General features: G+C 39.7%; 2 protein-coding genes across 3 annotated transcripts; both read left to right on the top strand.

Moving 5' to 3' along the window:
- Window positions 1-14071: 14071 nt before the first annotated feature.
- Window positions 14072-21084, top strand: LOC131415184 (serpin B4-like). 2 transcript variants are annotated; one of them, XM_058556603.1, is made up of 7 exons: window positions 14072-14253; window positions 14854-14910; window positions 16159-16287; window positions 17056-17173; window positions 18283-18422; window positions 18779-18871; window positions 20680-21084. In XM_058556603.1, the coding sequence occupies exons 1-7, from the start codon at window positions 14089-14091 to the stop codon at window positions 21082-21084; spliced, it is 1107 nt and encodes a 368-aa protein (XP_058412586.1). In that variant the 5' UTR covers window positions 14072-14088. The 2 variants fall into 2 exon arrangements, with proteins under 2 accessions (XP_058412586.1, XP_058412585.1); XM_058556602.1 differs by having other exon boundaries at window positions 18716-18871.
- Window positions 21085-52776: 31692 nt separating this feature from the next.
- Window positions 52777-55668, top strand: LOC131415208 (serpin B3-like). Its single transcript, XM_058556624.1, has 4 exons — window positions 52777-52786; window positions 53119-53258; window positions 53558-53713; window positions 55264-55668. The coding sequence occupies exons 1-4, from the start codon at window positions 52777-52779 to the stop codon at window positions 55666-55668; spliced, it is 711 nt and encodes a 236-aa protein (XP_058412607.1).
- Window positions 55669-72089: the final 16421 nt, after the last annotated feature.

The raw sequence follows: 72089 nt of genomic DNA, 5'->3' as shown, positions 1-72089 counted from the left end.
TAAGGAGTTTTTCAGACAAGCAAAAACTAAAGGAGTTTATCACCAAAAAGCCAGCCTTACCAGAAATGCTAAAGGGAATTATTTAAGTGCAAAAGAAAAGACCACAAATAGAAATAAAAAATTTATTTAAAAAAAACAATAAAATCACCAGTAAAGGCAAATATACAGCAAAGGTAGCAGATCAACCACCTATGAAGGTAATATGAAGGTCAAAATCCAAAAGTACTAAAATTATTTATTCCCATGATAAGAGGGTAAATGGATACACATGCACAAAAAAGAGGTTAAATTTGATATCAAGAACATAAAATGTGGGAGGAGGGGGGTAAAAGACTAGAGCTTTTAGCGATAAAATAAGGTATGCCTGTACATAGAACTGAATAAAAATTAAAAATACTACTTATCAAAATATGTGTAATGCAGCTAAGACAGCACTTTATGGGAAATATATAGTACTAAGTATTTACATTAGAAAAGAGAATAGGTATCAAATCAATAGTCTAAGTTCCTATGTCAAGAAACTAGAAAAAGAAGAGCAAAATAAATCCAAAGCAAACAAACAGAAAGAAATAACAAAGGTAAAAGTAGAAATCAATAAAACTGAAAGTAGGAAAACTATAGAGAAAATCAGTGAAAACAAAAGCTGAGTCTTAAAAAAAAAAAAACAGTAAGGTTGATAAAATCTTTAGGAAGAATGACAAAAATAAAAAGAGAGAACACACAAATCACCAATATTAATAATGAAACAGGATATTAAACAGACCTGCAGCCATTAAGGCATAATAAGGGAACACTGCAAACAACTTTACATTAATTTTGACAATTTAGAAAAAGTTATCCAATTGCTCATCGGAATTGTTCTCTAAACACTGAATCTTCAGGTCCAAATGGTCTCCTTAAAAAAGTTGCAACATATATTTAAAGAAAAATTAACACTAATTTTACACACTCTTCCAGAAAAAAGAAGAAGACTTCCCAACTCATCACATGAGGCCAGCATTACCCTGATACCAAAATAAAGGACAGAGTTAAAAAACAAAGAAAACTACAGATCAATAACTCTCATGAACATAAATACAAAAATCCTCAACAAAATATTAGCAAATGTATAAAAACATACACCTTTATCAAGTGGAATTTATTCCAAGTATGAAAGATTGGTTCAACATTCAAAAATCTCCCACATAACAACAGTCTAAACAAGAAAAATTATATGCTCATAGCAAATGATCCAGAAAACACTTAACAAAATCCAATACCCATTCATGATACAACCCTCTCAGCAAAATGGAAATGGAGGCAAATTGCCTTAAATTGATAAAAAAAAAAAAAGCATCTACAAAAAACCTAGAGTTAACATTAAACTTAAGAGGTGACAGACTGATATCTTTCCCCCAAAATGCGGAACAAGGCAAAGATGTCCCTCTCTTACTCAACACAGTCCTAGAAACTCTAGCCACTACGACAAGGCAAGAGAAAAGAATGACAGACATACCAGAAAGGAAGAAATAAAATTGCCCCCATTTTCAGATGACATGATTGTCTATATAGAAAATCCTCAGGAATCTCCACAAAACTCCTGTAACTAATGAGTGAGTTCAGCAAGGTTGCAGGACACAAGATCAACACATAAAAGTCAATCACATTTCTCTATACTAACAATGAGCACATGAAAACAAAAATTTAAAACACACATATCACTATGATTGCTCAAAGAAAACAAAATTCTTAAGAAATACACTTTAAAATGTAGGTATAGGGCCGGCCCAGTGGCTTAGTGGTGAAGCACGCGGGCGCCGCTGCTGGCAGCCCGGGTTCGATCCGGGGCGCACACCTACGCACTGCTTCTCCGGCCATGCTGAGGCCATGTCCCACAGACAGCAACTAGAAGGATGTGCAGCTATGACATACAACTATCTACTAGGGATTTGGGGGGAAAAAAAAGGAGGAGGATTGGCAATAGATGTTAGCTCAGAGCCAGTCTTCCTCAGCAAAAAGAGGAGGATTAGCATGGATGTTAGCTCAGGGCTGATCTTCCTCATAATAAACAAACAAACAAACAAACAAATAAATAAATAAATAGTATGTATAGAATCCATATGCTTAAAATTACAAAATTCTGATAAAAAAATAAAAGACGTAAATAAATGGAGAGATACCTTGTGTTCATGGATTGGAAAACTCAACATGGTAACAATGTATGGCACTGGGAGGGGGAAAGATCAACTGTACAGCATAGAGAACCCTGAAATAGACTCACTCACATAAATCTACTTATTGTGTCAGATCCAGTCTATTGATAGTGACGCTATGGGCTAAGAATGCCTGAGACACTCACCCCAGTCATATTATTGTAATGAGTCCCCACAGACATTTCCCCCATGGCAGCCAATATTGTGGCTAGACTGGACCTTGTAGTTATTATGATTGCAGGGTGCACTTCAGCACAAAATTTCAGGGAACTTTGAGGAACAAGATTTATTACTGACAAGTCCTGGAGTGCACAGGGCATGCCCGAGGGGCACACAGCAAGGCTGCAGGTAGAGAGAAGAGAGTGTGAACCGGGGCTTTGCCTGGATTAGGGTCTGAAGGTGAGGTGTTCACTCTTTATTGGCTAATTTAAAGCGTTAGAGCAGGAATTTAGGGCGCAGAAAGGGAGAAACAGGGTCACTCAAGCGGTTGGTTATCTAGGTTACTCAGGGCTTTCCGAAAGAGGGGACTTCATAGGTGGGGTGGCCGAATTCCTTACCTGGTTGTTTTGCTACTAAATGCATCATACAGCTGGGGATATGTTTATTCAAGATAGATGCCTTTTGAAATGGACGCCTTGGCAATCAAAAGCTTAATGCCAAGCACTTACACTACAATGCTCAACTGATTTCTGACACAAGAGCACAAGATATTCAATGAAGAATAGCCTGTCAACAACTGGTGCTGGGGCAACTGGATATTCACAGGCAAAAAAAGAACCAAGATCTAAACTTAACACCATATGCAAAAATAAACTCAAAATGTTTCATGGATTGAATGTAAAATGCAAAACTATAAGACTTTTAGAAAAAAAAAAAGGAAAACATTTGTTCAAGATCTAGAGCTTGGAGAAGAGGTCTTAGACGTAAGACAAGAAACAAGATCCATAAAAGCAAGAATTGATAAACCAGACCACGTTCGGCTGAAAACATTTGATCTGCCAAAGACTCTGCAAAGAGGATGAAAAGACAAATTACAGACTCTGAGAAAATACTTCCAAACCATATACCCAACAAAAGACTAATATCTAGAATACATATTTTTTTAAAAAAATTCAAAACTCAGCAATAAAAAAACCAAAGAATTCAATCAGAAAATGGACATTAATCACACATTTTACTGAAGAGGATATACAGATGACAAACAGATCAAAAGATACTCAATATCATTAGTCATCAGGGAATGTAAACTAAAATCACAGTTAATTAAAAAGGCTATGAAAATTCTCCTTTATTTTCCAGCTATGTATCTCTGTGAAGCTGGAATTTCTTCATATACTTCAATCAAAACCACACACTGCAACAGATTGAATGCACATGCAGATATATAAATCTAGCCAGACACTAATTCTATTAAGCCAGACATCAAAGAGATTTACAAAAATGCAAGACAATGCTTCTTTTAACGCTTTTTTTTATTTGAATACAACTTTTTCCATAAAAGTGTTATTTATATTAACATGTAATGATTTTATGACTCTTATTTTATGTTAAGATGTTGTTTTACATATTTTAGAAAATATATTTAAACTTTTTCAGTTTAAATTTCTCATACAGTGAATATCACAGAGAAAAGCACATCAACAAAAGCTCTTTGAGACGCTTAATAATTCCAGAGTGTGAAGGGGTACTGAAATAGAAATTGGGGCACCACTGCGCTGTGCGTTTCTGCTGCATTTAATATGCTGGCCATTCTCTCCTGGTTTTCCCTTCTCTACTCTCATCCTTCTCAGTGTCCTAACCCAGCTCGTCTTCCCCTTTCCACTACCTAATTTTCTCCTAGTTTCCATCCTTTGTTCCCTTATTATCATATCATGTCTCTCAAGATGACCTCAACCACTCACATTATTTTAACAACCACCCAAATTTGTTTCTGTAACCTGATTACTTCATCAGACTCTGTACCAGCAAAACCAGCTATCTGCACCTTTAATGTTCCTTGAAAAGCTAAACTCAAATATTCTCAGACTGAGCCTGTGAGTGAATGGTACCATCACTAATTCCGGCTCCCTAAACCAGAAATTTATGAGTCATCCTAAATTCCTTGCTTTTTTCTACCTCCCCCATTATTTACCAAACCTTATAATTTTTGCTTCCCACATATCTCTGGAGCTTCTCTTCTTATCCATCCCTCCATGATCTCTTCACCCAGATTACTGCAAACCTTCCTAATGAGCCTCCTGCTTTCCACCCTCAACGAAAATCATAGTTATTGTCCTGAAACACAAATCCAATAATGCCACTCTCCTGCTTACAACCCTTCACAATCTTCTCAGGGTCTTCAGGAAAAATTTCAGGCCTTTCGTCATGGCATAGGAGGCCTTCACCATTGGGAAATTTTCCCTTCCTAATCTCACTTCCCACCTGAGTGCCCCTTCCTGCATTTTTTGCTCTAGTGAAATGGAATTATTTGTTGTTCCCCAAACACAGCTTGCATATCTCCTCCCTCTGCTGTATTTGATCCCCTCCCAGACTTACCCATTTGTTGCACTCCTACTTATCCTTCAAACTCTGAACAAGTGTCTTCTCTTCTTCCTCCCATCCAGACAACTCCCTTCTCTACATTTTGCTTTCGCTTCTATTAGTGCACATGTTACACTGCCCTGTATATTGCAATGATTTGTATTAATGTCTCTCTTCCCTCTGGCTTACCTGAGGGCTCTACTTGATTCAGTTTTGCATGCCAAACACATTGCCTGTCACAGAGTAGTTTTATGAATAGAACACGCTAGATCGGTACTCTTCTTAGGTCCGTTTTCCAGGAAGCCGACTCTGAGATAGAGATTTCTGTGTATGAAGAACATGGACAGTACACAATTGCTCTGAGCCACAGTGACCCCACTGGCAAACTGGGAGTCATAAAAGAATCTGCCTCAATACATGCAGAAATGTAAAATAATTACAAAACACCTGGTCTCTGTATGAAGCCTTAATTAATGATTATTATATTATAAAAGAACAATAATTATAGTAGTAACCATATTAGTGTTGATAAAATAATCATGTTTAAATTAACTTATTAATAGGATTAAGAGGAATAAGCATAAGTCAAACTATCTTTTGGAAAATGATTGCTATGAGATATTTTGGTTTAGGGTTTTAATATGTAAAACTTGTAGCTAGCAGGTGGGAGCTTCTAAACTCAGGCAGGCCTGAGTCACCACTTGGCTGTCACACCTGTTTATCTTCTTGGACAGATGATTTAATTCTATGAACCTCCTTGTCTTCACCAGTGGTGAGCGCCAACCCTGTGCCCAGCACTCTGCTAAGGGCTTCACAACAGCATCTCTGTGTTCACCATTCATCTCAGCCTCACATTAAGACTACTTGAAAACCATATCACTCAATTTAGTGTTTTGTTTATGTTAAGTGTTACTGCATGACGGACCCCTTCAATCTTCAGGCAGAACTCACCCAAGCACAGATTGGGGCTGATAGGCAGCTGATGGTGAGAATCCTCACCCCAGTACACAACCGCCTGCCTCTGAGCCTATTTTGAGGGGCCAATGAGCTGCTCCCTCCCTCATCATGGGGTGCCAGGTAGCCCAAGTGGTTCAACTCAGCTAGCCTGCAGTGCTTGCCATGGATGCTTAGGATTTTCCTGTATTACTTTCTATGGATGTGTGATTCCGTTGAAACACTGCAAAGATGGAGAAAAGTATGGAATGATGGGCTGATGGAAGTTGAGAGTAGGAAAATGTTTTAGTGCTGCCAAGTCTAAGCTCTTAATGAGGAGGAGGAAACAGAGGCTCAGGCAGATGAAGTGCTTTGCCCAAGGTCACACAGATGTCACTAGTAGAACCTGGTTGGATCCCAGTTCCCCTGACTACAACCAAACTTTGACATTGGCCCTTGTCAGCTCATCAAAGACACCAGGTCCTCCACCAGGGGCAGGCTGGCTAATGGTCCTTCCATACATAATATCTTCACTTAGGGTTCTCTTACTGGCTACTAACCCCACCCGAAGGGTAAAAAAAGGCTTCCTGGTGCCACATCCAGGGCTCATAGTGGAGTCTGAGATAGGGTAATCTTTTGAATACACACCTCCCTTTTCTGCAACTCTGAGGTTGTTTTCCCTGATGTTGCCGGACCCCACCAGATCTCTTCACTCACTCTCTCCTGCTCTTCATCCTAATCCCTTGTCCAAACTCTAGCCACTGTATGCTCTGTTGATTTATCTGGAAGAAATTGAGTGAGTTTTCCTCTGAAACTGAGAAGAGTTTTACTTCTGTTCGTTGTGTTACTTTAGCACCAAAAGAATAGTCTTATTTCCTGGATGGCCCTGGAATAAGAACTATTCCTGAGAGGCCACATGAGCAGGAGGACCTGCACTCATCTGCTTCATAACGATTTGCAAACAGTCTAAGCATCACCTGTCATCACCTTTCCACATCCCCTGGAGTGTTTATAACAGTCATAGATTTATATCCACCTCCTAAATCTAATCTCTTGGGCTCTGACCAGGAAATCTACATTTTAACATACTTCCCAGGACACCCCGGTGCATGCCGAAGTCTGAGACTCACTGGTGAAATATCTCAGGTCTTGGACCAGAGTGGAATCTGGGAGCAGATGGGGAAGTTGCCTGAGTTAGGACGAGAAAGACTTTCTCATCTCACCTACACATCCCTGTCAATAGACATGCAACTCCAAACGCGATATTTTCTCTTTCACAAAAGAATTGTCCCAAGAGATAGTTGAATTCCTAAATAGTCATAGTAACGATTCAGGTACATATGGGGAAAAATATTTCTATTTGAAACAATAACAAAGAAATTCTGGAATGTAATCCGCTTATAGGCAGAAGCTGGGAACTTTGCTTCAGGGGATGCGGCTTAGCAAGTCACTTGTCACCTGAACGTAAAGGAAATTTGGCAAAACTCCATTGTCCATAAGTCCGGCTTCTTGCACTGTGCTAGACACCTCTCACTTAGCTCGCTATTGAGTCATAGGAAATAAGTAAGAATCCATTGTATGGAGAATAGATCACTGAAGAAGCCTTAAATTATGATGATCAAACATATGATGTAACCATCCCAAAATTCAAAATGAATCTCTAAGAAGCATTCTTCCAAATGGAAGCAGCCAACAGCCATTCATTCCTCGTTACTGCCAAACTTGGTGCATAGGGAAAAATGTCCTCGATGTGTCCCAAGGATACACTTATTCTACTGAAATATTAACAAAGCTCCATAACAGAAGTGGTGAAAGGCAGTGTAATTTTCCTAACAAGAGAAGTTATGGGAGAAAATTTTACTAATTAACTGATTAAAACACTGTAAATGTAAAATATCATCATGTGTTAAATATCAGTCCAAACTAATAGACAGGAAGGGTTTTATGAATGGCCCTAGAGGTGGAAGATGTCAGAGCAGGGATGGAGCAGAGAGCTGGGAGAGAAGGAAGGGAAGAGCCCTAAACTGAGAGAACTGGACTAGGAAACTCCTGGATTGACACTGTACCAGGGATAGATGATGAGGTAGAATGTAGAGAGAAGAATGCCTGCGGCAGACGCTAGGAAAAGCAAAGCCTGCACTTAAGGGGTGACAGTGGAAAGGGAGTTGAAGACAGAAGTCAGAGAGGTAGATGAGAACTAAAGATAGAATCCCAAGGAAGACCAGTCAACAGTGAGAAGTAATTCAGAAAATTCCCAGGTAAGGACTGAAAAAGGAGTTATCAGGAGGCTATTGGGAACATACTGATAGGATTTAACAGGAATGTTTAAGAGGTATAGTGGGGCTAGACCACAATGTGTGCAGAAACAGATGTGGAATCTGCACTCATCTGGCTAAACCTCAAACCTGAAAGGACAAACCACAGACACTCTCCACGTGGCTCAGTGTTTCTGCAGACAATCATATATAGGGCAGATGGCCCTCGAGGCTCATTATCATCAGTCACAAACAGGAACCACAGAACACCCAGCAACATGTGTACATTTCTTAAGCAACCGCGCCCCTTAGTTCCCCAGAATTACATTCCAATCGTCAGTCTCCCTACTTTCCCCACCCACACCAAACAAATGACGGCTACACATATTCTTTCGATATGTTTTTCTCCACTGGACATTATGTTTGGAGATCTGTGCTTTCCGATACATGAATTTCTTGGTCATTTATGTTCACTGCTGTAGGATATGTATGAACATAGCATTATTTATTCTCCCTAATCTTCTGTTAATACACATCTATGTTGTTTCTACTTCTTGCCATTGCCCACTATACTGCGATTAATGCCCTGTAATGTGATTAATGCTCAAGTCTCCTTGAGCAGAGCATGTGAGTCTATGAAGGCTATATATTTAAACAGAGAACTGCTGAATCTTAACCACTTACTGCCAAATATTCCTAAATTATATGCACTAAGATTTTCATCAGCATTTTATCAGTGTTGCTCTTCTTCCGCATCACACCAATCCTAAGTATTGAAGAACTGTCAGTGTTACTGGTGTTTTCACACTGTTGTTTTAATTGCATTTTCCTGACCTAGGAAGATCAATCATCTTATCACTGTAAATGTATAGAAGCCTTTTAGGATTTATTTGTCAAGATCCATGAAAAATGTTTTTCAAATTTTAGTTGGACTTCAATTTCCCAGGCCTGTTATATCAGTTGATCCCACAATCTTTATAATTATTGTTGTCACTATAGCAAGTAAGCAGCACACCCACTCGTTGTCCCAACACTTGTCTTCTGCCCACACTGCATATTTTGTCTCCATCACTGATAATCTGATCTTACTATAGGCCACCACCAGTGCCCCATTTCCTCTCAGCATGTGCTTTTCAATAGGTGAGAAACCTGATTCCAGAATTCCATTTGAAGATGTTTTACGTAAAGCCATTTACTTACTGCATTAGTCAAGGGCCTAGCAGAAAACAAATGACACAGTCAACATGGAGAATTACGTAAAGTTTAATATGGGGATATACAATGTATGTTCAGGACTAAGAGAACCCAAGAAAGGCTGGTGACAATCCCAGGGCTAGTGATAACGGGGACACATTGCTACCCCTAGACCTAAATGGCAAGGGGAACAGTGGTTACCAAAATCCAGAGAAAGTAGCTATAGTTGCAGAAAAGTCAGCCCAATAGGATCTGTGGCCTTTGGTAAAGTAATGCAGACACCCCTTGGAAACCAAGCTGAGAGACAGCTGGGTGACTAAGCACCCTGACCTCCCTCAGCTTAGGATCTACTCCTGTTGCCTCCCATGGGACAAAAGCAAATGTTTGTCAAAGGATAAGACCCTGATTATGTCTCCCTACAACTCATCCTCCTGGGGTAAATAGGAGGTTCAAAGAATGAAGGATGGAACTGGAGAATCAAAAGAAAGACCCTAGCAAATCCATATCCCTTGTAATCCAATATCTTTACCCCTCTAGAACTTCGCATCTCCATTGGTACTCCAGAGACAGGCATCCACAGTTGATATTACCTTTATAAAAAGAGCGTACTCAAATGGATAAGGAAACATCATGGATCCAATGAACAAAAGGGAAAAAAAAAATGCCTTTTTTCACAAAGGATGAGATTCAACTCACATAGACATGTAAAATAAAACAAGAATGGAGATGTAAAATAAAACAAGAATGGAGACCATTTTTTGTCTGTGAAATGAAAGTCTGGAGTCACCAAGAATACCGGAAGCAGTTAGGATGAAGAGGAAAACCATAAAAGGGTGAAGAGGCAACAGATTACCTAGTGAATACTAAGGAGTAACATAGAAGTTGGTAGATGGGCACATGGTGACATACAACATGGCCTAAAACTTAAAGTAAAGCATTGAAGACAGGGAAAGAACAATGGATAGAAAAGTCACTGAGAATAAAACAAAGAGAAGGCCAGATTCCTGACTTCATGGTGTGAAGATGGGGAAGTGAGGAGCTGCCCCTAAGAACAGATCGAGGGACACACACTCATTGGGAAAATCCATATTTCAGATAAAGGAAGGAGGAAGAGGGAGAGTTCTTGGGAAAGAGAGAGCCAACGTTGGTCTTTCTTGGCAACGGAACAGAAATGCCAAGATGAGTCGTTGAGTTATAAGTGATCAACAAGGGACAGTGTTCAATTTGATTGAAAGCATCGAGTAGAAAGACTGCCCTGGCAGGTCTTGGAGGCGTGGGAATGGGGGAAGGGAGGAAGTAATATGCATTTGTCTCAGTCTTCCATGATTTACGTACATATGAGACTAATTCTCTAACTAAGATCTTTTCAAATCTTTGTGCAGTGGCTTTTCCTCTGTGAAAATTAAAGCAAAATTAACTAACTCCGTTTTCACACTATTTTATGCATGCATATCTATATCTATACCTGTATCTGTAGGGAATACAGTAATTGGCAGATATTCTATTATTGGATGCTTGAAAAATCTTCTCCACTAACCAGTTTCCTTGTAGACAGACACAACCACATACCTAGTAGGAAAGAAGATATAAAATGTTCCCTAAGACTTGCAACTTAATACTTCTGACTAATCATCATGCCCTTCACAAGGAAGTACGGTTCGGGAAAACCAAGGATATATTCCTTAACCGACCTATAAACATATTTGAAATAGTGGGCTGGTTCCTAAAAATGTAATTTCCTCTTGACTTTTATTGAGTGTCTGGATTCTTGGGACCAATGATGTTGGTTATATATTTAGAAATACCTAGAGACATAAGTTGGCCAGTACTCACATGTAAAAATTGAAAATTGCTGAGTCTTCTGTGACACTGTATGACATCAGGATGTCACAACCCTCTCTAGTAAATGCCAGGAGCACTTTTGAGAAACAGAAAAAAAGTATGAAATGGTTTCTCATTTGAACTAACTCAAGCTGTCTTTAAATTTAAGCAAACCCCTGGTCCTTACCAATTAGTGCCTTTTCCTCAAACTTAAACTCTGTATGAAGAATCTTGGCAGTTTAGTCTCAGGAGAATTCAGTGTTAATCAGAAGTTTTCTTCCATAGCTCTGTCCCCTTGAAGGCCATTATCCTACTTTGTCACGCTCTTTCTACTTCCACGCCCAGGCTGAGCTTCTTGGTTCTGTCCTATGGGATTTGGATCCCTTTCTTTTTGAGCCCAAAGAAACTCATCCCGTTCCTGTTCCAGGAAACTCTGCTCTATCTAGAGACAGTGGCCTGTGATGCAGCCTTGACTGAGAAGCTCCTCTTTCTCATGTCTGTAATTTTTCATCCTGAATCTTTTCCCTCACCATTTTCCTATATCTTTCAACTTACTCATTAATTGATCAAAACACCATTAGTCTACATCCCTCTCACTCCATCCAGTCTCAACTCAAGGATCTTTTACATAACAATCTCTTTCAGGGATCACTATGCATATATTGTTGGAGGACACCTAAGAGCAGCATGGCCTGGGGATGGGGGATCAGGCAGGGAAAATCTTTCAGTTGTAGGAACATAGATCATCTTCTCCCTTCTGCCTCCTACCTCCATCCTCTCCCTATCTAGAACCTTGTTGTATGTGAATCTTCCTGTGAATTCTTGATGTACTGGGACTAGAGACCCTGCTCATGGTGGATTTATAAAGGGCCCACAATGATAACAAGTGTTGGAGAGGTGTAGAGAAATCAGAACTCTTCTACATGTTCCCACCATATTCTGGTGGGAATGTAAAAAAAGTTTGGCAATATGTCCACACAGATGGAATCTAAACAAAATAATAATAATGAAGTTTTTTAGATAAATAATAATTTTAAAAATCGAACTTAGAGATACAGAGAAAAGATTAAGGCTTGCCTGAGGTAGTGGGTGGCGGGTGGGCGAAATGGGTAAAGGTGGTCCAAAGGTACAAACTTACAGTTATAAGACAAATAAGATCTGGGATGTAATGTGCAGCAAAATGATTATGGTTAACCCATGCTGTATTGTGTATTTGAAAGTTGTTAAGAGACTGGATCTTAAAGTTTTCATCAAAATAAAAAAATTTAAACTATGTGTGGTGAAGGATGTTACCTAAGTTATTATGGTAATCATTTCATTATATATATATATATACACACATATATATATAATCATTTTGTATACAATGATTTGATATATATATATATATATATATATCAGAGAAGGGGTTGGGGGCAGGGTGAAAGGAGTGAAGAGGCACATATGTATGATGGCAGTTGGCAACTAGACTTTTGGTGCTGAATATAATGCAGTCTATACAGAAGTCTGAACACCTGATCACTGGGACACCTGAAATTTACAAACTGTCATAAAATAATGCAACCTCAATAAAAGAAAGAAGAAAATTTAACCAGAGCATTCAAAGAACAAGTTGTTCTCCTTTTTTCTTACAGGCATTTGAGCCAGATGTTCATTCCACAAATCTGGAGGTGATGTGCTAAAAGTGCAGAGTGAGAAAGAAATATCATGATTCCGGAGCTCAAACAATTTATTTCTAGCTCATATTCATACAAAATTTAGACTACTGCCATGCAAAATGGCACCTGTTTGTAGCAATTGTTCATCTCATTGCGAGCACGTTAACACTGCAAGGTAAATCAGCTTCCCACTGACCTTAAAACAACAGGGAAAATTGGGGACTGGCTGCAAGGGGGCAGGGGAAGTAACGAGGAGGACCTCTGTCAAGGCACAGCCTTAAGGGGAAGGCAATAGATTCCTGTTCTCCACATCCTGCTGTGACACCTCATCAGTGTCTCTCCAGACTGAGAATTCCAGGTATTTTCCTGCTTACACAGAATAATTACTACGGAAATGGACTGGTGGAACAGCCCTTTTAGAACACTTAAATAGAAAGTAAGTTTTGTGATTGTGTTTGAATTAGGCGTTAAAGACAGTTCAAAATCCAAGAGAAGAAAGAGGGTTATTTTAGGGTTTATTTCTGGGTGACTGTAACTCAGAGCATGTGAGAAAGTTGGATTTTACCTTTATTCTCATTGGTATTAGAAAGGCACCTCCATGCATTTCATATGAGCCAGTGATTGCAGGTCACAATTCTTTCTGCAGGAGAAAAGGAAGTACAGTAATAGAACAATAAACATGTTTTTTCTTCTCATAAATATTTCATATTTATGAAGGTGACGGTTAGCTTGGTTAAGAATGCAAAAGTTGACTGACTTGAAATGCCAAACACACTGAGCAATGGGAGGTGGGGAGAGAGAGGTATATATTCAGGATCTCACCATTCACCTCACACAGGCTTCCAGGCTCCCTGCTCACCTCTGCATCCTCTAGGAACACAGGTAAGTGCTTCACCTACTCAAGCTTAACAATATGAAGCATTTCTGAAAATTATAACAATGATTCCTTTTACATCGTGTACCTATGCATTCTGTATGATTGTATTTTACTTATTCTGCCCGAGCAAAATTGAAACACCCTCTTCATCTGATTTATCTTTTATCTGATATATTTCCTTCCGAGGAAGCAAATGCTCCTTTAGGAGCTCGTGTGGTGGAGGGGAGGGTGTCTGGCACCCATGGAGCACTGAAGGCAAAGGCAGAGAGGTGCCTCATGGAAGCCAGCTTGATGTTATCCACATGGATCATGGTCTAGCTATCTGTTATAAAACATTTTTTACTCACACCTAGGACAGCCAGTGAGGAAGGAAAGATGAAGACATTCCATTAATTTTCTGCAAAAGTTTCTTTCAATAGCAATTTTGATAAGTTTCTAATTACTAAAATTATACAAGTATATTGAAAAAGGCTTGAAAATGAAAAAGATGAAAAACTTTAGTTGCCAGAATACCACAACCCAAATATAAGTCATTTCTTCTAAGAAAATTTCATTACACGCTAACCTTCCCTTCAGTAAAGTCATTCTTAAATGAACCTGATGCTTTTCCAGGAGTTCCAGATCACACCAAGGCCGCCATGAATTCACTCAGTGAAGCAAACACCCACTTTGCAGTTGATCTGTTCCAACAGCTCAAAAAATCAGAGAAGGACAACATCTTCTACTCCCCTCTCAGCATCTCATTAGCGTTAGCCATGACCTACTCAGGGGCCCAAGGGAACACCGCACTCCAAATCGGCAAGGTAGGTGTCAGCTCCCTTTACGTTGACCAGTTTAGACTGAATTCTCTGTTGGCCTGTGTGCAGATGCTCACAGATCTGGCTGTCCCAGGGGTAGCACAGGAGGCTGAGCAAGATTCCCATGACCAGGTGAGCACAGGGCTGTGGGGAGCATACGTCCTCCCCCAGTGCTCTACCCCATCTGATTCCCTGTGCCTAGACTTCCTTTGGGAGCTGGGATGAACTCCTACAATTGCCCAACAACCAGAGGCGAGGCTTAAATGCAAGAGCACTGGGAGAAGTGATGCACTGACTTAACTCCATGGGAAACACCTTCACATGACTCCTCAGCCGTGAATCAGTAATGAATCAGGATTCTGTGCAGTGGCTGGTGACCCACCAGCTTTGCTGTAGTTTTTCAAGGAGGAAATGCTTACACTCAAGTTTCTTTCTTCTTTTTCCTTTGCTTCTATATTGTTTTTTTGAATTTTGGGTTTGTTTGGGGGTTTTGATTTGTTCATTAGTTTGGGTTTATTTCTGTTTTTCTTTCTTTATTTTGTTTTCCTCTAATGGAGACAGATCTTTTGAGTAAAGTTTTCTTGTCACACTTCCTGTTCCTTCCAGGTCCTCCACTTTAATGACATCACAGACAGCACAAGAGGAAGAGCCTCAACAGCTCACGTGAGTCACGGAGCACTGGGGTCTAGAAGGAGAGTCACATGTCCAAGAGGGTCACGGTTTAAACTGGAAATTTCAGTGAAAAGTCCATTTTTAGGGGAAATTTTGGGCAAAATACACTGGACAGGCAGAGTTGTTTCTCATTTCATGTTACGTACTTAATTACTTCATATTGTTGAGAGGAGATCAGGATAGTGATTAAGAGCATAGCTTCTAGAAGCAGAAGACTAGCTTCAAATGCCCGCGCTGCTGTTCATGAACAGGGAACATGGGCAGGCACAACTGCTCTGAGACACAGTGACCTCATGCCAGTAAACTGGCAATAACAGATCTGCCCCAATACATGCAAGTACATGCAAAACATCACTACAGTGTTCAGATTACTGGATACCCTGTCATATGTTATGTATTAGTATCATAGAATAACAATATATAGTAATAACAATAAAGTTGATAAAATTATATAATTTTAACTAACTCATTGATGGGATTAAAAGGAATAAGTGTACATCCAAATACATTTTGCAAGATAATTGCATGAACTATATAGTTTATAGCCGTAATAGCATAAGTGTTAGCTAGCAAGTGGAAGGTTCTGGATTCAGACAGGCCTAGGTTCAAAAATTGGCTCTGCTACCTTGTGTCTCCTTGGTGAAGTTATTTAATTCTCTGAGCTTCCTTGTTTTCGTCTGAATAGACTAAAGACTTAGAGATACCTATGAAAAGCCATAGAGGTGTACTAGGCACACACTATTCCTACACTTGGAGTATGACCATCATGAGTGAGGAGACATAGATCACACTCAACAGTCTCACAAGAGAAAACCACCTAGGAGTGTACAGGGCTTCATGTCATAACCTCATTGAAATACACAAATTCAACATTCTCATACCACAGACAGCTATTAAAATGAAAATGGTTCTAGCCCTTAAGGACCTTATGTTTAGCTGGGAAGCTTAACCTAACCATACATACCAATTAGCAGACTTTCCAATGGTGGAATGGTGCTGCATCTGTACCTCAGAAGAGAAAACACTGGATTATTTAGAGCAGAGACAAAGAACTGTCTGGAAGAAATTAAATGTAAAACTTTTGAAGAACATTTGAGGCAAAATATACCAATATCAGGGAATAACAACAAATGTCATTCATGGGGTTACCAAACTTTAGGGATGACTCTAACAGAGTTACTTGGGTTTAGTATTTACATTGACAGAGAATGCAATGAGCTCACTTTTTGATATTTGAAGGTTGAAAAGTTAAGAAATGTTCATCAGCAATTTCAAAAGCTTCTGACTGAATTAAAGAAACCCACTGATGCCTATGACCTGAGCATTGCCAACAGGCTCTATGGAGAAAAGGAGTTTCAATTTCGTCAGGTAAGTTTCACGGTCCTGCCACACCTTTCCTCTGCATCCCAGGTCATCTGTTTGCCAATCACCAAATGGAGGAGAGTGAGCAGATGAGCCTGGCTGAACCACATGGGAAGCATTTTCCCAGGGTGCAAGGATCCCTTGCCACAACTACACCCAATGGAGTGTCCTGAAGCCTGACAATCCACCAAGAAACTGTGGGTTTAGGGGTTACTTTATGACCAAAGGGCAGATTCATTAGCAGAGTAACTCATGAGGTGCCCCTAATGATCTGACACCATTCAGTCACATGGTGTAAATTTTGGTGGGCAGTGACCCAGGAAATGTATGGTGAATGGGATACAGATGGCATAGGCAAGCTTGATGAGTCCCTGGGGAAAGCTGGGTAAGTACCAGGGAATACTGAATGCCAGGATGGAAGATATAAGCCAAGATGAGAACCTGAAGCATGGGTATTACTGGAGAGGAGTACGAGCACACCATCTCTTTCGGGGCATCAAGCTTTGCAGTTTGCAACCCACAGCATCTTCTCCTCCAGGCTTTGTCAGGTGGTATTGCCCTTCAGAGACCTCATTCTTGCGCCAGCCTGTACTTGCCATTCACATTACCCTCGTAGGAGCTGTATAAAAATGCACAGGGGTAAGAAAATGTAGATTTCTTTAGAGTCTGGATTCCTGTGCTATATTTTGTTAAGATTGAAAACAACTCACTTGGGAATACATAGTTAATAAGAAATTACTCTTAATTCCTCCTTTCTTCCTTCCCATGTCAAAGGAATACATGGAAAACGTTAAGAAATTTTACCTTGCCAGTGTGGAATCAGCTGATTTTAGAAATGCTCCAGAAGAAAGCCGCAAGAAGATTAATTCCTGGGTGGAAAGCCAAACGAAAGGTAGAGTAAGAGGGAGGGCCCATAAAGAAACACATTGAGTCCCCGCTGTGCGTGAACCCTGTGCTTGACACTGCATGGGGTGCTGGGAGAGGGAGATGACATGAGTTTTCAGAGAGGACAGAGGAGGGCACTGCAGATGGCGGAATGATCCAAGTCAATGTGGAGAGAAACAGGGGAACCCGAGAGGGGGAACAGGACCAGCTACCAGGAAACACAGCTGTAGATCTGTGTTTGCTCATGGCCATGGATGACAGGATCTTTGTGGAACCCAAGTGTCTGCTCAGACCCCGTCTTTGTTCACATGCTTTACTTTATATCAGAGCCTTAACTTCTGTATACGGTTCCCTATGAGCAACATTAGAAAGGTTTCCCATGTCCTTTGTTAATTGGCAAACAAGCAGCTCTCCTGTAAACTACCCTCCTGGCCACCTGCAGCTGGAGCTGCCTGCCCACTTCTGCATCCCCACATCCTGAGGGGTGATCCCAGCTGTTGTCCCATCCAGGGCAGAGAGCTTGACAAAGTCTCCATCCTATGAACCCCTACCCTACCTCCCACGCCCATTATAGCCCAAACCTATAGCAATTCAAAGTGGAGAGTGAAGAGGAAGACCCCCCAGGGAATGGTTTCTGATAGCACAGGGCATGTGTTTCTGATCATAGAGTTCAAGCCATTTGTTCTAAAGAATTATCAAGGCCTACTTCCTCTGACTAGTGAGCCCAAAGGTAAAAAAAAAAACAGAAAAGAAGGAAGGGAGGGAGGAGCGAGGCCTGGAGGTATGGAGAACTGCGGGAGGGAGGGAGCGAGGGAACTGATTATGTTGAAAGAGTAGCTGAAATCCATTTATCCATATCCAGTGTGAGATGGCTGAAGTCACCCACAGACAGAGACTCTGAGCACCTTTCCAGTGACAAGAAGGGGCGTCCCCGTCAGGGGTAACTCCATCAGGCTGGTGCCACGAGGAAAGCTGCATCTCGTGAGCTATTGGCCCTAGAGTCCCTGAAGTGGTGACTTGTGTGAATAATTAATGATTAGTTGTAACTTTCAAAGCACCTTCCAGACAAACCACTTGTACTTTTATTACGGACTTTTGTTTTTCTTTCTTTTGCAGGAAAAATCAATGATCTGTTGCCCCCTGACTCTCTTGAGTTCGCCATCCTGGTTCTGGTGAACGCAGTCTATTTCAAAGGGTTATGGGATAAGAAATTTGATACAAAAAGTACTGGAGAGGAAAAATTTTGGCTGAACAAGGTATTGTTTATAATTTATTTATGATAATGTATTTATATATGGAGTGTTAAATTTAAACTCATATCTGATAGTTGTAAAACTGCAGATAGACATTAGGATTTGTCATGGCTGTATTTTCTTATTTTCATGTTTTTGACTTCATTTAGTTGGGAATGCTCGAGGAAACTTTCCCTCCAATTCACAAATTTCCCAGATCATCTCTCAGAAAGAGGATGTGTTTGGTATCTCAACACTATTACCGTTTTTTGACTTATGCCTCACTTGGCATTTCTTTGCCACATTAATTACTGCAGGATACGAGCAAATCCGTGCAAATGATGAGACAAACCAGTTCCTTTAATTTCGCTGCACTGGAGGACATGCAAGCCAAGATCCTGGAAATACCATACAAAGGGAAAGATCTAAGCATGATGTTGCTGCTGCCAAATGAAGTAGATGGTCTGAAGAAGGTGAAATCTTATACCTTCAATTATTCTTACTATTGCCTGATTTCCTAGTAGTACAATGCTTTTATGGGCTGTTCATGGAAATGGTGCTCACAGATTGTTGGTGATGTGTGGCAAAGCTCAAGAACACAGTACTTTTCTTCTCTACACACAACCTAGAGGAGAATTCTTAAGGAGAACCTGGCAACATGTTGCATTCCAAAAAACAAATATCTTAAGTAGCACGGTGTGATATGAAAGAATATATAGAAAATCTTAACATCATAGGTCCCATTGATATTCTGATGAAACTGTGAATTGACACTTCAGAAAAAATTATACTTAGGTACATACACTATATTTTGCGACCATAAGAACTTCTGATATATTCCAGTGTATTCATTTGAGGACAAGGAACTTAAGACTCAGATGAACGTGGCACACTGAAAATATATACAAATTCACTCATAAACAAGACCAAGCATATTAAAACAACGATGGGTACCATTTTGCGTATTAAATTACAGTGGGTTTGTGGACAGTGGAAAAATAGATTTGTCTTGATGTCTACTTTTCAATATAGAAGTATTTTGCCCATAGGAGCTCAAAAGCCATTTGGAGCCTCATTCCTGGGAGAAAAAAAGAAAAAAGAAATTTTCCCCTTAGCACTGTTATAATGGTTAAAGTTAATGTGAACAATACCGGTACCAATGTCTGACATTTTAAGGACATTCCAAAAATGGCCATCTGCAATTACTATAATAGTTGATGATGACGCTGAAGTTGCAGTAAATGTGCCACAGTCAAAATATATATTGTGCTAATACTGGGACCTGGAGATCCTCAGGGAAAGTAATATGGCAATATATGTAAAGGGCCATCACATTATTAGTACTCCAGCTCAGCAATCCCCGTTATCAATGACCTCAGGAACCCCAGTCCTGGGATTTTATCCTAAGCTAACTGATGTAAACAAGGCAAAAGCTTTTGGACAGAAGCAGTTCAAAATAATGAAAAATTCAAAACAAAGAACAAGACTGCATCTTTGTATTGCCAATAGGTTAGCTTAGGGACTGGCACACAGTGAATGCTTAAACACTATCAAGTAAAGATATACACATTGAATATCAATTTAATGGTAGTGTTATGGAATGATTTAAACTTGATAAAGAAATACATAGCTACCCGTGGCTTAGCGGTTAAGTGCAGGCGCTCCGCTGCTGGCGGCCCGGGTTCGGATCCCAGGCGCGCACCGACGCACCGCTTCTCCGGCCACGCTGAGGCAGCGTCCCACATACAGCAACTAGAAGGATGTGCAGCTACGACATACAACTATCTACTGGGGCTTTGGGGGTAAAACTAAATAAATAAATAAAATCTTTAAAAAAAAAAGAAATACATAGCTATATGGGGAAAGTTTACAAATAGGTCAAGCAAGAAAAAGGAATAAAAATAAGTTGTATGCTATAATTGCAGTATGTAAAAAATTATGTACAAAAGGACATTAACAAGAAAAGACTATTAAAAAATGAAACATGCAGTGGGCTGGCAGCTTAAGAAACGGAGATATATAGTTCATCTTTTATAAAATAATTTTATTTAAAAGTTCTTTTGTTTTATATATGTGTTTTATATGTATAATTATATATTACAGAAGATTCCATTGGTTTTATAGGTATAATACAGAAGATTCAGGTCATTATATAAATATAAATCTTCCATATTTACATTTACTGTTAAAATAAAGGTTTCCACGTGATTCAATCCAACATTAAGGTGTGTTCAATGTCCACTGAGAATCACTTCATTGTTCCTTTTGTCCATTGTCACAGCTTGAAGATAAACTCACGGCTGAGAAATTAATGGAGTGGACAAGCTCACAGAATATGAGTGAGAAAACAGTGGATTTATGTTTACCTCGGTTCCAAGTGGAAGAGAGCTATGACCTCAGGGACACACTGATGTCCATGGGGATGGTAGACGCCTTCAGTCCACAGGATGCCAACTTCTTGGGCATGGCAGAGAGTTGGGGTCTCTTCGTGTCAAAAATTGTACACAAGTCCTTTGTGGAGGTGAATGAGGAGGGCACGGAGGCCACAGCTGCTACAGGCGTAGTAGTTGTTGAAAGAACGTCACCCATTTATGAAAGTTTTCATTGCAATCACCCTTTCCTGTTCTTCATCAAGCACAATAAGACCAACAGCATCCTCTTCTTGGGCAGAGTCTCTTCCCCTTAGATGCAGCTAATTAAGGGGGAAGTTCACAGTTGTTCAAATACGTTGATGGCTAGAAATAGCAGGTTCTCTTTACCTCTTTTTCCTTTCCAATCTCATACTCATCACTAAAAATGTAATGGTTGAAATAGCATGTCTGTCTATCTCTTTCTAAAAACACATGTAAACTTACTTTATTTCCCCATGATGACTTCCCACAGGACAAAATGTTCAAGATAAGATAAAAAGATATTTCAACATCTACTTCTCCCAAATTTGAAATATCATTTCTGTTATCTCAAAAATCATATCTACAAATCAAACTTGTTAACCTAGACATCCACATTTATTTGAATTTAGGTGATATCTGGAACCTTTATATGTCTAAACTTTGTAATTTTATGACATACATTATCAATAAAGCAATGACTTTCTCATACTGTTTCTTGATTTTCCTTTTTTTCTTTGTCTTCAGTGAAGTATAAGTGGCCCACACACATAGGAAAGGTAATTCAGAAATATATTATCACGTATAAAGAAAATTCAAAATAGGAGTAGGGCATGATGAGGCTGAAGAGTAGGTTGCTACCAGAACATAAAATGTTTTGCAGCTCATGTTAAGAGCTTCCAATTTTATCCTAAAATAAATGGAAAGCCACTACAGCTTTTGTTTATTTATTGTGCAAAGAAGAATCTGAGAGCATCATTTGCGCATCTCTAAAATACACCTCTGGCTATTATGGTGTAAAATGACTAGAGGAAAGAACAGTGTGGATACTGGGAGTAAATTAATTAGCAAACTATTACAGTGTCAGGAGTGGAGACTGAGAGAAACAGATACCTGTGAGAATTATTTAGGAAGAAAAAGCCACAGAATTCTGGCAACGCATGTGGCAGAAAGGTGAGATAGAAGCCAAGAATGATGCCCAAGTTTCTGGCCTAACGAACCGGTTGGATGGAAATGATTTTGTTTTGGAGACAAGAAAAGACCCTGGATTTAGATTTCCACTTGTTGAATTTTCACTTCTTTTGAGACATGCAAATGGAATTGTCCAGTAAACACTTGAATACATGAATCTAGAGCTCAGCTACAGGATACGATCTGAAGCTCTAAACATGTGATGCTCAATATGAAAGATTTAGAGTTACTGAATAAATATACTAACTGTAAAAAATGGTAAAAAGAAAAAAAAAGTGGCTAAAAGCAAGAATGGATCCTAGGGAGAGAGTATAAAGAGATAAGAAAGGAGCACCTAGAATTGACCTTGAAGTATGCCAAGATATAAAGGTCAGGAATTGACAATTTTTATTTTCTAGAACACAGCTTTTCTTAGGGGACCATATTCATTACAAATCCTTCCCAGTCCTGAACCCAGCTGATTTCAGAAACCATGATTTTTGGAGGATTTGAGCAAGATCTAATTTTTCTTCACCAGAATTCAGCAGCCGAAGAACAGAGCAGAGGAAGGAGATGTTCCACTATATACATGTGAGACTTGGTCAACGGATCTGACAGACTGGCAAAGAGTGGGTAACATGAGTAAACCATGCAGTGAACAGACTGAGAAGTGATGGTAAGGCAAGAGGCAATGACCTTGTTGAATAGAGAAGCAATGGGGTACTTAATGAGGCTGAAGAACAGAAATGATGGCAATCAGTCTGTGAGACACATGAAAGGATCAGAAGTTTGGCCCAGGACCTGGGATTTGAAGTGTATTTTAAAATAAAAAATTTTAGGTAATAAACAAGCTCAGAGTGTCACTATGGTGTGAATTAATTTCTAATGGTTCAATGAAGTTGAAACTGGTACAGAGTCTAGGGGATTTGAAGAATTCCCCCTATGGTCTAAATGCCTTTAGACCATAAATTTCAACTACTCGTTAATTTACTTGGGTTTACAAAAGGAGCTTTATAAAAGCAAACAAGTTAAGATAAAGGCTCATAAGCATTTGAGTCATATCGGGTAGAGGAGCTGGTTGACATCTAGTTCTGAGAACTGAGAAGCTTTGCCTATATTCTAGGTCAGTCAGAGAACCAACTACCCCTGCATTGTGGCCGCATGTAAGAGAAATTGAAGGCAAATTCAAATCTTGTATCTTTATTTTTAAAGTAATAGATTATAATTCATTGAATAAAACAGAATACAATGAGCCCATACTGGCATAAAATAAATAAATGACTACATTAAAAGTTTTAAAAGAAGTGCATATTTAGGTGTTTTTAAAGCTCCTTTCCAAAGAATATCTCCTCACACTTGTTAGAGTGGCCACAATTATAACTAAAGAGACTGGCCACATCAAGTGCTGGAGAGAGTGTGGAGCAACGAGAACTCTCATACACCACTGCTGGGAATACGAAGGGTGCAAACAGCTGGGAAATCACTTTGGCAATTTCTTATAAAACTTAAACCTTTGCTTACCATATGATCTGGCAATTCCACTCCTTCATATTTTCCCAGGGGAATTGAAAATATGTGTCTCCAGAAGGACTTATATACAAAAGTTCACAGTATCTTTATTCACAATGGTCAAACATGGAAATGACTCAGATTTGCATAAGTAAGTGAATGGATAGAAAAACAATGGAATAGTACTCAGCAATGAAAAGGAGAAAACTACTGATTCCTGCAGCAACATGGATGAGCCTCTCAAACACTGCTCTGTGCAAGAGAAGCTGGGCAGAAAGAGCATGTGTTATGTAACTCCACACATACGAAGTCCCGCCTGTGGGGACAGAAAGCTGAGTAGTGCTTTCCTGGGGCTGGAGTTGGGGAGGAAATTGATTGTAACAGAGTCCAAGGGAAATTTCTGGTTGAGATGAATGCTCTAGAACTTGATTAGGTGGTGGTTACACAGGTGTTTACATTTGACAAAAGTCGTGGACCTGTTCACTTACAATGTGTGAATTTGTTTTATGTAAATTATCTGTCAATAAAGTGGACAGAGATGTCGGAAGAGGAGGGAGAGGAAGAGAATAGTGCAAACGGACGTCGTTATTTTGCCTCTGGAAATATATGAGCAAAGAAAATTTCTTGATTAAATATGTTTTTAACAACTTCATTCCAACCAATTTCTCTCCAATCTTTAATTTATTCATATACATTTAACCACATTTAATAATATGCCAATATCCCTGTCACATGGAGGAAGAAGCATCATGAAATTGCAAGTTAGGAAATAAAATTCTGTGATTTAGGATCTATCAACTTGTCTTTGTCAATCAGGAGGTTAAAAATGACTATACTAGGGGCCAGCCTGTTGGTGTAGTGGTTAAGCTCACAGGTTCCACTTCAGTGGTCCAGGGTTCGTGAGTTTGGATCCAGGGCACGGACCTACATCACTCATCAACCCACACTGTGGTGAGGTCCCATATACAAAATGAAAGAAGATTGGCACAGATGTTAGCTCGGGGCCAATCTTCCTCAAGCAAAAAGAAGAGGATTGGCGACAGATGTTAGGTGAGGGTGAATCTTCCTCACCAAAAATTTAAAAAATCTTTAAAAAAAATGACTCTATTTAAAATTTAGTTTGAAATTTGGAAGTGTTTAACAAGAAAATTCATTGCCAGATACTTTTCCATTAAATATCATTGGACAAAATATGGTATTGAAAGCTATTTTTATGTCAATTTTGGATACAATTTTCAATAGTCAAAGATGAAAGTCAAGCCTCACAAACTACTTATGTCATATAAATGGAAGGATAGATACCTTCTTCCCTTGGGAAAGGATATTTCCCTCTTCTGGGAAAAACCCTTAGTGTTTAATCTGGTTGGCTCCATCAGACCACAGCTCTGTCAGGATTATCTCTGTTGTGTACCTAGAGCACACAGGTTGTCAGCAACTATATGACGAATGAATGAATGATTGAGTCATTCCCCGTAAGTCACACAGCAGACTATCATCTGTTCTAGAAGGACTCATTTGTATTTCTATTACAAAAGACATTATAAACATCCAAAAATTGCATTATTGGCTTCACTGTGTGTAGTGTAGTGTAGGTCATTCAACAAACAATTATTCTGAACCTACTATGTGCAAGGCTGGATTTGGCAATGGGTTTGCAGATATAGGGTGACCAGAAAAAGAAAAATAAACCAAGAATCCAGAAGACCATAAGAGGGGAATGAAATGAAACACAAGGAGGCCAGAATATGGAAGCATGCCCTAATGTTGACAGTCAAGGCAGACTTCAAGGTCTGGAACAAGAGCAGCAGTGTGGGTGCAATACAGACATGGAAGTACCTGAGATCAGTCAGAAAACAGCTGAGCTGCTGGGCAGTCAGAAATCTGCAACACTTAAGGATATAACAAAAGAAACAAACTCAGAAATTTAGGAAGTCATTTGGCAACAGAAACAAGAGACCAGAACTCAGTGACAATTCTGCCCTCCCAAGTGGCTGTGTGTGTGTGTGATTTCCCAGATGGTAGGGCTTCCCAGAGCATAGAAACGCAGGACCAGGCCCTTGCCTTCTAGAATCTTAACATCTAAGGCTTTATTCTTTCTGTTCCTGGTACTTATCTGCCCAAATGTGTGGAAATCAGAAACACTCATATTCTAAAATATTGCCTAAGATAATTCATGTTTCATTTGAGACGAATAATGCAGTTGCTTCCTTCCTAAGAAGAACTTTTTGACCTATATTTTTTGTCTAAAAACAATCTTAAGAAAAGAAAGCCATGCATTTTTTCTTACACTCTAAGTTAGACATTGATCAGACTAAAGTGAAGTTCACCTTTAGATAAACTGCACGTGACAATGGAGCGATGTCTGCATTTCCACCTCCCTGCAGTGACGTTGATGCCCATTCCAGGGGTGGCACACCAGTGACCTCAGGGGCAGTGCTGTAGCAGCTACTGCACAGGGTCCTGGCATCTCTCTACTTCCCACCACCGGGGATCTCTGCGTCCCGACACCCACGATCCATGCATCACATCATCCCTGATCTCTTATTCTCCAGAGCACATCCTGGATTGCACAAATGGTGGTGCTGGGGAGGCCATCCTCTCCATCCCAAGACCCCATCCTCCACATACACATCTGCACAAATTCGGAGAGTTAGACAAGTGCTCAGAGGTCCTGGGACCTTCTGCTGATCCACAGAGTGGGGCGTGGTAAGGACGCAACTAAGTATGTCAAGTTTAAAACCGGTTATTCTGCTGATACCTCCTACAATGACAGACTCTGAGTGTGGCAGTGACATACAATCTGCTTGAAGATGCAGAATGCATCACAAATATTGGATCACGTGAGATTATTTTCAAAATCCAGAGGATGGGTCTATGCAAGCTTAGTGAGCCAGAACTTTTGAATACATTTGATGGGCTTCATACACACATTGGTGTACAGCTTTCTGGAACACTCACTTCTAAATACTGACATGGAGACATAAATCCAACAGGGGAAAAATGCCTCTCTGACCTGGAATCCACCAACAGTTTAGAACAGATAAAATAGCAGCTCAGATTCTAAAATGGTGGCTAAGGACAGGATGGCCATGAGTTGGTTTCTAATTAAATTTAGAGGATGCTGCTGTTGATGATGATGATGATGATGATTATATTGATGATAGGGGTGGTGGTGTTCGTAGTGGTGATAATACGACAGTGATGGCCAAGAAAACAGCCGCTAAAATCCCATGGATGCATAACTTGTCCCTAATTCTTTAATAACCTCATACTCTATTTACCCTCACATAGCTCAATAAAGTAACTCTTATAAAACCTACTTTTACAATGAAGATACTGAGGCTCAGAAGGATGAATCAACCTATCGAAAACAATATATCTGTTCCCAAAGCCCAGATTTATATTCAATTTGACTCAGAGTTGGCACATAGAAGGATGATTTAGAAAAGAACATGACAGAATCTGTTTTGTTGCTTAAGTATTTGACCATAATTCCCTCTTCATGTCTGAATTAATTATATTCCATTATAATTAGATAATGAATCAATTCATAGGGAGTAGCCACCAATTGAATGTTAGAAGTGATATTATAGATCATTTACAGGATTCTCTTCATTTAAGCAATAATAAAAAAAAATTCCCAAGAAATTAACTGTCATCCTTAAGATCACAGTCAGGTCAGGGCAGAGCTGGCATACAAACTCCAGCTTCCTGACTTCAGGCCTGGTGTCCTTCACTTTGCTTCTTTCCCTCCACCAGGCTGATCAATTTAATGTTACATGTCATGCTGCCCGCACAGACACTGATCTGTTACCCTCGGAAAGCACTGACTGCACAGGCTGGGGGTATCCATTCCCAGATCACTGCCCTTTTCCCGTCATCAACAAACCCACTGCTGACTGCACTGTAGTTCATGCCTCACAGGTTATGTGGGAGTTAACCATTTCCACTTTCTTTAGAACACATATTCTCCTTTGATAACCTGCCATTAGATGCTTTCTTCTTGCTCCTCCAATAAGTTGATGGATAGAGCACGATATAGAAGATGTAGGGGAACCAGGAACTGATCAGATTTTTGAGCACTTGCATTTCCAGACATTGATGTAGATGCTGAGCATGAAAAGACAACCACAGTTAGTGGTGGAGATTCATAACAACAAAAGACATCAGTACAATATAGTTAGTAGTATGAATGAGGTTCACCAAGCGCTCTGGGAGGACTAGATTGGGTGAGACACTTTGGGAAGGGCAGGAAGTGCTTCCTGAAAGAGGATTTCATGTGACTCAAACCAGAATTGTCTTATTTAGATATTTCAAATCCAGGATGTCAGTGTATTGATTTGTAAAGGGAATCATACCATAAATTTTTTCAAGTTATCCCTGGGAGCTCCTTCCTCTTGCTGAAGTTCACAGATCAAGATGTACATGAGAAGTTTGCTGGGTCGATGAAGGAAAAAGAAAAATTAAAATGGGATTTCTAGCATGAAGATACTCTGTACATCAGTACTTTCTCCTTCTTCTCCTCTGCAAGTCATAATAAGTAAAAATAAAAATAAATAAATAAAAATATCTCTGTAAATTCCTCTTTCAGTAAAGTTAGGAGGCAGGTTTAATTCATGTTCTCATGATTCATGTCAAGGCTGCCAAAGGGGAAAGCAGCTGGGGGTGAGCAGAAGGCCCTGGAGGAAGAGAAGAGAAAAGCAGGAAGAGAGACAAGAGGGCTCAGAAGCGGCAGATTTCAGAAAGTCTCAGGGAATGTACATTTCTCTCAGGAAAGAACCTCACTCTGAATACAGAAAACAGCACGCCTTCTCTGGAAATAACTGGCACAGGATCTGGGCACATCAGGTCGGTGGCAGGCAGTTCCCGGACCTGATATGGCTCAGGAGCACAGAGGAGGTGGGTCACCCAAGGACTCACACAGTTTCCAGCTTCTGCCGTGATGGAGAAAGCTGGGAAGAGTGCTGCTCCACTCTAACAGAAACATATGGATAATACAACGATTCTTGAAGCCATCAGAAAGCCGCAATTGCTGGGTAATGACTCAGCCTGAAATCTAAGGAAAGACAAGTCCCTCCAAGAAGAGAGACAAGCAAGCACTGTCCTGCCTGGGGCAGAACACTGAGGAAGACAGGACTCCAGACAGGTGTTGAATGTCAAGTGTGGGTAGCACAAGGGTATAGAACCCTGGGAGCTGCAGACTTGGGCACTTTATACCCATTCTATCTTTGCCAGGGAGGTTCCCTGGCTGTTCAAGAGAAAGACTGTGGGCAGGGCACCCTCAGCGGTGTCGGTTTGGAGGAGAGAAGGGGCTGCCAAGGCAGAAAAGGCAAGAAGCCCCCCTGATTCTTCTCCCCAAGAAACAAATGACTTTAGGGCTGAGATAGGGCAGCAAACCCTGTGACTCCCAGAGCAGAGGTGAAAACTCATGTGACTGAGTAAAAGAAAAAGAAAACACCCTCTTCTCCTGGGGGACTGGCATGAAACTGCCCCAGGTGCAGACAATAAGAAGTCTCCTGTCTCTGGGGAGAAACAGAAAACACCTCCTTCCCCTCAACCCAGGCTAGCCCCCTCAAACACCAAGCAGGCAGAAAGTCCCCCTCTTAGGTCAAGGGGCATAAAGAAGGCTGAAAGTGGAGGGTGGAGCAAGAACATGAGGAAAACCTTCCAGAATTCAGGCCTCTACCCTGCACACAAGGTAACCCTGAGGAATTAAAGCCAGGACACACTGAAGGCCACCATCACAACAACAAAATCCAAACTCAGCTCAAATCCTGTCTAGAAAGACTCCATATCCCGCACTAACTGCACAGCAGAGGAGGATCGTGCCTCTTTAAGCTGTGCAAAAGGAGCTGGACAGAAAGAGTCCGTATATGTAATTCCACTTCCATAATGTCCTAGAACAGGAGAAACTAACTTGTGGTGACAAAGTTGTGATAACAGAAAGCTGATTAGCGGTTTCCAGAGGCTGGATTTGGGGAGGAAATTGATTGTAAAAGAGTCCAAGGCAAGTTTCTGGTTGAGATGAATGCCTGACAGTTTGACTGGATGGCGGTCACAGAGGTGCTTACATTTGTCAGAAGTCAATGCACTGTACTCTACAATGTGTGGAAGACAAGTGCCTCCAGAAAAGAGACGAGCACTGACTTGCCTGGAGCAGAACCCAGAGGAGACAGGGCCCCAGACACGTGCTTCATGCTTTCATGTAAATTACACCTCAATAAACGTGGTAGAGAATGAGGAAGAAGCGAAGATTTGTATTAGCACACATAGTAACTATTGTCTCTGGAAGTTTGTGTGTGAGGCAGACACGTCTTAATAAAACCTGTTTTTAAGAATAACCCCATACTTAGGAAGAAAAAATTTAAACGTTGCATTATGCATACATCCAGTTTCATCTCACCTAATTGTAAACAACGTGTACTCAAAGGTAGAGTCAATAAAATCTTCAATTAAATATTCTTACTGATTCATGAAGGACTTTAGTTGAAAATGGCGTGTGTGTGTGTGTGTGTGTGTGTGTGTATGGGGCAGTGGAAAATCCATAAATCAATATGATTTGGGGCTACAGCCTTGATTTGTGATGTTTCCAGAAGTTTTAAAAACCATTACATTTGCATCACAAGTGTGAATCTCAACACAGTGGGAAAGGCAGATGATGTCTTGGGTTATTATGAAATTGGCTCTGACCCTGTGGTCTGGGGAACTCCCAGAGTCTGCAGATCACACAAAGAATCCTTTGTTCAGATGTGATCCCTGGAAAAGTCTACTGGATGAGGAATTCAGAAAGTCTATAAGGAACTTAAGAGCAAACTCTACCATGAGAATATTGAGGAAGAAACCAGATTGCAGTGGGTGAACAAGGAGAAATATGGAGTCTACACTCTCAAAAACTTGAATGTCAAAGGAAGAAGTTTATATGCGTGGAGTGACTAGAAGAAAGTGGTTTGTTTGCTTGCTTAATAATGAGAGAGACTTTCGGTGTATTTACACCAGGAGAGGGCACCACTCTGCATAAAGAGGTTCATTTAGAAAAGGTGTGCTATTAATGAAGGAAGGTTCTAGAGAAAATGAAGATGGGAATAGGAGAACAGGGAGAAGAAGGAAGAGTGAAAGGGCGTGTAAGTCTAAGTTTAAAGGACGATGAAAAGTTTAAAGTACAAAATAATATTCTTTTCTTTTTTTCTTTAATGAAATTGGGAAAAGACATTAACTGAAAGTGTTAAAGCTATGTGATGAGCAGAGAATTTGCAAAAGGGAAAGAAAGTTTAAGGAAACTTTGAGGGGAATGTAAAAAGGAATTGATAATAAAAAGACTGGGAAACACAATTGTGAGAACAGCTTAAATCAGAAGTCATGGCTTGTGTGTGTGAGTGTGCTAAAATAGACATAAAATGAATTTACCATTTTAATCCTTTTTAGCTCTACAAATCAGGGGCATTAAGTACATTTACACTGTTGTGCAGCCACCAGTATGGTGGTTCCTCAATCTCATTTCCACAGTAGCTGCCCCATTTTACATTCCCACTAGCAATGCACAAGGGTTCCATTTTCTACACACCTTTGCCACACTTATTTTCTGTTTTGGGCACTTGTATATCTTCTTTGGAAAAATGTCTATTCATATCATTTGCAGTTTTAAAATTAGGTTTTCCTTTTTTTGTTGTTGAGTTGAAAGAGTACTTGATATATCACGGATATTAATCCCTTATCAGACATATGAATTGCAAAATTCTTGCCCATTCTGTGGGTTGCTTTGCACTCTCTAGATAGTGCTGTTTGATGAATAAAAGTTTTAAATTTTGATCAAGTCCAATTTATCAGTTTCCTCTTTGGTTGCCTATGTTTTGGGTGGCATATCAAAGAAATCAGTGCCAAATCCAACGTCATGGTTTTCCACTATGTGTTCTTCTAAAAATGTTAGGATCTGACTTCTTACATTTGGGCTTTTGATCCATTTAGATTCAATATTTCTATATGTTATAAGGTAATGGCCCTAGCTGATTCTTTTCCATGTGGATATCCAGTTTTACCAGTATCATTTATTGAAAAGACTGTCCTCTTCCCACATTGAATGATCTTGGCATCCTTGTCAAAAATCATCTGACCATGTATGCAAGAGTTTATTACCAGGTTTTCTATTCTATCCCATAGATATATACTCTGTCTCTCTGCCACACTGTTTGAATTACTCTCAGTTTGTAGGAACTTTTGAGATCAGGAAATGTAAACTTCCTAATGTGTACTTCTTTATCAACACTGTTTTGGCCACTGGAGATGCCTTGACACTACACATGAATTTTAGGATGGCTTTTCTATTTCTGAAAAAAAAAAGTTTCTTGGAATTTTGACAGGGATTGCATTGAACCTGTTCATGGATTTGAACAGTGTTGTCATATTAGCAATGTTACATTTCCAATCCATGAACACAAGATATCCTTCCATTTCTTTCTGTCTTCTTCCGTGTATTTCATGAACATTTTGAAATTTTCAGTCTACAGATCTTTTGCCTGCTAGTTAAGTTTATTCCTGGTATTTAATTCTTTATGATGCTGTTGTAAATGGATATATTTTTCTTAATCTCTTTTTCAGATTTTTCTTGTTTAGGGTATTAAAATCAAAATAATTTTTGTTTGTTGATTTCATATCTTAGAAACTTTCTGAATTAGTTGTCAGTTCTAGGAGATTTTGTGTGGATTCTTTAGGATTTTCTACATATAAGATCATGTCATCTGTGAATAGAGACCATTTTACTTCTTCCTTGCAAATTTGAATTTCCTTTATTTTTATTTCTTGCCTAATTGCTCCAGCTAGTACTTCCAATACTATGTTGAATGGAAGTGGGAAAAGCAGGCCTCTGCTCTTAGTGTAACAGCTCCCAGTCTTTCACTATGTGGTCACCTGGGGTATTTCATAAATATCCTTTATCATGTTGAGGAAATCTCCTTCTATTCCTGCTTTGTTGAATGTTTTTATTACAAAAAGGTGTTGAATTTTGTTTAATGGTTTTCTCCATCTTTTGAGATGATCACATGATGTTTTTGCACTTCATTCTGTTAATATGGTGTAGTACATTGATTGATTTTCCTATGTTGATGGATCCTTGCATTCCAGATGTAACTCTAATTGCTAATGAGGCCTAATGTTTTTGGTATGCAGCTAAATTCACTTTCCTAGTATTTTATGAGGAATTTTGTGTCAATATTTATAAGAGATATGGGTCTGTAGTTTTCTTACTGTAGTATCTATCTGGCTTTGACATCAGGGAAATGCTGTCCTCATAAAGTGAGTTATTCATTCCTATTCCTCTTCATTCATTCATATTCCTCTTCAATTTTTTGGAAAGAGCTTGAGAAGGACGGGTGTCAATTTTTTAGATATCCGGTAGAAATCAACAGTGAAGCTATTTTACCAGTGCTTTTCTCTGTTGGGGGAAACAATGACTTTTCATTTTTTTCTTCTCAAAATGTTTTTTTATTGATATCATATGGTTTATAACATTGTGAGATTCCAGTTGTACATTATTATTTATCAATCATCATATAAATGCGCCTCTTCACCACTTGTGCCCACCCCCCAACCCCCTTTCCCCTGGTGACCAGCAAACTGTGTCTCTGTCAGTGTGTTAGTTTGTATTACACATATGAGAATGGTCATACAGTGCTTGTCTTTCTCTGTCTGGCTTATTTCACTTAGCATAATACCCTCCGGATCCATCCATGTTGTTGCAAATGGGGTGATCTTGTCTTCTTTTATGGATGAGTAGTATTCCATTGTATATAAATACCACATCTTCATTATCCAATTATCTGTTAATGGACATGTGGGTGGCTTCCAAATCTTGGCTATAGTGAATAATGCTGCAATGAACATAACGGTGCATAAACCTCTTTGGATTGTTGATTTCAAATTCTTTAGATAAATACCCAGAAGTGGGATAGCTGGATCATAAGGTATTTCTATTTTCAATTTTTTGAGGTATCTCCATACTGTTTTCCATAGAGCCTGCACCAGTTTGCACTCCCACCAACAGTGAATGAGGGTTCCCTTTTCTCCACATCCTCTCCAACATTTGTTATTTTTTGTCTTGGTGATAATAGCCATTCTCACGGGTGTAAGGTGATATCTTAGTGTAGTTTAGATTTGCATTTCCCTGATGATTAGTGAGGTTGAACATCTTTTCATATGCCTATTGGTCATCTGTATATCTTCCTTGGAAAAATGTCTGTTCATATCCTCTGCCCATATTTTGATTGGGTTATTTGTTTTTTGTTGTTCAGATGTGTCAGTCCTTTATATATCATGGAGATTAACCCGCTGTCAGATATATGGTTTGCAAATATTTTCTCCCAGCTGGTGGGTTGTCTTTTCATTTTGATCCTGGTTTCATTTGCCTTGCAGAAGCTCATTAGTCTGATGAAGTCCAACTTGTTTATCTTTCCTTTTGAAACCATGACTTTTTAGTGAATACAAAATAAGACCACGTTCCTTTTCATCATCAGATGAAATGGAATCCATCCACCATCCTGTCTATTCAAGATGGCATTCTCTCTCCCTGGATCCTCCCTCTCTTATAAGTTTAAGAACCCAGGGTGTTTACTACTTGGGGTCTGAAGAGGAATGATCAGCCTTACACTTGCTTTAAAGAGGAAAAGCCACCATCTATGTGTCCCCAGGAAATCTTGTACTACCAAGTTGCTGTTGAAGACATTGCCACATGGTGTCACTAGCGGTGTGGCCTGAATGTGCTGCACTTGGTAGCACACAGCAACAGCAGGGCCTGGATCTGGACCTTCCAACAGTGATCTCCAAACCTTCACTCAAAAATAACTCATAACTTTTGTTCAAAACCTCACATATTTTTTAGTTGATATCTAAAATTTGTCCATAATACAAATAGTTATAAAGGATATAATTTATGTCATATTATGAGTGTTGCTATTTTCAAGTATACTATTACAAAACTCTTTTAAAGGCATCCAATGAAAATAACCATATGATACCCACTATAATCCATTTTTAAACACACAAACAAGCCTTTTAACTTTTTAATACTTTACATCAATCCTTTTTAACTGGAAATTATATCTCCAATCCATTTTCTCTAAGAATTTCAACCTAATTTACTATTTTTATACTTTAAAGTCTTTTACTGATAATTTTGTCATCCTTATCTCTAATGAAAATGTTTATAAATTTAAAATATGAAATATTCTTTTTTATGATGATCATATTGCTCTAAAAATTTAAAATATCTTTCGGATTGAGTTATCATTACACTTACTGTTGATATAAAGTTGAAAAAACTCAAAATATATACATTAAAAATTTGATAAGTATTGTTAAGCTCAAAAGCTATTTTTTTCAGAGCAGCATATCTTAAAGAGATGAAACAGAATAACATTTCTCTGTGCTTTTATAATTAAGATAAAAATGTATGCTGTTAAAGGTTCATGGGTTCTGCGTCTAACATAGAATTTGTTTGGATTTTGTTAATAGCAACCATTAAACATTTTTAGAGATGAGATAAAATGAGGAGTCACTATCACAGGAGGAAATATTCATGATGACATTTGATAAAATAGATTTTATATACTAATTGAATAATTGCTTCAAATCTGAAAAATTTCAGAGTTTTTATCCAATGTATCTTAAAAATAAATAACTCAGTAAAACATTTCAGTGGTTTGGTGTTTTCTTGTGCCTGAGATAAGTATTAGGAATAGCAGAAAACAATTTGCCATGTGTAAATTCATGGGTAGTAAAATTGTATTTAGTGTTCAGTAGCTCTTGAGATGTTTTTCTGCTTTGGACTCCAGAAAAACACAATCTTGACAATAGTAAAATCTTCAAAGAGGCTGTGTTATTATTTAAAAACTGTCAATGTTTTCATCGATACCTTGCCTTAATTTATATATATTTATAATTCAGAAGAACGCAATATGAGCTAAAAAATGTTCCAAACTGACACTCCGTTCTTCACAGTTTACAGGAGTCAGTATACAACAGTGGACGCAGAAGCCCTAGGAGTGGGCCTGGGGTATCTTGATTCATCATGAAATGAGGTTTTGCCTTTGTTGCTCTTGGGCATCTCACTAAAATAAGATTTGAGGGAGATGACAAGTTTGCTTTGCTTTCCTGAAATGTGGAAGAATTGGGGAACCTGCCACTGTGAACATGGGATATTTTCACGCAGATAAATTTTGGAGAAAAGAACACATGCATTTGAGATTTAGCAATTTGCAGACATTGGAAAAGCCTCTGTGGACATCTTTAGCTTGACTCTAATTTGCAGACCACTGTGCTGGAAGATGTTTCAGTTAGAGGAAGCCTCTCTTCCCCCAAATACAGTCCACTGTACAGGTTCCATGGCCCACCACCCACTTAAGTGCTATTCCTTCTCTCTTTCTCTCTCCATCTCTCTCTGCCTTCCTCCCTTCTACACTCTCAGCCTCTCTCTCTCTCTTTCCCTCCTTACTTCCCTGTCTCTGTCTTTCCTTCCTTCCCTGCCTCCCTACTCTCATCCTTCCCGTGATCTTCCTTCCCTCCTCTCTCTCTCTTTCTTTCACTAACCACACACACACAAGATCAGACCAAGGGGGCTGGTAAAGACGAGGTCCACCATTAAACATCTAGGGTTTAGATTGGTCCATCATTAAAACATCTAGGTCTAGGATGGATAAGCACCACAGGAACCATAAATTCAGTCACTCTATACTGTTCTGGCTGGCTCTTGAAGGCTGTTGAATGTCCCACCTACTGACAGAGCCATGGCCTGCCCATTTGCTGCTCCAGAATGATTGGCAGTTTTAATACAGGCATACCTCGGAGATACTGTGGATATGGTTCCAGTCCATGGAAATAAAGCGAATATCACAATAAAGTGAGTCACGTGAATGTTTTGGATTCCCAGTCCATGTAAAAGTGATGTTTACACTAATATTGAAGTCTATTATGAAGTTTGGAATAAGATTATGTCTAGAAAAACAATGTACATATCTTATTAAATTAACTTTATTGCTAATAAATGGTAACATTATCTAAGCCTTCAACAAATCATCATGTCTTTGCTGGTGGAGAGTCTTACTTCAATGTTGAGGGCTGCTGACTGATCAGGGTGCTGGTTGCTAAAGGTTGGGGTGGTTATGGCAATTTCTTAAAATGTGACGACAATGAAATTTGTTGTATCCATTGACTCTTCCTTTCATGAACAATTTCTCTGTAGCATGGGATACTGTTTGATAGCATTTTACCCACAGTACAACTTCTTTCAAAATTTAGTCTATCCTCTCAAAACTTGCCATTGCCTTATCAACTAAGTTTATGTCATATCCAAAATTCTTTCTTATCATTTCAACAACCTTCATAGCATCTTCACCAGGAGTAGATTCTACCTCAAGAAACTATTTTCTTTGCTCATCCGTAAGAAGCAACTCCTCATCCGTGCAAGTCTTATCATGAGATTGCAGGATTTCAGTCAGATATTTAGGCTCCACTTCTAATTCTAGTTCTCTCGCTATTTCTGCCACATCTACAGTTACTTCCTCCACTGAAGTCTTGAACCCCTCAAAATCATCCAAGAGGGTTGGAATCAACTTCTTCCAAACTCCTGTTAACATTGATATTTTGACCTCCTCCCATGGGTCATGGATGTTTTTAATGGCATCTAGAATGGTGAATCCTTTCCAGAAGGTTTTCAATTTACTTTGCCCAGATCTGTCAGAGGAATCACTGTCTATGGCAGCTATAGCCTTATGAAATGTATTTCTTAAAGAATAAGACTTGAAAGCTGAAATTACTCCTTGATCCCTGGGCTAAAAAATGGACGTTGTGTTAGCAGGCATGAAAACATTAGTCTCCTTGTACATCTCCATCCAAGCTCTTGGGTGACCAGGCGCATTGTCAATGAGCAGTAAAATTTTGAAAGAAACTTTTTTTCCTGAGCAGTAGTTATAAAAAGTGGGCTTAAAATATTCAGTAAACCATACTATAAACAGATTTACTATCACCCAGGCTTTGATATTCCATTTACAGAGCACAGGCAAAGTAGTTTTAGCATACTTCTTAAGGGCCCTAGGACTTTTGGAACAGTAAGTGAGCTTTGGCTTCAACTTGAAGTCACCAGCTTCAATATGGTGGCTGGTTTGATCTTCTATCCAGATCACTAAAAGTTTTTCCGTACCAGCAATAAGGTTGTTTCGCTTTCTTATCATTCATATGTTCACTGGCATAGCACTTTTAATTTTCTTCAAGAACTTTTCGTTTGCATTCACAGCTAGGCTAACTGTTTGGCACAAGAGGCCTAGCTTTCTGCCTATCTCAGCTTTCGACATGCCTTCCTCACTAAGCTTAATCATTTTTAGCTTTTGATTTAAAGTGAGACACAAGCGGCTCTTCCTTTCACTTGAACACAGAGGCCAGTGTAAGGTTATTAATTGGCCTAATCTCAATATTGTTATGTCTCAGGGAATAGGGAGGCCTGATCAGAGGGAGAGAGAGGAGGAAACGGCCAGTCAGTGGAGCAATCAAAACACACACAACATTTACCAGTGAAGTTCAATGTCTTATACGGGCACAATCAGTGGTGCCCCAAAACAATTACGGTGGTAACATCAAAAATCACTGATCACAGATGTCCATAACAAATACAATAAAATGAAAAAACTTGAAATACTGTGACTGTGAGAATTACCAAAACGTGACACAGAGACACCAAGTGAGCAAGTGATGTTGGAAATATGGCACCAATAGACTTGCTTGATGCAGGAGTGCTGCGAACCTTCAATTGCTAAAAGAAGGCAGCTTCTGTGAAGCACAATAAGATGACTTATGCCTGTACCTGTCCTCTTGGTCCCATCACACTCAATAGATAATCATGAAGAAATACAGTCTGGTGTCAATGGATTTCCCAGTATCTGGGTGGTTCAGATCACAAGATTCATGATCACATGGATACAAATACATGTCTTACAGTTATGGAAAATTAGCTCCATGGTTTCTCCTCAAACTGTGAAAAGTGATATAGTTTTGGCTAAAGGGATTGCTGATTATAGTGGGTTGAAGAGAACCGCTCAAAAATTCATGTCCACCAAGAATCTCAGAGTGTGACCTTATTTGGGAATAGGTCAGAGGCGTAATTAGTTAACATAAGGTCACAATGGGTTAGGGTGGGTCCTAATCCAACGATTTGTGCCTTTATAAGAAGAGAAGAGACACACAGAGAAGAAGATCATGTAAAGATGGAGGCAGAGGCTATATACACGAGCCAAGGAAGACTAGGAAGCACCAGAAGCCTGAAGAAGCAAGAAAGTATTCTTCAGAGGGAGCGTGGTCGTGATGACACCTTGATGATAGGGTTCTGGCTTCCAGTAATGTGAGAGAATAAATTTCAGTCAGATTAAGCCCCAGTTTTTGGTACTTTATGATGGCAGTCCTGGGAATCTAGCACACTGCTTAAGAGTGGAGGAGAAGTCCCCAGTTGTGCTTTCCTCCTTACATTTCAGAATTATCTGAATTTACTAAAGAAAGCATCCAGTGTTTCAGAAATTACTTCCAAAAAATACTTTCAAAGAAGTAAAGATAAGCATCATAGGAATAATATTGTAAATCAAATTGAATATTAACAAAATATTTAATTAAAGCTCTGAATTTCAGGAACAATTATTTTACATGAAGTACAATTAATTAACACATATTGTCAAGTGAGCTCCTAGTGTAGGAAAGACAGTACTGGGACAATTTCAGGTCAGGAATTTCTTGTGCCCTAACAGATAACTACTGGTACACATGGGAGTAGAGTTTATCAACCTTGGGCAGCTGGGAGACTGAAGGAGGTGATGATAAATGATCCTGGCTGTCCTGGAAAGACACATGTTAAAGACAGGATCATTTACAGGAATACAGAGGCTGGGTCTAGAGGCGATGAGAGGGGAAATATATGGTGATGAGATGGGCTGGGAACTTTGATTCAGGAGACGAGGCTTAGCAAGTCAACTGTCACCTAAAAGTAAAGGAACTTTGGCAAACGTCCCTTGTCCATAAGTCCCTGCTTCTGGCACTGTGCTAGAGACCTCTCCCTTAGCCCACTACCAAGTCATTGTACAATTAATTGTACTTCATGTAAAATAATTGTTCCTGAATCCATTGTATGGAGAACGGAATCGCTGAAGAAGCCTTAAAATATGATGATCAAACATATGATGTAACTATCCCTAACTTCAAAATGAGTCTTCAAGAAGCGTTCATCCCAACATAAGCAGCCAACAGCCATTCATTCCTGGTTACTGTCAACTTGGCGCATAGAGTAAAATATCTCACTTTGTGTCCCAAGGACATGCCTATTCTACTGAAATGTTAACACAGATGCATAACAGAAGTGGTGAAAGGCAGTGTAATTTTTCTAACATAAGAAGCTATAGAATAAAATTTTAACTAAAAACTGATTAAAACAATGTAAAATATCAACAATCATGTGTTGAATATCACTCCAAACTACTAGAGAGGAAGGGCTGTATGAATGGCCCTAGAGATGGGAGATGTCAGAGGAGGGATGGAGCAGAGAGCTGGGAGAGAAGGAAGGGAGGAGCCTTAAGCTGAGAGAACTGGGCTAGGAAACTCCTGGACTGATGCTGTACCGGTGGATAGATGATGAGGTAGAATGCAGAGAGAAGAATTTCTGCGGTAGACACTAGGAAAAGCACAGCCTGCACTTCAGGGGTCACAATGGAAAGGGAGTTGAAGACAGGAAGTCAGAGAGGTAGAGGAGAACTAAAGATAGAATCCCAAGGAAGACAGGTCAACAGTGACAAATAATGCAGAAAATTCCCAGGTAAGGACTGAAAAAGGAGCTTTCAGGAGGCTATTAGGAAGACACCGATGGGCTTTAACAGGAATGTTTAACAGGTATAATGGGGTTAGACCACAACGTGTGCAGAAATAGATGTGGAACCTGCACTCATCTGGCTAAACCTCAAACCAGAAAGGATAAACCAGAGACACTCTCGATGTGACTCAGTGTTTCTAAGGACAAATCATATATAGAGTCGATGGCCCTTGAGGCTCATTATCATCAATCACAAACAGGCGCCACAGAACACCCAGCAACGTTTCTACATTTCTCAAGCAGCCGTGCCCTCCAGTTCCCCAGAATTACATTCCAATCATCACTCTCCCTACTTTCCCCACTCACATCGAACAAATGATAGTTACACATATCCTTTCAACATGTTTTTCTCCACTGGGCATTATGTTTGGATGTCTATGCTTTCTGATACATTAATTTCTGGGTCATTTATGTTCACTGCTGTAGGATATTCTATTGTATGAACACAGTATAATTTATTCTGCATGTTCATCTATTAATACACATCTAAGTTGTTTCTAATTTTTGCCATTGCCGACTTTACTGCCATTAATGCCCTGTAATGTGATTAATGCTCAAGTCTCCTTGAGCACAGCATGTGAATACATCAAGGGTATATATTTAAATAGAGAACTGTTGAATCTTAACCACATACTCCCAAATATTCCCAACTAAGTTGTACTAACAGTCTCAGTAGCATTTCATCAGTAATGCTCTTCTTCCACATCACACCAATCCTAAATATTGAAGAACTGTCAGTATTACTGGAGTAATGTCACGGTTGTTTATTTGCATTTTGCCAACCTAGGAAAATCAATCATCTTGTCACTACAAACGTATATAAGTCTTTAGAATTTATTTGTCAAGATCCATGAAAATGTTTGTCAAAATTTCAGTTGCAAATGAACTTCCCTGGTCCGTCATAAGTAATCAGCCCATCCCACAATCTTTGTAATCATTGTAACCATTACTGTCACTATAGCAATGAAGCAGCACAGCAACTTGATGTCCCAACATCTTGTCTTCTACCCACACTGCACATTTTGCCTCCATCACCGATAATCTGGCGCTACTATCTGCTGATACCAACGCGCCATTTCCTCTCAGCATGTGCTTCTCAATATGTGAGCAACTTGCTTCCAGAATTCCATTTGAAGATGTTTTCCCTAAAGCAATTTACTTATGGTATTAGTCAAGAGCCTAGCAGAAAACAAATGACACACTCAAAATGAGGAATTAAGGAAAGTTTAATACGGGGACTGTACAAAGTATGGTTGGGGCTAAGAGAAACCAAGAAAGGCTGGTGACGATCCCAGGGCTAGCAACACTGGGGACACATTGCTACCCTAGAGCTAAATGGCAAGAAGTAGAGTGGTTCCCAAAATCCAGAGAAAGTGGCTGTAACTGCAGAAAAGGCAGCCCATTAGGATCTGTGGCCTTTGCTAAAGGAAGGCAGCCACCCCTTGGCAACCGAGCTGAGAGAGAGCTGGGTGACTAAGCACCCTGAACTCCCTCAGCTGAGGATCAACTCATGTTGCCTCCCACGGGACAAATGCAAACGTTTGTCAGAGGACAAGACCTTGATTATGTCTCCCTGCAACTCAGCCTCCAGGGGTAAAGAGGAGGTTCAAAGAGTGAAGGATAGAACTGGGGAAGCAAAACAAAGTCCCCAGGAAATTCACATCCCATGTAATCACATTTCTTTATCCCTCTAAAACTTTCATCTCCATGGGTTACAGAGACAGTCATCCACAGTCAGTATTACCTTTATATAAAGAGCATATTCAAATAGATAAGGAAGCATCATGGATCCAATGAAAAAAAGGGCAAAAACATATAACTTTTTTCACAAAAGGGGAGATTCAGCTAGAATAGAGATGTAAAATAAAACAAAAATGTAGTCCATCTGTTGCCTAGGAAATGAAAGTTTTGAAGTCACCCAGAATACTGGAAGCAGCTAGGATGAAGAGAAAAACCATAATACGGTGAAAAGGCAACAGACTAGTGACTATTAGGGATTAACATATAAGATGGTAGGTGGGCACGTAGCGATACACCTGTATGGCCCAAAACTTGAAGTAAAGCATTGACGACAGGGAAAGAACAATGGATGGAAAAGTCAGTGGAATAAACGAAAGAGAAGGCCAGTTTCCTGCTTCGGAGTTTGAAGATGGGGGAGTGAGGAGCTGCCCCTGCGAACAGATGGAGAGACCCGCAGTCTAGGAGAAAATCCACTTTACAGATAAAGGAAGGAGGAAGAGGGAGAGTTCTAGGAATAAGGAGAGCCAACACTGTTCTTTCTTGGCGACAGAACAGAAATACCAAGATGAATCGTGGTGGTGGGGTGGGAGTTATAAGAGATCAGAAGGAACAGGGTTGGATATAGTTGAAAGCATCAAGTAGGAGGACTGCCCTAGCTGGTTTGGAGGCATGGGGATGGGGTAAGGGTGGAGGTAATATGCATCTGTCTCAGTCTTCTATGATTTACCTACATATGAGACCAATTCCCTAACTAACACATTTCAAATCTTTGTGCAACAGGTTCTCGTCTATGAATATTAAAGAAAATAAATTAACCCCATTCTCACTTGATTCAATGTGCACGTATGTATATCTACACCTGTATCTGTAGGGAATAAAGTAATTGACAGATATTCTATTATTGGATGCTTGAAGAATCTTCTCCCCTACCCATTTTCCATATAGACAGACACAACCACATACCTGGTAAGAAAGAAAAAATAAAATGTCCCCTAAGATTTGCAACTTAACAATGCTGATAAATCTTCATGCCCTTCACAAGGAAGCACAGTTCAGGGAGCCAAGGAGATATTTCTTAACCAACCTATAAAGGTATTATTAATAGCAGGGTGGTTCCTGAAAATGTAATTTCCTCTTGGCTTTTATTGGGTATCTGGATTCCTGGAACCAATGGTGTTGGTTGTATATTTAGAAATAACTAAAGACATAAGCTGGCAAGTATTCACATGTAAAACCTCCTGAAAATTGCTGAGTCTTCTGTGACACTGTATGACATCATGATGTCACAATCCTCCCTAGTAAATGCCAGGAGCACTTTTCAGAAACAGAAGAAAAGTATGAAATGGTTTCTCATTTGAACAAACCCCAGCTCTTCTTCCAGGCCCAGGCTGAGCTTCTTGGTTCTGTCCTACGGGGTTTGGGTCCCTTTCTCTTTGAGCCCAAAGAAACTCATCCTGCTCCTGTTCCAGGAAAGTCTGCTCTATCTGGTCACAGTGGTCTGTGACGCAGCCTTCACCGAGAAGCTCCACTTCCTCCACTTCCTTGTAAGTTTTCTTCCTGCATCTTTTCCCTCGTCATTTTCTTCTCTCTTTCGACTTACTCCTTAGTTGATCGAAACTCCATTAGTCTACATCCTTCTCACCCCATCCAGTCTCAATGCAAAGATTTTTTTTTTTTTTTTTTTTTTTTTTGTGAGGAGATCAGCCCTGAGCTAACATCCGCCAATCCTCCTCTTTTTTTTTGCTGAGGAAGACGGCCCTGGGCTAACATCTGTGCCCATCTTCCTCCACTTTATATGGGACGCCGCCACAGCATGGCTTACCAAGCAGTGCGTCGGTGCGCGCCCGGGATCCGAACCAGCGAACCCCGGGCCGCCGCAGCGGAGCGCGCGCACTTAACCGCTTGCGCCACCGGGCCGGCCCCGCAAAGATGTTTTATATAACAATCCGATTCAGGGATCACTATGCATATATTGTCAGAGAAGACCTAAGAGCAGCATGGCCTGGGGATGGGGGATCAGGGAGGGAAAATATTTCAGTTTTAGAAACATAAATCATTTTCTCCCTTCTGCCTCCTACCTCCATCCTCTCTGCATCTGGGACCTTGTTGTTGGGGAATCTTCCTGCGGATTCTTGATGTGCTGGGACTAGAGACCCTGCTTATGCCTGATGTTGAAAAGGGCCCACAACAATACCAAGTGCTGGAGAGACGTAGAGAAATCGGAACTCTCATACATATTCCCACCACATTCTGGTGGGAACGTAAAACAGTCTGGCAATATGTCCACACAGATGGATCTAAAAAAAATAATAATAATAACACAATATTTAAAATAAATAAAAAATGTAAAATCAAACTTAGAGATACAGAGAACAGATTAATGCTTGCCAGAGGTAGGGGGTGACTGGTGGGCGAAATGGGTAAAGGTGATCAAAAGGTAAAATCTTCCAGTTATAAGGTAAATAAGATCTGGGATGTAACGTGCAGCAAAATAACTATGGTTAACCCACAAGGCATTGTGTATTTGAAAGTTGAGAGTGGATCTTAACGTTTTCATCAAAAGAAAAAATTTGAACGTCATGTCGTGATGGATGCTAGATAAACTTATTGTGGTAATCATTTTGCAAAATATACATATGTAAAATCATTATGCTATACACCTTAAACTAATACAATGTTTTATGTCAATTATATCTCAATTTAAAAAACAGTAGTAACCAAATAAATTTGTGCACATGAGTTCATATCAGCATTATTCACATATCAAAAAATTGGATGCCACTGAAATGTCCATTGATTCATGAATGGATTAAAAAAAAGTGTTATATCATACAAAAGAATATTATTTAGCCATAAAAAGAAATAAAGCACTGATACATGCTACAGCATGGACGAACCTTGAAAACATTATGCTAAGTGCAAGGACCTTGATACAACAGGCCACAAACTGTGTGATTCCACTTATAGGAAAAGTCCAGAGCAGACAAGTCCAGAGAAACAAGAAGGAGACGAGTGGTTTCCAGGGACTGGGGTGAGGGGACAACTGTGGAGGGGGTTTCTCTGAGGAGCTATAAATTTTTCTGGAACTAGGCCATGGTGACATTTGCACAACCTGGTCAATGTACGAAAACTAGTGACTGGTACATTTTATAAAGATGAAGATTACCGTGTATGAATTATATCTCAAGTAGAAAGTCGGTCCCAATACCCACACTCCCTGTGATGGAGGAAGGGGACATATGGGGCTAGAAGACCTGGAACAACAGCCCTCTCCCCGGCCACAGCCAGGCCTCAGGGACAGTACACCCTGGGAGAAACAGTTCTTCTGTCCACCTCCTTTCCCTCTCAGAGTTTCTCATCTACTAAATCCCAGCTTGATACAGCTGTTTGGGGGAATGGAGGATTGGGCATGATTTCACACTCTCTCTGAGCCCCACGTTCAGAGGAAATCACCCCAATTCCATCCCCACTCACTGTTCTTGGTTGTCTCATGATGGAGCCCTAAGACAGTGTCTGAAAGGCCAGCCTTCTCTCCTGGTGACTGTGGGGCCCACAGAGGGGAGTTTGGGGGCTTAGTATTTGACCCATTCCAGCCCCTTTCAATTCTGTAGACTTGAAACAGGATTAAGAAGTTAAAATTTCCCTGGATTAGGCTGAAACTGTGCCTTGTACCCACAAGGTTAACACGGGAAACAAAATAAACAAAGTTTCTGAGTCTGCCTTGCAGAACAGCAGGAAGACCGCTGATAAGAGAGGTACTTGCTGACAGCCCCTTCACCTGACTAAGCATCTTGTAGGAGCATTGAGAAGCTAAAATGCCTGATTGTAAACTTTAGATGTCAAAGACTAAAAATCCACTGGATGCAACACAGAGAACACACAGTCACACCTGTGTGGAGGACTCTTAGAACTTCAACCACCGGGGCCACATGCTCCCCCGCCTCTACCTAAAATCCCAAAGAAAAATCCTTGATTCTAGCTTTTTGGGGGATTTTGGGATTACAGCCTTAGCTGAACATTCTCCTTGCTCTGCGCTTTGCAATAGAATTCCTACTTTCTTCCACTATTCCCCGGGGTCAGAGACTGGCTTACTGTGCGATAGGTGAAGGAACTCACTTCAAGTCCAATAAGATGAGGGACAATGGAGAAGAAAAAGTTTTTTTGCATTTAAACATAAGGAGGTACGTCTTTTTAAACCAAGACTCTGTCTGACACAGCCTCGGTAGTGGATACATACATAGGGTCTGAGCCAGACTATCTGCCTGGATATCTCACTGTGCAATTCCCTACCCATAGTAACCTGGGCTTCTATTCAACCGCTCTGTGCCTCATTTCTGTTGTCTGTGAAATGGGGACAACAAAGGGACTGCCTCAATGAGTTGTTAAAGATGTAAATGAAAAAGTATGTGTCCCAGTTTTTCATATTATTCTACCTATTGGAACACCATGCCCATGGAGACAATAAGCCTCCAGTGATAAGAAATTTAACCACATATTTATCCAAAGAACATGAAAACACTAATTGGAAAAGAAATATTCATCTCTATGTTCATAACAGCATTATTCACAATAGCCAAGACTTGAAAGCAACATAAATGCCCAACAACAGATGAATGGATAAAGAAGTCGTGGTAAATATACACAATGGAATACTACTCAGCCATAAAAAAGACAAAATCATGCCATTTGCAACAAAATGAATAGACCTTGGGAGCATAATGCTAAGCAATATAAGTCAGATGGCGAAAGACGATTACCATCTGACTTCACTCATATGTGAGGATAAACAAACACATCGATACAGAGAACTGATTTGTTGTTACCAGAAGAGAAGGGGTGGTGGGAGGGTAAAAGGAGTGAAGGGGCACATATGTGTGATTGCAGATGGCAGCTAGACTTTTGGTGCTGAAGACAATGCAGTCTATAGAGAAGTCTGAACACCTGATCGCCTGTACACCTGAAACTTACAAAATGTTATAAAATAATGTAACCTCAATGAAATAAAGAAAGAAATTTAACCAGAGTATTCAAAGAACACCTTGTTCTCATTTTTTCTTATAGGCATTTGAGCCAGACACTCATTCCATGAATCTGGAGGTGATGTGCTGAAGGGCAGGGTGACAAAGAAATGTCATGATTCTGCAGCTCAAATAATTTATTTCTATAGCAAAATTTATACAAAATTTAGACTGCTGCCATGCAAAATGGCTCCTGTTTGTATCATTGTTCTTCTCATTGTGAGCATGTTAATACCACAAGGTAAATCAGCTTCCCACTGACCTTAAAACAACAGGGAAAATAGGGGACTGGCTGCAAGGGGGCAGGAGAGGTAATGAGGAGGACCTCTGTCAAGGCACAGCCTTTAGGGGAAGGCAATAGATTCCTGTTCTCCACATCCTGCTGCAACACCTCGTCACTATCTCTCTAGACTCAGAATTCCAGCTATTTTCCTGGTTACACAGAATAATTACTACGGAAATTGACAGGGGCAACAGCCCTTTTAGAACATTAAATAGAAAATGTAAGTTTTGTAATTGTGTCTGAATTAAGCCTTAAAGACAATTCAACATCCAAGAGAAGAAAGAGGGTTATTGTGGGGGTATTACTGGGTGACTGTAGCTCTGAGCACATGAGAAAGTTGGATTTTAACTTAATTCTCATTGATACTGGAAAGGCACCTCCATGCATTTCATATGAGCCAGTGATTGCAGGGCCACAATTTTCTCTACAGGTGAAAAGGAAGTACAGTAATAGAACAATAAGCGTGTTTTTCTCTCATAAATATTTCATGTTCATGAAGGTGACGGTTAGCCTGGTTAAGAAATCAAAAGCTGATTTACTTGAAATACCAACCGCTCTGAGCAATGGGAGGTGGGGAGAGAGAGGTATATATTCAGGATCTCACCATTCACCTCGCACAGGCTTCCAGGCTCCCTACCCACCTCTGCTTCCTCCAGGAACACAGGTAAGTGCTTCCAGATGCTCCACTTAACAACATGAAGCATTTTTGAAAATTATAACAATAATGACTTTTACATAACATACCTATTTTACTTGTTCTGCCAGGGCAAAATTGAAACACCTTCTTCATCTGATTTATCATTTATCTGATGTATTTCCTTCTGAGGAAGCAAATGCTCCTTCAGGAGCTCATGTGGTGGAAGGGAGTGTGTCTGGCACCCACGGAGCCTTGAAAGAAAAGGCAGAGAGGCGCCTCATGGGAGCTGGCTGGACATTATCCACATGGATCATGGTCTTGCTATCTGTTATAAAACATTTTCTACTCACACCCAGGACAGCCAGAGAGGAAGGAAATATGAAGATGTTCCATGAATCTTTCACAAATTTTCTTTTAAATAGTAATTTTGATAAACTGCAAATTATGAAATTTATACAAGTATACTGAAAAAGACTTGAAAACTAAAGAGATGAAAAACTTGAGTTGCCAGAATCCCACAATCCAAATATAAGTGATTTATTTTAAGGAAATTCCATTACAGACTAACCTTCTCTTCAGTAAGCCATTCTGAAATGAATCTGATGCTTTTCCAGGAATTCCAGATCACACCAAGGCCGCCATGAATTCACTCAGCGAAGCAAACACCCACTTTGCAGTTGATCTGTTCCAACAGCTCAGAAAATCAGAGAAGGACAACATCTTCTACTCCCCTCTCAGCATCTCATCAGCTTTAGCCATGACCTACTTAGGGGCCCAAGGAGACACTGCACTCCAAATTGGCAAGGTAGGTGTCAGTTCGCTTTACATTGTCCAGTTTAGACTGATTTCTCTGTTGGCCTGTGTGCAGATGCTCACAGATCTGGCTGTCCCAGGGGTAGCAGAGGAGGCTGAGCAAGTATTCCCATGACCGGATGAGCACAGGGCTGTGGGGGGCATCCCCCTCCCCCACTGCTCCACCCCATCTGCTTCCCTGTGCCTAGACTTCCTTTGGGAGCTGGGACGAACTCCTACACTGCCCGACAACTAGAGGCGACGCTTAAATGCAAGAGCGCTGGGAGAAGTGATGCACTGACTTAGCTCCATGGGAAACACCTTCACATGACTCCTCAGCCGTCCATCAGTCGTGAATCAGGATTCTTTGAAGTGGCTGGTGATCCACCAGCTTTGCTGTAGTTTTTCAAGAAGCAAATGCTTACCCTGAAGCTTTCTTTATTCTTTTTCCTTTGCTTCTATATTGTTTTCTTTGGAGGGAGGGTTGGTTTGGTGGTTTTATTTTGTGTATTAGTTTGGGTTTAGTTCTGTTTTTCTTTCTTCCTTTAATTTCCTCTAATCAAGACAGATCTTTTGAGTAAAGTTTTCTTGTACGTCTTCCTGTCCCTTCCAGGTCCTCCACTTTAATGACGTCACAGACAGCACAAGGGGAACAGCCACAACAGCTCACGTGAGTCACGGAGCACTGGGGTCTAGAAGGAGAGTCACATATCCAAGAGGGTCATGGTTTAAATTGGAAATTTCAGTGAAAAGTCCATATTTAGCAGAAGTTTTGGGTAAAATACACTGGACAAGCAGAGTTGTTTCTCATTTCATGTTAGGTACTTAATTGTTTCATATTGTTGTTTCCTGAGAGGAGATCAGCATAGTGATTAAGAGCATGGCTTCTGGAACCAGAACACTAGCTTCAAATTCCTGCCCTGTTCTTCACGAACAGGGAACGTGTGCAGACGCAACTGTTCTGAGACAGAGTGACTCATGCCAGTAAACTGGCAGTAATAAAAGATCTGCCTCAATACATGCAAATACATCCAAAACATCACTACAGTGTCTGGATTACTGGAAATCCTGATAAATGATATGTATTATTATTATTATAGAATAACAGTAATTACAGTAATCCCAATAATGTTGATAAAATAATATAATTTTAATTAAGTCATAGATGGGATTAAGAGTTGTAACCATACATCCAAGTATATTCTGGAAAATAATTGCATAACTGTATAGCTTATAGCCTTAATGGTCCAAGAGTGTTAGCTAGCAAGTGGATGGTTCTGGATTCAGACAGGCCTATGCTCAAAAATTGGCTCAGCTATCTTGTGTCTCTTAGGAAAGGCTATTTAATTCTCTGAGCTTCCTTGTTTTCATCTGAATTAGACTAAAGACTTAGAGATACCTGTGTAAAGCCATAGAGGGTACCGGGCATACACTGTTCCCACACTCAGAGTACGACCATCATGAGTGAAGAGACATAGATCACAGTCTACAGTCTCACAAGATAGTACCACCTAGGAGTGTACAGGGCTTCAGGTCATAACCTCATTGAAATACACAAATTCAACATTCTCATACCCTTGAGGGCTGTTAAAATGAAAATGGTTCTAGCCCTTAAAAATCTTATGTTTAGCTGGGAAGCTTGTCCTAACCATAGGTACCAATTAGAAGACATTCCGGGGCCGCCCCGGTGACGCAAGCAGTTAAGTGTGCGCACTCTGTTGCAGCGGCCGGAGGTTCACTGGTTCGGATGTCAGACACAAACCAAGGCACCACTTTTTAAGCCATGCTGTGGCAGCGTCTCATATAAAGTAGAGGAAGCTGGGCATGAATGTTAGCCCAGGGCCAGTTCCTCAGCAAAAAGAGGAGGATTGGCAAATGTTAGCTCAGAGCCGATCTTCCTCACACACAAAAAAAAAGACATTCCGATGGTGGAATGGTGCTGCATCTGTATTTCAAAGAAAACTGTAGATTATTTAGAGCAGAAACAAAGAATTGCCTGGAAGAGATTGAATGTAAAACTTTTGAAGAATATTTGAGGTAAAATACACCAATATCAGGGAATAATGAAACATCATCTGTGGGCTGCCGAACTTGAGGGATGGCTCTAACAGAGTTACATGGGTTTAGTATTTATGTTGACAGAGAAGGCAATGAGCTCACTTTTTGATGTTTCAAGGTTGAAAAGTCAGGAAATGTGCATCAACAATTTCAAAAGCTTCTGACTGACTTAAAGAAACCCACTGATGCCTATCAGCTGAACATCGCCAACAGGCTCTATCGAGAAAAGAAGTTTCAATTTCATCAGGTAAGTTTCACTGGCCTGTCACACCTTTAATCTGCATCCTAGGTCCTCTGTCTCCCAATCACCAATTGGAGGAGAGTGAGCAGATGAGCCTGGCTGACCCACATGAGGAGCAATTACCCAGGGTGCAAGGCTCCCTTGCCAGAACTATACCCACTGGAATATCCTAGAGCCTTACAATTCACCAATACAATGTGGGTTTAGGGATTACTTTATGCTACCAAAGAGCAGGTTTTATAGCATAGTAAGTCATGAGGTGCCCCTAGTGATCTGACACCATTCAGTCACATGACGTAAATGTTGGTGGGCAGTGACTCAGGAAATGTATGGTTAATGGGATACTGATGGGCTAGGCAGACGTGATGGGTCCCTGGGGAAAGCTGGGGAGGTACCAGGGAATACCGAATGCCCAGGATGGAAGATACAAGCAAAGGTGAGAACCTGATGGGGGGATATTACTGGAGAGGAGTCCCAGAAGCACACCATCTCTTTCGGAGCACCGAGCTTTCAGTTTACAGCCCACAGCTTCTTCTCCTCCAGGCTTTGTCGGGTGGTACTGCCCTTCAGAGACCACATTCTTGTGCCATCCTGTACTTCCCTTTCACATTACCCACATAGGAGCTGTATAAAAATACACATGGGCAAGAAAATGAGGATTTCTTTAGAGTCAGGATTCCTGTGATATATTTTGTTAAGATGAGAGTAATTAACCTGGGAATACATAGTTAATAAAACATTACTCTTAATTTCTCCTTTCTTCCTTCCCACGTCAAAGGAATACATGGATAATGTTAAGAAATTCTACCTAGCCAGTGTGGAATCTGCTGATTTTATAAATGCTGCAGAAGAAAGTCGCAAGAAGATTAATTCCTGGGTGGAAAGCCAAACGAATGGTAGAGTATGGGAGATCGCCCATAAAGAAATACACTGAGTATCCACTGTGCATGAACCCTGTGCTTGACACTGCGTGGGGTGCCAGGAGAAGGAGATGAGACAAGTTCGCAGAGAGGACAGAGGAGGGCACTGCAGCTGGTGGAATGGTCCAAATCAATGTGGAAAGAAAAAAGGGGAACCCTAGAGGGGTCACGGGACCAGCTACCTGGAAATATAGCTGCAGGTCTGTGTTTGACCATGGCCCTGGATGGCAGGAGCTTTTGGACCCCAACTTTCTGCTCAGACCCCATCTTGGGCTCACATCCTGTACTTTAAATCAGAGGCTTCATCTCTGGATTAAGATCCCTTAGAGAAACATCATAAAGGTTTCCAATCTGCTTTTGCAACTGGGAAACAAGCAGCTCTCCTGTAAACTACCCTCCTTGCCATCTGCCGCTGGAGCTGCCTGCTCACTTCTCCATCCCCAAATCCCGAGGGGTGATCCCAGCTGTCATCCCCATCCAGGGCAGAGAGCTTGACAAAGTCTCCATCCTATAAACCCCCATTCCACCTCCCACGCCCATTGTAGGCCAAACCTACAGCAATTCAACGTGGAGAGTGAAGAGGAAGACCCCCCAAGGAATGGTTTCTGATAGCACAGGGCACGTGTTTCAGATCATAGAGTTCATGCCATTTGTCCTACAGAATAATCAAGACCTACTTCCTCTTAGTAGTGAAATCAAAGTTAAAAAAACAGAAAGGAAGTAAAGGAGGGAGGAGTGATGACTGGAGGTATGGTAAAACAAAGGAGGGAGGGAGCGAGGGAATGGATTTGCTGAAAAAGTAGCTGAAATCCCATTATCAATATTCACTCTGAGATGGCTGAAGTCACCACAGACAGAGACTCTGAGCACCTTTCCAATGGCAAGAAGGGGCGTCCCCGTCACGGGTAACTCCATCTGGCTTCTCCCATGAGGAAAGCTGCACCTCGTGAACTATTGGTCCCAGAGTCCCTGAAGTGGTGACTTGTGTGAATAATTAATGATCTGTTATAACTTTCAAAGCATCTTCCAGACAAACCACTTGTATTTTTACTATGGACTTTTGTTTTTCTTTCTTTTCAGGAAAAATCAAGAATCTGTTTCCCGATCACTCTCTCGATTTCGCCATTCTGGTTCTGGTGAACGCGGTCTATTTCAAAGGGCAGTGGAATAAGGAATTTAATAAAGAATATACAGTGGAGGAAAAATTTTGGCTGACCAAGGTATTATCTATAATTTGTTTATGATAGTAGTGTAGTTATATATGGAATATTAAATTTAAACTCACTGCTGATAAAATGTACAACTACAGGTAGAAAATAGAACTTGTTATGGCTGTATTTTCTTCTTGTTTTGTTTTTTTACTTTATTTTGTTTGGATTACTTGAAGAAACTCTTGTCTCTAATTCACAAATTTCCCAGATCATCTCTTAGAAAGAGGATGTGTTAGGTATCTCAGAAGTATTATCTTTGTTTGACTTATGCCTCTCTTGGCATTTGTTTCCCACATTAATTACTGCAGGACACCAGCAAATCTGTGCACATGATGAAACAAAGTAGTTCCTTTAATTTCACTGCACTGGAGGACATACAAGCCAAGATCCTGGAAATACCATACAGGGGCAAAGATCTAAGCATGATCTTGCTGCTGCCAAATGAAGTAGATGGTCTCAAGAAGGTAAAATCTTATACCTCCCATTATTCTTCCTATTGCCTGATTTCCTAGTGGTACAATGCTTGTACGGGCTGTTCATGGAGGTGGTGCTCACAGATTGTTGGTGATGTGTGGCAAAGCTCAAGAATACAGTACTTTTCTTCTCTGCATACAGCCTAAAGGAGAATTGTTAAGGAGAACCTGGCGGCTGCCACATTCCAAAAAATAAATATCTTAAGTATCACAGTGTGATATGGAAGAACATATAAAAATCTTAACGTCACTTGTCTCATAAATATTTTGATGAAACTATGATATGTCAGTTCAGAAAAAATTATACCTAGGCACACACATTATATTTTGCAACCATAAGAACTTCTGATATAGTCCAGTGTATTCATTTGAGGACAAGGAAACTAAGACTCAGATAAACGTGACACATGGAGAATATATTCAAATTCACTCATAAACAAAATCAAGCAAATTAAAACAATAATGAGTACCATTTTGCATACTAAATCACAGAAGTTTTGTGGACAGTGGGAAAGTAGATTTATCTTGATGGCCACTGTTCACTTTAGAAGTATTCTGTCCCTAGAAGCTCAAAAGTCATTCAGAATCTCATTCCTGTGAGTAAAAAGAAAGAAATTTTCCTCTTAGCACTGTTATAATGGTTAAAGTTAATGTGAAAAATACCAATAACAATATCTGACATTTTAAGGACATTCCACAAATGGCCATCTGTAATTACTGTAATAGTCGATGATGATGCTGAAGTTGCAGTGAACTTGCTGCATGCAAAATACACATTGTGGTAACACTGGAACTTGGAGATCCTCAGGGAAAGTAATTGGGCACTGTATATGAACGGTGGTTACAACATTCACACTCCAGCTCAGCAATCCCCCCTATCAATGACATCAAGAACCCCAGTCCTAGGATTTTATCCTAAGCTAACTAATGTAAACAAGGCAAAAGCTTTTGGACAGAAGTGGCTCAAAACAATGAAAAATTCAAAACAAAGAAGAAGACTGCATCTTTGTATTGCCAATAGTTTAGCTTAGGGACTGGCACACAAGGAATGCTTAAAAAATATCAAGTAAATATATACACATTGAATATCAATTTAATGATAGTATTATGGAATGATTTAAACTTGATAAAGAAATACATAAGCATATGTGGAAAGTTTACAAATAGGTCAAGCAAGAAAAAGGAATAAAAATAGGTTGTATGCTGGAATTGCAGTATGTAAAAAATTATGTACAAAAGGACATTAACAAGAAAAGACTAGTAAAAAATGAAACACGCCGTGGGCTGACAGCTTAAGAAATGGAAACAGTTCGTGGTTTACAAATTAATTTTATTTAAAGTTTCTTTTGTTTTATATATAAAATTATATATTACAGAAGATTCCATTTATTTTATAGGTATAATACAGAAGATTCAGTTTATTATATATATAAATCTTCCATATTTACATTTCCTGTTAAAGATTTCCACGTGATTCAATCCAATGTGTGTTCAACGTCCATTGAGAATCACTTCATTGTTCCTTTTGTCCATTGTCACAGCTTGAAGATAAACTCACGGCTGAGAAATTAATAGAGTGGACCAGCTCACAGAATATGAGTGAGAAAAAAGTGGAGTTACATTTACCCCGGTTCAAAGTGGAAGAGAGCTATAAACTCAATGACACGCTGAAGTGCATGGGGATGGTGGACGCCTTCAGTCCACAGGACGCCAACTTCTTGGGCATGGCGGAGAGACGTGATCTCGTGCTGACAATAATTGTACACAAGTCCTTTGTGGAGGTGAATGAGGAGGGCACAGAGGCCGCAGCCGCTACAGGCATAGGAACTGGTGTCACATCAGCACCAATTTATGAAAGTTTCCATTGCGATCACCCTTTCCTGTTCTTCATCAAGCACATTAAAACCAACAGCATCCTCTTTTTGGGCAGAGTCTCTTCCCCTTAGATGCAATTACATGCCACTAATTTAGGGGGAAGTTCACAGTTTTCCAGTACGTTGATTGCTAGAAATAACAGGTTCTCTTTACCTCTTTTTTCCCTTTCCAATCTCATACTCATCACTAAGAATGTAAAGGTTGAGATAGCATATCTGTCTGTCTCTCTCTACAAACACATGTAAACCTACTTTATTTCTCCACGATGATTCCCCATTGACAAAATGCTCAAGATAAGATAAAAAGATATTTAAACTCTCTATCTTCTCTTAAATTTGAAATATCATACCTGTTATTTCAAATATTGCATATACTAATCAAACTTATTAACCTAGACGCCCACGTTTATTTGAATTTTGGTGATATCTGGGACCCCTACATGTCTAAACTTTTTAATTTTATGAAATACATTATCAATAAAGCAATGACTTTCTCGTATTGTTTGTTGATTTTCCTTTTTTCTTTCCCTTCAATGATGTATAAGTGGCCCACCACACATACGAAAGATAATTCAGAAATATATTATCACATAAAAAGAAAATTCAAAATAGGAGTAGGCCGGCCCTGTGGCTTAGTGGTTAAGTGGGCCCGCTCCGCTGCTGGCGGCCCGGGTTGGGATCTCGGGCGCGCACCGACGCACCGCTTCTCCGGCCATGCTGAGGCCGCGACCCACATACAGCAACTAGAAGGATGTCCAGCTATGACATACGACTATCTACTAGGGCTTTGGGGGAAAATAAATAAATAAATAAAATCTTTAAAAAAAAAAAATAGGAGTAGAGCATATTGAGGCTGAAGAGTAGGCTGGTACCAGAACATGAAAGGCTTTGTGGATCACGTTAATTCATCTTTCAATTACATCCTAAAATAAATGGAACGTCTTTACAGTTTTTGTTCATTTATTGTCCAAAGAGGAGACTGAGATCGTCATATCTGCATCTTTAAATACATCTCTGGCTATAATGGTATAAAATGACTAGAGGAATGAACAGTGTGGATACAGTGACATTAATTTGTAAACCATTAGAATGTCAGGAGTGGAGATTGAGAGAAACAGATACCTGTGAGAATTATTTAGGAAATAAGATCCACAGAATTCTGGCAACACATTATATACGGTAGAAGCCAAAAAAGATGCCCAGATTTCTGACCTAACAAACCACTGGGATGGAAAAGACTTTGTTTTGGAGAGAAGAGAACACCCTGGAATTAGATTTCCACGTGCTGAATTTTACCTTCTTTTGAGACATCCAAATGGAGTTGCCTAGTAAGCACTTGAATACATGAATCTGGAGCTCAGATGCAGGATGTGATCTGAAGCTCTAAACTTGTGATGCACAATATGAAAGATTTAGAGTTAGTGAACGAATATGCTTACCATAAAAAATGTTAAAAAAAAAAAAAAGTGGCTTAAGGCAAGAATAGATCCTAGGGAGACACTATGAAGAGATAAGAAAGATACACCTAGAACTGACCTTGGAGTATGCCAAGATATAAAGGTCAAGAATTGACAATTTTTATTTTCTAGAACACAGCTTTTTTTGGGGGGCTGTATTCATTCCAAATCCTTCCCTGTCAGTCCTGAATCCAGCTGATTTCAGAAACCATGAATCTTGGAGGATTTGAGCAAGGCTTAAATTCTCTTCAGCAGAATTTGGCAGCTCAAGAACAGAGCAGATGAAGGAGATATTTCACCATTAAAGTGTGAGACTTGGTCAAGGGAACTGAAAGACTGGCAAGAGACTGGGTAACATGAGTAAACCAGGCAGGGAACAGGCTAGGAAGGGAAGGCAAGGCAGGAGGCAGTTGCCTTGATGAACTGAGAGGCAGTGGGGTACTTAATGAGGTTGAAGAACAGAAATGATGAGAATCAATTTGTGAGAAATATGAAAGTATCAGAAATTTGGCCCAAGACATGGGATTTTGAAGTATATTTTTAAATGAAAAATTTTAGGTAATAAACAAGCTCAAAGTGTCGCTATGGTGTGAATTAATTTCAAATGGTTCAATGAAGTTGAGTGGTATAGTTTTGGGGGATTTGAAGAACTGATTGTTAGAATGCCTTTAGACCATAACTTTCAATGACTTGTTATTTTACTTGGGTTTTCAAAAGGAACTTTATACAAGCAAACAAGTTAAGACAAAGGCTCAGAGGCATTTGAGTCATATCGGATAGAGGAGCTGGTGGACATCTAGTTATGAGAACTGAGAAGCTTTGCCTATATTCTACACCAGTCAGAGAACCAACTACCCCTACATTGTAGCCACATGTAAGAGAAATTGCAGGCAAATTCAAATCTTGTATTTTTATTTTTAAAGTCATAGATTATAATTCATTGAATTAAACAAAATACAGTGATCTACACTGATATAAAATAAAAAATGACTACATTAAAAATTTTGAAAGGAATGGATATTTGTGTGATTTCAAAGATTCTGCCCGAAGAATATCTCCCCACACCTGCTACAGCGGCCACAATTATAACTAAGAAGACCGGCCACATCAAGCGCTGGAGTGTGGAGCAACGAGAACTCTCATACACCACTGCTGGGAATACGAAGGGTGCAATCGCTTTGGAAAGTACTTTGGCAATTTCTTATAAAATTAAACCTTTACTTACCATAGGATCCAGCAATTTCACTCCTTCATATTTACTCAAGAGAACTGAAAACATGTGTCTCCAGAGGACTTGTGTACAAAAGTTCACAGTAGCTTTATTCACAATGGTCAAACACTGGAAGTAAATCAAATTTGCATCAGCAAGTGAATGGATAGACAAACAATGGAATAGTACTCAGCAATGAAAAGGAAGAAACTACTGATTCTTGCAGCACCATGGATGAACCTCTCAAACACTACTCTGTGCAAGCGAAGCTGGGCAGAAAGAACACGTGTTATATAACTCCACACATATCAAGTCCAGCCTGTGGGGACAGAAAGCTGAGTAGGGCTTTCCTGGAGCAGGAGTTGGGGAGAAAATTGTCTGTGACAAAACCCAAGGGAAATTTCTGGTTGAGATGAATGTTCTAGAACTTGATTCAGTGGTGATCACACAAGTGTTTACATTTGTCAAAAGTCAATGACCGTTCACTGACAATGTGTGAATTTGTTTTAATGAAGTGGACAGAGAAGGAGGAAGAGGAGGGAGAGGAAGAGAATGGTACAAAATGCACAGAGTTACTTTGCCACTGGAAATAGTTGAGCAAAGAAAACTTAATTAAACATGTTTTTAACAATCTCATTCTAACGAACTTCTGGCCAATCTTCAATTTATTCATATACATTAACCACACTTAATAATAGGCCAATATCCCTGTCACATGGCATAAGAAGTATCCTGAAATTGCAAGTTAAAAAATAAAGTTTTGTGATTTGGGATCTACCAAGTTGTCCTTATCAATCAGGAGGTTAAAAATGACTACGTTTAGCGGCTGGCCAGGTGGTGTAGTGGTAACCTCCGGCAGCCCAGGTTTCGCAGGTTGGGTTCTCAGCCGTGGACCAACACCAATCCCAAGCCGGGCTGTGGTAGTGACCTACATACAAATACAGAAAGACTGGCACAGATGTTAGCTCAGGGCGAATCTTCCTCACCAAAAATAAAGAAAATTATCAAAAAAATTTAAAATATCTTTAAAAAAATGACTAGATTTAAAATTTAGTTTGAAATTTGGAAGAGTTTAACAAGAAAATTCACTGCCAGAAACTTTATCATTAAATTTCATTGGATAAAATATGGCATTGAAAGCTATTTTTATGTCAATTTTTGATATAATTTTCAATAGTCAAAGATGAAAGTCAAGTCTCACAAACTACTTATGTCATAAGTAATTCTGCATAAGGATTCTGCACCTCCTATGTGCAATGCTGGATTAGGCAGTGGGTTCTTAGATATAGAGTGACAGGAAAAAGAAAAATAAACCAAACATGCTAAAGACTAGAAGATTGGAACAAAATTCAGAACACAAGCAGGCCAGAACTTGGAAACACGCTCTAACGTTGACGGTCAAGGCAGACATCAAGGTCTGGAACAAGAGCAGCAGTGTGGGAGCAATATATACGCGGAAGTACCTGAGATCAGTCAGAAAACAGCTGAGCTGGAGGGCAGTCAACAAACCAGAAATCCACAAAACTTAAGGATCTAATAAAGGAAGCAAACTCAGAAATGCAGGAACACATTTGGCAAGACACAAGAGACCAGAACTCAGGGAGGATTCTGCGCTCCCAAGAGGCTGTGTGTGTGTGTGTGTGTGTGTGTGTGATTCCCCAGAGGGTAGGGCTTCCCAGAGCATAGAATCCCAGGGCCAGGCCCTTGTCTTCTAGAACCTTAACATCTAAGGCTTTATTCTTTCTGTTCCTGATAATCATCTGCCCAAATGTGTGGAAATCAGAAACACTCATATTCCAAAATATTGCCTAAGATAATTCATGTTTCATTTGAGACTAATAATGCAGTTGCTTCTCCCCTAAGAAGAACTTTTTTTACCTATATTATTTGTCTCACAATAATTTTAAGATAAAAAACCTTGCAGTTTTTTAGTACACTCTAAGTTAGACGCTGATCAGACTAATCAGCTGTTCACCATCTAAATTGAACATGACAAATGGAGCGATGTCTGCCTTTTCACCTCCCTGCACTGATGTTGATGCCCATTCCAGGGGTGGCACATCGGTGACCTCAGAGGCAGTGCTGAAGCAGCTACTGCACAGGGTCCTGGCATCTCTCTACTTCCCACCACTGGGGATCTCCACATCCCCACACCCATGACCCATGCATCACAACATCCCTGATCCCTTATTCTCCAGAGCACATCCCAGATTGCACAAGTGGTGGTGCTGAGGAGGGCATTCTCTCCATCCCAAGCTCCCTTCCTCCAAATACACATCTGCACAAATACAGAGAGTTACACAAGTGCTCAGAGGTCCTGGGACCTTCTGCTGATCCCCAGAGAGAAGCATGAACAGGACGCTGGTAAATGTGTCAGGTTTAAAAACAGTTATTCACCTCCTGCAGTGACAGATTTTGGGTGTGGCAATGACATAAAATCTGCTTGGAGAAGCAGAATGCATCACAAATATAGGATCACAAGGAAATATTTTCAAAACCCAGAGGATTTGCCTGTGCAAGCCTAGTGAGGCAGAGCTTTTGACCAATTTGAAGGGCTTAATACACACATTGGTGTACAGCTTCCTGGAACACTCACATCCAAATACTGACCTGCAGGCATAAATCAAACAGGGAGAAAAATACCTCTTTGACCTGGAATCCACCAACAGTTTAGAACTGATAAAATAGCAGATCAGATTCTAAAATGGTGGCTAAGGACAGGATGGCCATGATTTGGTTTCCAAGTAAAGTTAGAGGATGCTGCTGTGGATGACGACGATGATGATGATTCTATTGATGATAGAGGTGGTGCTGCTTGTGGTGGTGATGATATGACAGTGATGGCCAAGGAAACAACAGCTAACATCCCGTGGATGGATACCTTGTCCCAGATCCTTTAATAACCACACACTCTGTTTCTCCTCACATAGATCAATAAAGAAGTAACTCTTATAAAACCTACTTCTAAAATGAAGAAACCAAGGCTCAGAAAGATGAATTAAACTACCCAAAACCATATATCTATTCCCAAAGCCCAGATTTACATTGTTTCGCTGATCCTAAAGTTGGCACATTGAAGGATGATTTAGAAATGGACAAGAATAATATTTGTTTTTTGCTGCTTAAATATTTGACTTTAATTCTGGCTTCATGTCTGAATTAATTATTTTCCATTATAATTAGTTAGTGGATTATTTCACAGGCAGTAGCTACCAATTTAATGTTAGAAGTGATATTAGAGGTCATCTATACAGTTCTCTTCATTTAAGTAATAAACAAACAAAATTACCAAGAAATCCACTGCCGTCTTTGAGATCACAATCAGGTCATGGCACAGCTGGGACATAAACTCCAGCTTCCTGACTCCAGGTCTGGTGTTCTTCATTTTGCTTCCTTCCCTCCAACAGGCTGATCAATTTAATGTTACATGTCATGCTGCCCACTCACGCACTGATCTGTTATCCTCAGAAAGCACTTACTGCACAGGTTGGGGTATCCACTCCCAGATCACTGCCCCTTGCCCATCATCAACAAGCCCACTGCTGACTGCACTGCAGTTCATGCCTCACAGGTTATGTGCGAGTTAACCATTTCTGCTTTCTTTAGGACACATATATTCTTCCTTGATAACCTGCCATTAGATGTTTTCTCCTTGCTCCCCCAACAAGGTCATGGATATAACACTGGATATAAGATGTGGGGGAATCAGGAACTGATCAGATTTTTGAGCACTTGCATTTCCAGTTATTGATGTAGATGCTGAGCATGAAAAGATGACCACAGTTATTGTCGGAGACTCATAAAAACAGAAAACATCAATACAATACAGTTAGTAGTATGAATGAGATTCACCAAGCACTCTGGGAGGACTGGCTTGGGAGAGACACTTTGAGAAGGGCAGAAACTGCTTTCTGAAAGACGATTTCATGTGACTGAATTCCAGAAGTGTCTGAATTACGTATTTCAAATCCAGGATGTCAGTGTATGATTTATAAAGGGAATTATACCATAAATTATGTCGAGTTATCCCCAGGAACTCCTTCCCGTTGCTTATATTCTCAGATAAAGCTGTGAAGGAGAAATTTGTTTGGTCAACGAAGGAAAAACAAAAATTAACATGAGATTTTCGGCATGAAGATAGCTTTGTATATCAGTATCTTTCTCCCTTTTCTCTTAAAGTCACAAGAAGCAAAAATAAAAAATAAATAAATAAAAATATCTCTGTAAATTCCTTTTTCAGTAAAGTTAGGAGGCAGGTATAATTCAGTTCTCATGATTCATGTCAAGGCTGCCAAAGGGGAAAGCAGCTGGGGGTGAGCAGAAGGCCCTGGAGGAAGAGAAGAGAAAAGCAGGAAGAGAGACAAGAGGGCTCAGAAGCGGCAGATTTCAGAAAGTCTCAGTGAAAATACATTTCTCACAGGAAAGAACCTCACCCTGAATACAGGCAACAGCATGCCTTCTCTGGAAATAACTGGCACAGGACCTGGTCACACAGGGCAGCAGCAGGCAGCTTCCTGGACCTGATCTGGCTCAGGAGCACGGAGGAGGTGGGTCACCCAAGGATTCACACAACTTCCAGCTTCTAGCTTGTGATGGAGAAAGCTGTGAAGAATGCTGCTCCCCTCTAACAGAAAAATCTGGATAATACACAAATCCTTGAAGCCATCAGAAAGCCGCGATTGCTGTGCAACCACCCAGCCTGAAATCTAAGGAAACACAAGTCCCTCCAAGAAGACAGATATGCAAGCACTGACTGCCTGGCACAGAATATGGAGGCACAGGACCCGAGACAAGTGTTGAAGGTCAAGTGTGGGTGGGACAAGGGTACAGAATCCTGGGAGCTGCAGAATCAGGGAACTTATACCTGCTCAGTCTTCTCCACAGAGGTTCCCTACATGTTCAAGAGATAGACTGGGGGCAGGGTACCCTCAGTGGTGCGGGTCTGGAGGAGGGAAGGGGCTGCCAAGGCAGAAAGGGCAAGAAGCTCCCCTGATTCTTTTCTCCAAGAAACAAATGTCTTTAGGGCTGAGATAGGGCAGCAAACCCTGTGACTCCCAGAGCAGAGGTGAAAACTCATGTGACTGAGTAAAAGAAAAAGAAAACACCCTCTTCTCATTAGGGATTGGCATGAAACTGTCCCAGGTGCAGACAATAAGAAGTCTCCTGTCTCTGGGGAGAAACAGAAAACACCTCCTTCCCCTCAACCCAGACTAGCCCCCTCAAGCACCAAGCAGGCAGAAAGTCCCCCTCTGAGGTCAAGGGTCATAAGAAAGGCTGAAAGTTGAGGGTGGAGCAAGAACACGGGGAAAACCTTCCAGAATTCAGGCCTCTACCCTGCACACAAGGTAACCCTGAGGAATTAAAGCCAGGACCACACTGAAGGCCACCATTACAACAAAATCCAAACTCAGCTAAAATCCTATCTCGAAAGACTCCATATCCCGCACTAACTGCATAGCAGAGGAGGATCGTGCCTCTTTAAGCTGTGCAAAAGGAGCTGGACAGAAAGAGTCCGTACATGTAATTCCACTTCCATAATGTTCTACAGCAGGCAAAACTAACCTGTGGTAACAAAGTTGTGATATGAGAAAGCTGATTCGCGGTTTCCTGAGGCTGGATTTGGGGGGGAGATTGATAGTAAAAGAGTCCAAGGAAAATTTCTGGGTGAGAGGAATGCCTGACAGTTTGACTGGATGGCGGTCACAGAGTGCTTACATTTGTCAGAAGTCATTGCACTGTACTCTACAATGTGTGGAGGACAAGTGTCTCCAGAAGAGAGACGAGCACTGACTTGCCTGGAGCAGAACCCGGAGGAGACAGGGCCCCAGACATGTGCTTCATGCTTTCATGTAAATTACACCTCAATAAATGTGGTAGAGAATGAGGAAGAGGAGAGGACTTATATGAGCACACGTAGTATCTATTGTCTCTGGAAGTTTGTGTGTGAGGGACACGTCTTAATAAAATCTGTTTTTAAGAATAACACCATACTTAGGAGGAAAAAATTTAAACGTTGCATTATATACACTTCCCGTTTCATCTCACCTAAAATGATGTGTACTCAAAGGTATAGAGTCAATAAAATCTTCAATTAAATATTTTTACTGATTCATAAAGGACATCAAGCCAAAAATAGCATGTGTGTGTATGTGTGTGTGTGTGTGTGTGTGTGTGTGTTTGTGTGTGTGGCAGTGGAAAATTCATGTACAAATATGGTTTGGGGCTACAGCCTTGATGCATTCTAAGTTTCCAACAGTTTTAAAAACTATTACTTTTGTATCACCAGTGTGAAACACAAAACAATGGGACAGGCAAATAATGTCTTGGGTTAATATGAAATTGGCTCTGACCCTGTGGTCTGGGGAATACCCGGGGTCTGCAGCTCACACAAGAAGAATCATTTGTTCAGATGTGATCCCTGGAAAAGTCTACTGGATGAGGAATTCAGAAAGTCTATAGGGAAATTAAGAGAAAATTTGCAGTGGGTAAACAAGGAGAAATATGGAGTCTAGACTCCCAACAACTTGAATGTCAAAAGAAGACATTTATATGCATGGAGTGACTAGAAGAAAGTGGTTTGTTTGCTTGCTTGAGAATGAGAGAGCATTTCATTATAGTTACACCAGGAGAGGGCTCCACTAGACATAGAGAGGTTCATTTAGAAAAGGTGTGCTATTAATGAAGGAAGGTTCTAGAGACAATGGAAGATGAGAATAGGAGGACAGGGAGAAGAAGGAAGAGTGAAAGGGCATGTAAGTCTAAGTTTAAAGGATGATAGAAAGTTGAAGAAGTACAAAATAATATTCTTTTCTTTTTTTCTTTAATGAAATAGGGAAAAGACATTAACTGAAAGTGATAAAGCTATGTGATGAGCAGAGAATTTGAAAAGGAAGAAAAAATTTAAAGAAACTTTGAGGGGAATATAAAAAGGAATTGATAATAAAAAGACTGGGAAACACAGGAGGGAGAACAGTTTAAATCAGCAAACATGGCTTATGTGTGTGAGAGAGTGTGCTAAAATAGACATAAAGTGAAATTTACCATTTAAATCATTGTTAACCCTACAGTTCATGGCCATTAAGTACATTCACAGTGTTGTGAAGCCATCACCAGTATGGTGGTTCCTCAATCTGTTTTCCACAGCAGCTGCACCATTTTACATTCCCACTAGCAATGCACAAGGGTTCCATTTTCTACACACCTTTGCCACACTTATTTTCTGTTGTGGGCATTTCTATATCTTCTTTGGAAAAATGTCTATCATGTCCTTCGCAATTTTACAATTAGATTTTCCTTTATTGTTGTTGAGTTGAAGGAGTAATCGATATATCATGGATATTAATCCCTTATCAGGTATATGATTTGCAAGTGTTCTTTCCCATTCTGTCCGTTGCTTACACTCTCTAGATAGTGTTGTTTGATGCACAAAAGTTTTAAATTTTGATCAAGTCCAATTTATCAATTTTCTCTTTGGTTGTCTATGTATTGGGTGGCGTATCAAAGAAATCACTGCCAAACCCAATGTCGTGCTTTTCCACTATGTGTTCTCCTAAAAATGTTAAGAGTTTTAGCTCTTACATTTGGGCTTTGATCCATTTTGATTTAATATTTGTTTCTGGTGTAAATTGAGGGTGCAGGTGGATCCTTTTCCATGTGGATATCCAGTGTTACCAGTACCATTTATTGAAAAGATTGTCCTTTTCCCCCATCGAACGATCTTGGTATCCATGTCAAACATCGTATGACTATTTATGTACGAGTTTATTGCCAGGTTTTCCATCCTGACCTGTAGATATATAGTCTGTCTCTATGCTGCACTGTTTGAATTACGCTACATTTGTAGGAAGTTTTGAAGTCAGGAAATGTAAATTTCCAAATGTGTTCCTCTTTATCAACGTTGTTTTGGCTACCAGGGTTGTCTTCAGACTACACAGGAATTTTAGGATGGCTTTTCTATTTCTGAAAATAAAGTCATTGGAATTTTGACAGGGATTGCTTTGAACCTGTTCGCGAATTTGAACAGTGTTGTCATATTAGCAATATTACATTTCCAATCCATGAACATAGGTTATCCTTCCACTTCTTTATGACTTCTTTCATCAACACTTTGAAACTTTCAGTCTGCAGATCTTTTGCCTACTAGTTAAGTTATTCCTGCTATTTAATTCTTTGTGATGCTATTGTAAATGGATATATTTTTCTTAATCTCTTTTTCAGATTTTTCTTGTTAGAGTATTAAAATCAAATAATTTTTGTTTGTTGATTTCATATCTTAGAATCTTCCTGAATAATTTATCAGTTCTAGGAGAGTTTGTGTGGACTCTTTAGAATTTTCTACATATAAGATCATGTCATCTGTGTAAGGAGATCATTTTACTTCTTCCTTTCAAATTTGAATTTCCTTTATTCTTATTTCTTGCCTAATTGCTCTGGCTAGAACAGGGCAAATTCTCAGAAAAAGAACTAAACAAAACAGAGATAAACAATCTACCTATAAAGAGTACAAACTAATAGTCATAAGGATGCTCATTGATCTTGGGGGAAGAATTGATGAATTCAGTGATAACTTCAACAAAGAATTGGAAAATATAAAACACAGCCAATCAGAACTGAAGAATACAATAATGGAAAAGAAAAATCCACTAGATGGACTCAATAGTAGAGTAAATAATATAGAAGATCAGATCAGTGATCTGGATGAAAAACTAGAGGAAATCACCCAAGCTGAACAGATTAAAAAAAAAAGAATTAAAAAGAACGAGGACAGTCTAAGGTACCTCTGGGAGAGCATCAAGCCTACTAACAACTGTATTATAGGCATCCCAGAAGGAGAAGAGAGAGACAAAGGGGCAGAGAATCTACTTGAAGGAATAATAGCTGAAAACTTCCCTAACCTAAGGAAGGAAACAGACATCCAGGTACAGGAAGCACAGAGAGCACCAAACAAGACAAATTCAAAGAGGCCACACCAAGACACATTATAATTAAAATGTCAAGAATTCAAGATAAAGAGAGAATCCCCAAAGCTACAAGAGAAAGGCAACAAGTTACATACAAAGGAAACCCCATAAGGCTATCAGCTGACTTCTCAGCAGAAACCTTACAGGCTAGAAGGGAGTGGCACAATATATTCAAAGTGCTGAAAGCAAAAAAACCTACTGCCAAGAATACTCTCCCTGGCAAGGTTATCATTCAGAATGGAAGGAGAAATAAGCAGTTTTTCAAACAAGCAAACACTAAAGGAGTTTACAACCAAAAAGCCAGCCTTACAAGAAATGCTAAAGAGACTTATTTAAGTGCAAAAGAAAAGACCACAAATAGGTATAAGACAATTATTTAAAAAAAAAAAACAGAGCCGGCCCAGTGGCACAAGCGGTTAAGTGCACATGCTCCGCTGCAGTGGCCAGGGGCTCATCGGTTCGGATCTTGGGCGTGCACTGACACACCACTTGGCAAGCCATGCTGTGGCAGCATCCCATATAAAGTGGAGGAAGATGGGCATGGATGTTAGCCCAGGGCCAGTCTTCCTCAGCAAAAAAAGAGGAGGATTGGCAGATGTTAGCACAGGGCTCACAAAAAAAAAAAAAAAAAAAAAAAAAACAATAAAATCACTGATAAAGGCAAATATACAGCAAAGGTAGCAGATCAACCACCTATGAAGGTAATATGAAGGTCAAAATACAAAAGTACTAACATTATCTAGTCCCATGATAAGAGGGTAATGGATATACTTGCACAAAAAAGAGGTTAAATATGATATCAAGAACATAAAAAGTGGGAAGAGAGGGATAAAAGAGTAGAACTTTTAGCAATAAAATGAGGTATGCCTGTACATAGAACTGAATAAAAATTAAAAATACTACTTATCAAAATATGTGTAATGCAGCTAAGACAGCACTTTAAAGGAAACATATAGCACTAAGTACTTGGATTAGAAAAGAGAATAGGTATCAAATTAATAATCTAAGTTCCTATGTCAAGAAACTGGAAAAAGAAGAGTAAAATAAATCCAAAGCAAACAAACAGAAAGAAATAATAAAGGTAAAAGTAGAAATCAATAAAACTGAAAGTAGGAAAACAACAGAGAAAATCAGTGAAAACAAAAGCTGAGTCTTCACAAAAAAACAGTAAAGTTGATAAAATCTCCCGTAAGAATGACAAAAATAAAAAGAGAGAACACACAAATCACCAATATCAATAAAATAACAGGATATTAAACAGACCTGCAGCCATTAAGGCATAATAAGGAAAAACTACATACAACTTTACATTAATTTTGGCAGTTTAGAAAAAAAGGATCCAATGGCACTACAAGGGCAAGATCATCTGAATTGTTCTCTAAACACTGTATCTTCAGGTCCAAATGGTCTCCTTAGAAAAGTTGCAACAGATATTTAAAGAAAAATTAACACTAATTTTACACACTCTTCCAGAAAATAGAAGAAGACTTCCCAACTCATTACATGAGGCCAGCATTACCCTGATACCAAAATAAAGGACAGAATAAAAAAATAAAGAAAACTACAGATCAATAACTCTCATGAACATAAATACAAAAATCCTCAACAAAATATTAGCAAATGTGTAAAAACTATTATACACCTTTATCAAGTGCAATTTATTCCAAGTATGAAAGATTGGTTCAACATTCAAAAATCTCCCCCATATCAACAGTCTAAACAAGAAAAATTATATGCTCATAGCAAATGATCCAGAAAACACTTAACAAAATTCAATATCCGTTCATGATAAAACCCTCTCAGCAAAATGGGAATAGAGGCAAAATGCCTCAAATTGTTACAAAAAGCATCTACAAAAAACCTAGTTAACATTAGACTTAAGCGGTGACAGACTGAAATCTTTCCCCTAAAATTTGGAACAAGGCAAAGATGTCCCTCTTACCACTCTTCCTCAACACAGACCTAGGAATCTAGCCACTACGACAAGGCAAGAGAAAAGAATGACAGACATTTTGGAAAGAAAGAAATAAAACTGCCCCCATTTTCAGATGACATGATTGTCTATATAGAAAATCCTCAAGAATCTCCACAAAACTCCTGTAACTAATGAGTGAGTTCAGCAAGGTTGAGGGATACAAGATTAACACATAAAAGTCAATCACGTTTCTCTATACTAACAATGAGCACATGAAAACAAAAATTTAAAACACATATATCACTATGATTGCTCAAAGAAAACAAAATACTTAAGGTATACACTTTAAAAAGTATGTATAGAATCCGTATGCTTAAAATTACAAAATTCTGATAAAAAAATAAAAAACATAAATAAATAGAGAGATACCCTGTGTTCATGGATTGGAAAACTCAACATAGTAACAATGTATGGCACTGGCAGAGGGTAGACCAATGGACCAGCATAGAGAACCCTGAAATTGACTCACTCACATAAATCTACTTATTGTGTCAGTCCCGGTCTATTGATAGCGACACTATGGGCTAAGAATGCCTGAGACACTCACCCCAGTCATATTATTCTGGTGAGTCCCCGCAGACATTTCCCCTATGGGGGCCAACGTTGTGGCTGGACCAGCCCTTGTAGTTATTATGATTGCAGGGTGCACTTCAGCAGAAACTATCCGGGAACTTTGAGGAACAAGATTTATTATTGAGTCCTGGAGTGTACAGGGCATGCCCGAGGGGCATGCAGCAAGGCTGCAGGTAGAGAGAAAGAGAGAGAGAGTGTGAACCAGGGCTTTGCCTGGATTAGGGTCTGAAGGTGAGGCGTTCACTCTTTATTGGCTAATTTAAAGCGTTAGAGTGGGAATTTATGGCGTGGAAAGGGAGAAGCAGGGTCACTCGAGCGGTTGGTTATCTAGGTTACTCAGGGCTTTCCGAAAGAGGGGGCTTCATAGGTGGGGTGACTGGAATTCCTTACTTGGTTATTTTGCTACTAGATGCATCATACAGCTGGGGATATGTTTATTCAAGATAGATGCCTTTTGAAATGGACGCCTTGGCAATCAAAAGCTTAATGCCAAGCACTTACACTACAATGCTCAACTGATTTCTGACACAAGAGCACAAGATATTCAATGAAGAATAGCCTGTCAACAACTGGTGCTGGGGCAATTGGATATTCACAGGCAAAAAAAGAACCAAGATCTAAACTTAACACCATATGCAAAAATAAACTCAAAATGTTTCATGGATTGAATGTAAAATGCAAAACTATAAGACTTTTAGAAAAACAAAAAGAAAACATTTGTTCAGGATCTAGAGCTTGGAGAAGAGGTGTTAGACTTAAGACATGAAACAAGATCCATAAAAGGAAAACTTGACAAACTGGACCTTGTCCAAACTGAAAACTTGATCTGCCGAAGATTCCACAAAGAGCACGGAAAGACAAATTACAGACTCTGAGAAAATATTTCCAAACCACAGATCCAACAAGAGACAAATATCTAGAATTTTTTTTTTTAACTCAAAACTCAGCAATAGAAAAACCAAACAATTCAATCAGAAAATGGACATGAAAGAAACATTTTACTGAAGAGGATATACAGATGACAAGCAGATGAGAAGATGTTCCATATCATTAGTCATCAGGGAACGTAAACTAAAATCACAGTTAATTAAAAATGCTATGAAAATTCCCCTTTATTTTCCAGCTACATATATCCATGAGGCTGGATTTTCTTTATATACTTCAATCAAAACCACATACTGTAACAGATTGACTGCACATGCAGATATATAAATCTAGCCAGACACTAATTCTATGAAGGCAGACATCATAGAGATTTCCAAAAATGCAAGACAAAGCTATTTTAACACTATTTTTTTGCTTTGAAAACATTTTTTTCATAAAAATGTTATTTATATTAACATGTAATGATTTTATGACTCATTTGATGTTAAGATGTTATTTTACATATTTTAAAAAATATATTTAAACTTTTTCAGTTTAAATTTCTCATACGGTGAATATCACTAGAGAAAAGCACATCAACGAAAGCTCTTTGAGACCCTTAATAATTCCAGAGTGTGAAGGGGCACTGAAATAGAAATTGGGGCACCACTGCGCTGTGCGTTTCTGCTGCATTTAACATGCTGGCCATTCTCTCCTGGTTTCCCTTCTCTGCTCTCATCTACCTCAGTGTCCTAACCCAGCTCCTCTTCCCCCTTCCACTACCTAATTTTCTCCTCATTTCCATCCTTTGTTCCCTTATTATCATATCATGTCTCTCACGATGACCTCAACCACTCACATTATTTTAACAACCACCCAAATTTGTTTCGGTAATCTGATTACTTCACCAGACTCTGTACCAGCAAAACCAGCTATCTACACCTTTAACGTTCCTTGAAAAGCTAAACTCAAATATTCTCAGACTGAGCCTGTGAGTGAATGGTACCATCACTAATTCCGGCTCCCTAAGCCAGAAATTTATGAGTCATCCTAAATTCCTTGCTTTTTTCTACCTCCCCAGTCACTTACCAAACCTTATAATTTTCGCTTCCTACATATTCCCGGAACTTCTCTTCCTATCCATCCCTCCATGATCTCTTGACTCAGATTATTGCAAACCGTCCTAATGAGCCTCCTGCTTTCCATCCTCAACGAAAATCAGTTATTGTCCTGAAATACAAATCTAGTAACATCACTCTCCTGCTTACAACCCTTCACAATCTTCTTAGGGTCTACAGAAAAATCTCAAGCCTTTCGTCATGGCAAAGGAGGGCTTCATAATTGGGAAATTTTGGCTTCCTAATCTCATTTCCCAAATGAGTGCCCCTTCCTGCATTTTTCGCTCTAGTGAAATGAAATTATTTGTTCTTCCCCAAACAAAGCTTCCATATCTC

Source organism: Diceros bicornis, chromosome 16 (assembly GCF_020826845.1).
Source record: "Diceros bicornis minor isolate mBicDic1 chromosome 16, mDicBic1.mat.cur, whole genome shotgun sequence".
Classification (NCBI taxonomy): domain Eukaryota; kingdom Metazoa; phylum Chordata; class Mammalia; order Perissodactyla; family Rhinocerotidae; genus Diceros; species Diceros bicornis.
The sequence above is the reverse complement of the archived record's forward strand: the minus strand, read 5'-3'. Positions and strand labels throughout refer to the sequence as shown.

Bases quoted from the DNA above. Each gene is read 5' to 3' on its own strand.
- LOC131415184 (XM_058556602.1), top strand. From the start codon at position 14,089: ATGAATTCACTCAGTGAAGCAAACACCCACTTTGCAGTTGATCTGTTC. The intron at 14,254-14,853 runs GTAGGTGTCAGC...TGTTCCTTCCAG, and splicing joins CCGCACTCCAAATCGGCAAG to GTCCTCCACTTTAATGACAT. The intron at 17,174-18,282 runs GTAGAGTAAGAG...TTTCTTTTGCAG, and splicing joins GGTGGAAAGCCAAACGAAAG to GAAAAATCAATGATCTGTTG.
- LOC131415208 (XM_058556624.1), top strand. The intron at 53,259-53,557 runs GTATTATCTATA...TAATTACTGCAG, and splicing joins AAAAATTTTGGCTGACCAAG to GACACCAGCAAATCTGTGCA. The intron at 53,714-55,263 runs GTAAAATCTTAT...CCATTGTCACAG, and splicing joins AAGTAGATGGTCTCAAGAAG to CTTGAAGATAAACTCACGGC.